Raw genomic sequence first — 72,089 nt, 5'->3', positions numbered from 1 at the left:
ATTTGGATTCAAACTCTTAACCTTCTATTGAATGCATCTAAACAGCCTTTCTGCATGTTTTTGGAGCACCTAGGTGTGTACATAGTATGACACTGTGACTAGAATGTGACTTGTGAAGCAAGTTTCAACCATACCTTGGTTTTTAAACAATTATGTTCTGGATGTCTCTCAATCTAACACCCTCCCAATGTGTTTCACTGGCTTCAATCTGACTCCTATTGCAGCTCTTTGAGCAAGTGGTGTGAAGAAACTTGTCAGCTTGGATTCTTCTGTGACCTGTTTATTGGAGCTGTGATTGAACAAGGGCTGTGCAGTACTAACAGACCTGGACTGGCAAATGCTCATGGCTGATGTCAAGGGAGTCCACTCACCTATTTATCTAGGTTTTGTATTTTCAGTTCTCTTTTCTACAATAAATCTGTATGCTATCTTATGATTTCTGATTATTGTAAGTTATTCTCCATAGCTTGTATTAACATGATTACTTTAGCAGAGTTAACTGGTAGATTAGGGTAATCCCATGTGAGTAGAGATTATGTCCCTGTAGGGCTGAGATTATTGAATCCATTACACCTTTTATATTCCACTGCAAAAAGCAATTCCATTAGCTCTGCTTATGGCTGCCTCTTTAGCCTATTCTGTGGATTATCACCTGTTAAATCTCTTTTCAGGGTCTGCCAAGAGAATTACAGAAACAGTGGCAAAATTCATCTCACGGGTACTAAAATATCATGATCAAGTCCTGAATCTATCCTGGTTGAGTGGATTCAGAGGAATGAACTAATTCTGACAGGTTATTAATATTTCAGTTAACTTTTAAAATGCATTAGTTCCATCCTTGGTAACTTTTGAATTTGAATTGTGTGCATCTGTTTGTTGTATTCTGTTGAATATCTATATTAGGCTTTCCCTGAGCTAAGTCCTACAAGCCATTGCACTTTATGGACTATTTTATTTATCATAAACTGAGAATAAACAGTGACCTGACCCTGGAGGCCAAATATAAGGAAATCCAAGTAGCCAGTTGAAATCATTTTTTCCGCGCTTTCTTGACAAACTGCTCCCCAAAGTCAGGAAACTTTTAGCAGTGGCTTATAATACAACATAAAAGAGATTAAGAAAATGGGAAAGTCCCATTGTGACAGAATTGATCCATTCCACACAACACAAATAAGACATCCTGGTCTTCTTGAGAAGAAATTCCACACAGCTTTTTTTCCCCCAAGACATCCTCAGGATACCTTATTTAAGCTCAAGGCATCTTTTTTCCCCTTAAGGCACCTGCAAGACATCCGCAGCCTGTCTGTGCAGAATGCAGAGCTCAGAATATGTCCTTATTTTTCCTCCCAGACTGTTTTGCTTTCTGGTCAGTTTCACCCTCCCCTTGTGCCCAACATTTTCTGTGCTGCTGAACAGAATTTCTCTGCCTCCATTTGCTCTGCAGGCTCTGATCCTGGGCCCCTTTTTGCTGGAAAAGTGTGCAGTTGTAATCAGCTTGTCCTGCCAATGCCGGCAACATATTGTTTCCCTATTTTTTTATTTTCAAGGAGCTGTCTTCATAGCTACAAAGACCGAAGAGAATCTTAGCCGCTCAGAAGATGGGTCTATCACACATTGGAAAACACTGACCTGCCATCCACAGACTGACTTGTTTTCCTGTGCAGTAAGAAAAAAAAAGGTCTCTGGGGGGCAAGGTCAACCCAATGCTTTTCAATGGATGAGAGACCCATCTTTTATGCTGCTAGGATTCTCTTAAGTGTGTCTGTATAGCGGAGGGTGAAACTGACTGGATAGTGAAATGGTTAAGCAGGAAAAAGTCTCATTTCCCCTCTTGACACCTTTGCTGTCCAGAATCAAACCAGCAGCCATCTCTTTTTAAGACGCCCCTAGATGCCTTATTTTGGATATGTGGTGTGAAAAGAAGTAGTTGCCTCTTTTTAATACATCCCTCAGATGTCTTTTTTGTGCTGTATAGAATGGACCACTGTTACAAATGCATAAAGGATTCCTTGGATCTAATCCTCACACTTATTTTTTTTTTCAAATTTCAGTGTTAATAGAAGCATAAGGCAAAGACATGATAAGCTCTGCACTGAACCCTAAATTCACAGTTTATTGCAAAAGGGCCATTCAGATTTGCAGCTCAGCTAAAAAGATATCTTATGATAACAATTATTTGCAGAAAAAGAAGCAGAAGGTTCCTTACTGCTCATCTGATTATGGTAAAGAAATCACAGAAGAGAGATCAGCTATTCATTTTAATCCATCCCCATATGTCTGTAGTGGGAAATGAATATCAAAAGACTTTTTGTCCAGATTGACCTGAGCAGTCCAGCCCTTAATGTGCCATTTGAAACTATGCCTCTAACTCCACATCTTTCCATGACAGCTTTCAGTTTTAGATTTTTTTCCCATACTGAGCTAATTTTATTATATGTGCATTAAAATGCAGGTGTCAAGGCATGCAGAGTAGAGGCGTAATGGGAGGAGGACAAGGTAGGATGTAATGTTCTATTGCATATCAGAACAGAGACTATGTACATTGAAAGTAAATACATGAGCAATGGGATTGCCCATAGGCTAGATTATATAAAGGTTATGTTGATGCCTATAAAGGCTATGTAATGGACTGATTATTGCATGGTTCCAACATGCAGTAAAAGTAGAGATCCAAACTATTCAGGACACTGCAGTCTTCTATCACAAAATTATGAACTTTTTATAAAGACTGTTGATTCCTTTTGGGATAGGCAAGCAGGGGTGTAACGAGGCAGCCCTGGGCAAACTGTAGCCCTGGGAAAAACCTGAGTTGGATCCCCACCCCCCACCCCATGGGCGGCCACTCCACCATGACCAAAAAATTTTTTTGCACCAGGACATTGGTGCCTGCAGGGGGTGCATTTTTAAACATATCAGCACCAAAATTTCAGATTATCATCAGGTGACTGTCCCATGTCTCTGCCAGGAGGAAGCCTGGAGTCTGCTATGGACTTCCCAAAGGTGCCTCATCCTCATTGTTTCCAATGCTGGAAGCCTTTGAGGGTCCACATAACTTCGGCCCCCCGAACCAAACTTCAATTAAATCCCTGGCATCATCATGGCAGTCTCCTGATGAGACTGAAGTTTTGAGACTGTGTATTCAGAACAAAAGTCTCTCAACTCCCCATTGATAATATAGAAAACTAATAACAGATTCTTTGGCACTTCGGGATGTTCCTTGTTAAGCACATTTTGATTGGAGTTGGCACCACATGGTATTGAGTCTGGAAACCGTCCTGATGGAACCCCATGTTTGGTGCAGCTTGTTTAGGAGTCCAGTTAAGGCCCCTCAAAGGCACCCCATCCCACATTCTTGCCAAGGAGAAGGGGGATACCCTTTGAGGGTCCAACTTTTGGACCCTGAACCAAAATGCCTCAAACCTTGGGGGGTGCTAATGTGACAGTCTCCAGATGATACCCCTGGAAATTTTGGTGATGATACATCCAAGAATGCCTTCCTGAAAGAACATCCTGAACTTTGCCCAAGCATCTTTGTTCTGCATTGTGTTTTCTGCATTGCTGCCACTGGGGTTGCAGGCTGGGGTACATTTGAAGGCACAGTCTCAAAATCCTCAGGGAGTTCATCAGGAGACCGTTCCATCTGCCTGGCGCAGTTTGGTCTACAAGGGGCCAAAGTTATGACCTCAAAACTGTAGCCCCATCTCCTATTAGCTCCCATTGGAAACAATGGGGGATGGGGCACCCTCTTTGGGAGTCCATAACTTGGACTCCCCTGAACCAAACTCCTCACCAAACATAGTAAAGTATAAGGACAGCCTGGGGGCGGTGTTTTTACCGCCCCCAGGCCGTCGTTTTTGGCCCGTGCGGAAAGGGCCTAAGCTAGTTATGAGTATTCACTGTTGTAGCACCATTAAATGTTTTCTATAGTCTAATTGCATGTTTTCTATAGTCTTATCCATAGTTGTATTGTAGTTTCTCTTTTTGTAAAGAACTGTAAAGAGCCCCTGCAACAACTTGTCCCAGTTTCCCTTTGTTTTCAGGGTTGGTTCCACACTGAGTCCTATTAAGAGGTGGAACATGACTTCAGAAAAGTCACTTTTCATCTGTTCCTTGTTTTTGCTGGAATAAGGAAGATGGAATTAACCACCTGCCTCTTTCTTGTTTCCTGCCTATACTCTGTTCCACAGAAAAAAATGACAGTAGGGTTGTATATTCCTCTGCCACAGAACAAAGTGTGCTGGACCTTCTTTGTTGTAGAAATCTCCACCAGGGTCATAAGGCCTACCTAGCCCTACACCTCTATCTGTTTGAAAGTCTTTCAGTGAACTGTAAATAGTTTCCATTTTCAGTAAACATGTTTAGTAAAACAGAAAATAATGATTTTGACAAAGGCAGTGCATAAAAATGAATGATAATTCTTATATCTGTTTGGGACTATATTCTAATCTAGAAGCATACAATTTTCTCAACTGCTCCACCTCAACTGACCTTACTATCATCTTTCTGTGGAACAGAATCAAGCAGCTTTAGGGCTGTCCATTTCACAACTGACACAAGAAGCATTTTTTTAGTTTCTTGCACAATGGACAAGCAGCAATGTGTTTTGTCATCTTACTAGTGCCAAAATATCAGGGTCCTAGTGGTAATCCTTTGACTATGGAGGAAGAGAGGAATTAATACATTGGTGATTGAAGTTCGTCTCTTACTGTGTTGGGTTGGTACCTAGTGATGCTGGCCTAGTGATCAGTCTCTTCATAAGATTATTCAGAAACCACACTTCTGCCCATTGTAGCTTTATGAATGGTGATAGGGCATGACAGAACACCAAGTTTGTGATATTGAACTATGTAGCAAAGTTGTGATTTATGCTGCTCCATTATGCCAGTCAGTGTGTGGTAAATTATGTATGCTTCTATTGATATTGAACATAAGAACTGACCTTAAAATACTTTTCTGTAACCTGATCATGTGGGCAGGCCCTAATCATATTACTTCCCTTGCTAACATTGGCATACTGTAAGTGTTGGTTGGCACACAGTGTAAGATCAGATGAAACATGTTAGCATGAACAAAGACTAGGTTTAGATTAGAAATGTGAAAATCCAACAAATGATTTTGCATTTTTTCAGATACTTGAATTAGGGAAAAGTCTTTATAAAATATTTTCTCTTTCAGAGGCTTGAATTAAGTATTTTTTTAAAAGGTGTTTTAAAATAATATTATATCATTCATTTATATTGATGAAAATCTCTCCAAGATTCACAGTACTGTCGAATTAACTGAATTACTAAACAGCTACACTTTAAATGTGTGATTTTGGAAAGAAAATTTTTAAGTATTTCAGAAGATGTAACATTTTAAAGTATTTGTAGTAAAGTGAAATCTGGGTATCTGCATGTTGCTTCTCCAACATGGTGACTGGTCAGTTCTTCATACAATTCGGCCCTGCTCCATTCATATCTAGGTTAGATTACTATAAAGTGTGTTTTGTGTGAGGTGATCATTGAAGATGTGTTGGAACCTTCAGATACGTTGGAACAAAATCCTGCTACAAATTGGTTATAGGTAGCTTGATTTCCTGTTAAGCTGTAAATTTCAGACCATGGTACCCAAAGGATTGTCAGCTTATGTATGCCTGCATACCTGCTGATTATTTGAGATATTTATTGCTGATTGTTTGAACAGTGTGATTATTTTTCTATTTTATAGGGCACTTAAAAATTATTGTAGTTCCCTTGAGACTTAAATACTGTCTGAGAGTGTAGGATATATGATGGGAATCTCCATCCAGAGCCTGAGATGGTGGGACATGGTGCTGCTATGGTGCTGCCCAATCAGAGGCGTGGGGCGGCAGGAAAAACAACAAACCTCCCTGCCAGGCCAAAAGCCCTCCATGGGGTTGAACGGACTTATGCCATTTTGTAAAGGAGATTAAAGACAGAGTTCACAATAACTGGACCTGACCAACTTTGGCTTACTCTTGCACTAGGAAGATAAAGAACCTAAAACAGGAGGGGTGTGAATACCTCTTCCATCATCCCCCCCCAGCTCTAAATTCAATGATTGCAGAGGTGCTCCCCTCTAGTTATAAATTGGGATCTTGCACAGCTCCAGTGAATAAAGAGGTCCACATGCTAGACACCTGAGGCAGAAAACTTTACTCTACAGGTGCCCTTGGACTGTGCATTACCAACATTATGACAACTGTAATGGACTTTCCCCACCCTGAAGGGCTGGTGTGAAGTAGGCCTGCTTGAAAAGGCCTTAGTGACAGCCAGAGTTAAAGAGAAGGCTCCACTATACAAAAGAAACCACTTGATTGGTCGAGTAGAGGCACAGTTGCCTTTGGCCAGGGATAAGGGGTGCCAAAGTGCTAGTCAGTATAAATAGACAGAGCAGAGCCTGTCAGGGGGATTCACACTCTCTGAAGAGATTCTGATACAGAGATCAGAAGGAGCCAGAGTTTGGCAGAGAGCGATCTGTCAGATCTGAAGCTGAAGGATTCTGTCTCAGCTGAGTTGGCTGACAGAAGTCCAGTCACTCTGCAAGCTGAGGAGGCTTGTCAGAGAGAGGAAGCCCTGAGTTTGGTGGCAGTAGGGTGACGCGCTAGTCAGGGGCTTGACAGTGAAGACTGTCCAGACATAGAGTCTGCCATAACACTGTGTACCACCAGTCTTGGGAAAGCCCAATCCAGAGGTGGTGAAGCCACATTGGGATTAGGGTGAGAGAGGGGGGCTATGTGTGTCTGAATCTCACTGGGCATAGGCTGTTTGAGTGTATTCAGTGGGTTGAGGATCAGAAAGGACTAGTGTCTGTCTGTGAAGAAGTTTAGTTGAACTAAAGCAAAATCGTTCCTGAAGAGACACCTGCGTGTGTCTGTGTATGTGTGAAACCTAAGAAACATCTGAAGCTCTGTAATTTTTAAGTGAAAAGAATCTCTCTGAAACCATCAAGTGTTAGTACCTCTCTGAGCCAGTTTAAGAAGCCTTTCTTTTGTTTTAAAAATAAATTTCAATTACTGTGTTCAAGCTACCATTTGAGCCAGCCTGCATTTGTGTGTATAAGAGTGGGGAAGTGCCTGTCTGTGAGACTAGAATCCCAACCAGGTTGAGTTCCCTCCATTTTCATTTAGGGGCTCTGAAGTTTATTCCCCTCAGTCAAAGAGTGAATGTGGGGTGGGATCCTTTAATATATTTGGCAGCCAGCAGCAGTTTTTGGGATTCCGAGTTCCTTTTCTTTAATGGTGGCAGCAGAATAAAAAGAAGATCCCTGAACACTAGCCTCGGGATATTTTGGGTGGCAAAGGAAAACCCCACTGGTCAGTTTGGTGGGAACCTTGATTGAAGGCCACCCGTCCCGTTACAAGTGGTGGCTAGCGGTGGGATAATATCTATCCCTAGCCCTTGAATATAAGGGACCCCTGTTACAATTGGTGGCTAGTGATGGGATCATATCTCTCCCTCGCCCTTGAATATAAGCGTCAATCTGTTACAACAACCATGTGCAGGAACCAGGTTCTCCTGAGGAACAAACTCTCTCATCATCTGTAAGTCATCCTGGACGGGACAAGAACCTTGATAAGAATGCTTCAATTAGAGCAGCAGTTTAACGCAACACGTCATGTGTCAGATACATTCTGCAGAACCATAGTGTTGTCCATTAAAACTATAGAAGGAGGTGTAACATTTTAAAATGTGTGTGTGTTTCTTTAAATTGAGAAGTGAGTTGTAGAAGGACTGGGATGAGGGGGGGATGAGAGAGGGAGGTGTTTGGTTGACACTAGAGAGAGTCTGTGGAGAGTCTGTGCTGAACTGAATCAGAGTGTGTGTATAACTGGGGAGAGAGTTAGCAGTCAGTACTGGAGACTGACCGGGTCTGTCTGAGCTAAACTGAATCAGTGTGTACAGAACTTGAAAAAGAGAGAAAATATGTGCTGAATTGAGAGAGAGGCAGATTTCTGTACTGAACTGGGAGAGTCTGTGCTGCATTGAGAGTAAGAGACTAGAAAAGGAGTCAAATTCTGATATGATCTCAGAAATGTAAAGGAGTGAGAGAATAAATTGATGTAAAGCTAAAGTCTCCTCAGCACAAGTTGTTGTCTCAGTTTGTTTTATTTGTTGTAAATTATTTTTTGAAACCTTTAAGCTACCTTTAATTTGTTAAAAAAATAACCTGGAATTCCACACTAGTAATTTTCTCAGCACCATGCAGCCCTTTGAAACTGCTTTAAAGTTTGAACACACTACTTCAGAAGAAAGTATAAAGGGTTTTGGAATTAAATTCCTAGTGGCAGTGGAGTATATGAAGAGAAAGAAAAGAATAGATAGATATTATTTTGAACCTATTATATTTATTTATAAAGAAATAAGAGTGGGCATCACAGGGGGATAGACATAATAAACAATAAAATTGGTAATTTGGAGGCTGTAACTATTGAATCAAATCACTGAGCCTACTTTAATACACAGCTCATATTGCAGCATACTTCAAGTGCTACTGCACAGAACTTAGCCACATTGTATGTTATGTCAGGATTGTGAGCAGTATGGAAATATAAAATTGTTCAGTGTAGCCTGGGAATTATACAGCAGATGTGAAATAAAATGAGCATGTATATTTTTTGTAATAGTGACAATGGAAAAGCCCACGTTCTATTGTTTCTGTGTTCCCAGATCCACAGGGACATTTTCTCTCCCGATAAGGAATCTTCCTGTATCGGTCTTCCAGTACGGCTGAATGGAGGGCCTAGTACCAAGCCAGAGTAAAAGTGCTTAGGTACTTCAAGATTAGTTAGGTACACCATAAGACAGATACATTATCTATTATATTCACTGACAATAAAAGATGGAGACTTGGCCAAGTCAAATTGGCTCTCTATATCTGTCATATGCTGTTTAACTGCTTCTTTGATCTTTTAACTGCTTCTTTGGCCTGTTTGTAGCCCATGCTGAATAGGAGTTGTGAAGAAAGACTCAAATTTGGTTATCACTTTCTGCTTCCCCATGAATTGAAAGTCATCATTCTAAGTTAAAGGGGCAAGGTCAAGTGGGAGAAAAAAAATAACCTGAACCAATAATTAAGTTTACCCACCCATACTCTCATGAGGCCTGTTTCTAGTCACAAAGTAGCATTAGAGACACATTTAAAACTTTGAGAGCTGAGCTTAAGAATTTTGATTGTACCCGTTCCTGTGGCACAAAACTGGTAAAGGGATTTAACTGGGTACCATACAAAAGTTGAGCAATCGACATGGCAAGTAAAGGTAGGCTAGCTATTGGGTAGGAAGGGGAGTTCACAGTTAAGATGTCTAGAACTCCTCCCCCATGCAACATAACTAATTAAACATTGGTTCCCAAATGAAAGCAGCAGATGGTCCTTCTTTGGGATGATATTTCATAATTAGGTGCTACTACAAATATTTTGTTAGTGGTCAGCAACCTAACTTTGGCAGATAGGAACACAGAGAAGGATTTCAGATGACTTCTTGGCTACCAGACAGGTTTACATGGAAGAATGCAAGTCTTAAGGTACTCACATCCTATAATTTAGATGGCTTAAAAGATTATGATTGTCATGTCCAGGTTTATAAATTAACTGATATGAGTTAATTTGGTCCCCTTTAGCAAGAGGCCTTTAGTCCTAGGAATTATTACCCCATGTGACCATCAATACGAAAACACAGGCTCCAAATTGTTACTAATATGAATTAAGTGATTTAATTGGAAGACAGTGTGACATACAGTGTGACATAGTATATTATAAAAGCACATTGTAAATAAATGAGATATACAGGAATACATATGAAAAAAGTATAGATGCAAAACTATCAGAAAGATGTATATAGCTTCAAAAATAATATGGACTATGGAAACAGATAAATAGGCATTGTATAAACAAGCAAACAAAACATGGATCTGGTTGAAAACATTTTCAAAGTTCTGCATGTTCTCATCAGAACTGAAATAGCTTGTTCATCTACCCCAGGTAAAAATTGCAGCATAAATCATCTGAAAAACCCACCCTTTTTGACATGATACTTTCCACAAAAAAGGCCATAGAGTAGTTTAGGACTGTTTGGTGTATTAAAGTTAGAGCTGCTCTACAGGTGGTGATGTCTCCCTCCCTCTCCTGTATTACTGGTGTTTCTTCCAATTACAGTGCTCTTGCCTTTTAGCTTGTACCTCTGCCAGAGGTCTCTCTCTCTGTAAACAGACTTGCAGGTTCATACCTGTTGAAAACATGGCAAAAGCAACCAGTGGGAATGACCTTCCCTTTTGCATCCTGGGCAGAAATCCTGAACAGCTGCCACAAATTACATCTAGCAAGGTTTTTCCTGGAGGCCTGTCTGTCTTCTAATACATTATCACCATTTGGGTGGTGTTGTGCCAATAATTAATTGTTATCATTGCTGTTAAAATTGCTTATACATTTTTTCCCCCATGTCATTTATGCACAGAAAAAATTATTTAATAGCATGACAAACAAAAGCTTCCTAATCCATTCCTGGACGTCTGATAACTTCGTTATTTCCACGATTGCACAAATCACATCCTGTTGCCGGCTGCATGTTTAGCGCTAAGTCATGAACTTCTTAGCTTTCTAAGCATACTATCAATTCATTCAAACCTTAGATCTCTACTAAGATGGTCCCGCACAATCTCTAAAATAGCAGCTGTGTTGCTCTACATTCCTGCACAAATTGACAATCCTGCCAGCTGCTTTCCCTCATCTCCACCAAATCTTAGGTAGAGAATTTGTTTTGGACAGGTTGTCTGATGTATAGTACTGTTAATATCTTTGAATATTAGAAACACAATGACATTTTGTTTGCTTCTGTTTAGAGGTCCATAAAATGCAACCAGTTTGTACAGGCATGTTCAGCAGTAATGTATTTAATTACGGATATTTGTCATTATCTTGCTTAATAAAATGCTAACTTTTAAATTCTAACTATGACTGCCAAATCCTATATTATTTTAATCTCGGTTCTTTAACAACTTTTGATAAAAAATATTTTCAAGTTAGGGCTCTATATCCTCAATTGACATGTTTGCCTTCAAACTTCTCTTGGAAGCTGTGGATTGTTACCTTGGATCTTAACTTAACCAATGTTGTACATTGGTAGACAGAGATATCCTGGTTCTCTTTGAAGTGACTTTAGAGCCATAGTTTTCTATTAAAGAAATGAGCCTGGGAATTTTTCCCTTTCCTCATTGGTTTATAACATTAGTAGCAAAGGATTCCAATATAATATTAGATTAGCATGGCAGTTTTAAAGCTGTCATTTAATATTTTTGAGGTGATTGTCTGTAGGAATTGTGAGAGGTTGTATGCTTGTACATTTTACTGATTTGTTCGTGGGTAGGCAGGGAGATAAAACCACAAACAGATATAATAATTTGAAAAGTAATGCACTTAATCTGAGTGACTGTCAAGGTAAATTCAAAATCAAAGCTGAAATTCTTATTTATTTGTCTCCACTGGTACAGTGGAAGAAGGACTGTTTTCACCAATCCAATATAGAACTAGCCAGTAATAAAAGTGATGTTATGGAGAATGACAGTGAGACTGAGATACCCTCTTGATCTCTGTGAAAAAGTTTAAATAGATGAGAAATATATTAAAATTAGTGTGCTCACATTTTGGGGGGCTCAAAGGCAAATAATATAAACAAATGAAAGAGGAGTAATGCTAGATTGCCTTTAATTTATTTGACAAATATTATTACAATACCATAATTTTCCATTTATAAGCTTCTGTGAATGCAACATCTAAGCTTCACTTTTTCCCCCTCATTAATTATTTTAGTCCTAGTATTTATTGCTATTTGAACATAATGTAAACTTGGGGTATCCTTTTGTTTACTAAATATAAGTTAAAATAATGTTAACATCAGATAACGCTCTAAGGCATTTCAAGTTTTCAAAAAAAATTCTTCATATTTTTTTGGGAAAATTAGCATCATTGTTAGCAAGTATGTGTTATGGTTGTTGTGCAATGAAAAAATATTATTTTGGTAATGTGCAGGGGAAAAGATCATGTGGTCTGTTTCCTGTAAGAATAAAGTGTGGGTTATGTGTGAACTGCATTTTAATTTGCTTCTCGCCTTGCCTGACTTCAGTTTGGGCATGTGTGAAAGTAATTACTCATATGTAGGTACTATCCATAATGCTGCCTAGAGTCAGTTGCCATAATGCTGCCTAGAGTCTCTTGTTGACTAACACATTTTTGTCCATAAGAAAATATACTGTTGGAGCAAGCCTAGTGACTGTTGCCATGGAAAATGATTATGTAAGCCAGCATCTGGTAACTCCACCAAAATCAGCAAACTTGCTATTAATGTGTTAGAACTGAAAGGCTTAACCAAGTTTATGGAAACAGTGATATGGAGTTTATGGAGCTATAATAAGAAATGTTCTTAAGATCATAGGTGATGCCTGTCCTATGAGAGAATACCTCATTAAAAAACCTACTTAAATTCATGTTAATGCATTACTTTATTATTTGTTAAATTTATATCCTGCCCTTTCTCCATAGGGCTTTATACAGTTACATGAACTAAACTTTAATACAAAATTGCAGGTCGCATATCTGGAGCATATTTTTAAAAAGTCATATATACTTCAAAAAGCTTTGGGAATATTTAATGTTGAATTGATTCTACTATCCCAGGGGTCTGCAACCTGCGACTCTCCAGATGCTCATGGACTACAATTCCCATCAGCCCCTGCCAGCATGGCCAATTGACCATACTGGCAGGGGTTGATGGGATTTGTAGTCCATGAACATCTGGAGAGCCGCAGGTTGCAGACCCCTGTACTATCCTGTCTTTTACCTTTAGTTTTAATAGGCTAGAGCAGAGGTCCCCAACCTTTTTGACCTGTGGGCACCTTTGGACTACTGACACAGAATAGGGAGCGCAACCACAAGACATCAGGAAGAGAGGTTCTGTATATCCACTGTATACAAGGAAATTACAACATATAACTATTAGTAACTCTTCAACCTTTCAGGCAGAAGCTCTGCTTAACAGTATGTGTTTCAAAATGAGCATGTTATAAAAATATGTTCTTGCATACACACAGCTTCCCTGTAGACATACAGTGAAGCTCTTTGTTCCATTTTTTTTCTGTCAAGTCACAGCCAACTTATGGTGACCCTGTAGGGTTTTCAAGGCAAGAAATGTTCAGAGGTGGTTTGCCACCTCTGCATAGCAAGTTTGATCTTCCTTGGTGATCTACCAACCAAGGCCAATTATATTTTAGCTTCCAAGGTCCGATGAGATTGTGCTAGTCTGGGCTACCCAGGTCAGGCTAATAGCAATTTTTTAAAAAAAAATCTGTACAACCAATCAGAACCCCAGTAGCTAATCAGAAGCCCTTCTGGGCAAAAGTCCCACCTACACTCTTGAGTACCGTATATACTCGTGTATAAGTCGACCCGCATATAAGTCGAGGCACCTCATTTTACCACAAAAAAACTGGGAAAACTTATTGACTCGCGTATAAATTGAGGGTGGGAAATGCAGCAGCTACTGGTAAATTTCAAAAATAAAAATAGATACCAATATTTTTATTTTATTTATTTATTTATTTTTTCAATTTATATACCGCCCGATCCCCGGAGGCATCAGTAGGTTAAATGTTTCTGAATATTTATTGCAAAGAAAAACAGTAAACTAGCTCTGTAAGTGGAAAAGAGGGTCAATAAGAACAATATGGTATCAACAATAACTTTAAAAGTACAAAAACCTTAGCTTTTTTGTAAGGAAGGGTTTTAAACAATGGATCTTACAATAAAAACGAGAATGAACATGCCTGTTCACTGTGACTCAAAACTACCCTGCTTTTTAAAAGAATAGTTCATTATTTTTAGTGTACATATTTTTTAAATTGCACATGGCAGGTGTCATTTTAGAAGGAAAATTCACACAACCTGTCAGGGGAGGAATGTTTATGTTAGCAGTACTAACATTTCAGAGTATCTTTAGGAGACCCTCCTGATACCACCCAGGTTTAGTGAAGTTTGGTTCATAGTCCCAAAGTTATGGGACCTCAAAAAATGGCCCCATCTACTATTAGCTCCCATTGGTTTCAGTGGGGGATGTAAGATCCCCTTTGGGGGTCCATAACTTTGGGACCCCTTTGAACCAAACTTTACTAGAAATCCTATAGGTATCAGCAAAGAGTGTCACCTGATGATACCCTGAAATATTGGTGCTGCTAGCCTAAAAACTGCACCCCCTGGCGGCCGACAAAGTAAAAACCCTAAAATATTTTTTAAAATACAGCTGACTCGTGTATAAGTCGGGGGGGGGGGCTTTTTCAGCACAAAATGTGCTGAAAAACTTGACTTATACACGAGTACATATGGCAATAAATAAAACTGAATTGGCCAAACGATGGTCTTGGATGGACAGCATTCTTGCCAAAATTGACTTGTTACTAGGTTTCTTACTCATGATTTTACAAAGCGTAATCTGAATGTACCCTGAATGTTAGATTAGGGTAAAATTAACTAGTCTTATTTTATAATCATACAAATGCATAATTCTACTTAGACTACCCTCAGCCTTTGACAAGAGATAATTTATATCTTACTATTTTGGGACTGTTATTGGCATGTTGGTTGCCAGAGTGATATTTTGTCGTTGTTGTTGTGTTATGCCAACCTAGCTTGTGCCAACCTCTTTAACTGTTGTTGTTTCCTTGTGCCAACCTATCTGAAATTAGAAAAGTCAAACTCTTGAAGTAAGACTCTGCCTGAATGCTGTAGTGCATATTGGAAGGAATTCGCATCTGATCAGTACTTACGCCTGTTCACATTGTTACCTCTTCTTGCACAGCAACTGGATGTCATTAAGAAAACCACTTTGTTTAGCAAAGATACACACAGTATCCAACTAATGCTAGTGGATTTGGTGTGTTGTCAGTAATTAAATTTAGAAAATGTTTTGTCTTTCTTTTAGAGAACAAAAAAGGAATGCTTGAAACCACTGAGTTCTAACAGGCTGATTCCGCATGGGCCAAAAACAGCAGTGTGAAAATGGTGTGAAAACGCTGTAAAAGTGTTACCGATGGGAAAATAAACAAAATATTTTCCTGAAGTCAGGTTGCCTGGCTACACTGGCTCCCTGCCCAGATACAGAGACCTGTGTGGTTCAGAAGCCTTCATAAGGTTCACAAAGAATGTATATGCATGATTGTGCCAATGCTATATGATTTCCCTTGTGTTTGTGTCATTCTAGGATGTAGTAAAAGCTCCTCTTTAGTTAAGCTTATGCCCGCAGCTCTAGGATTTTAGCTCTAATAAGTCTCTTCCAGTTAGGTTAAGGTTCTATTAGTTTTAAGCGAGCCCTGCTAGTAGGTAGATGTACAGTCCTGCCTATAAGTATAAGTATGTGTGCTTATTCTTTAAGGTTTTCCTAATGTTTAAGTTAGAAATGTTATTTTTGAAATTTGTGTCTGAGAATAGTAAAAGCAATAGCCAGTTAAGGTCTGATATTAAGTAACCAGGAAGTTGGCTCTGGAATGTAGCTCAGACCAACGCCCAGCCGACTCTTTGATAATGACAACGACCCTCTTTGGACTTGCTAATCGAATCTGTTGCCAGCATCCAAGGGTCACCCAGCCGTTGGAAGATGTCACCCTGTTTTGCTGTTGGACTGTTTGAAGTTTTACTCTCAGGATCCAGAAGCTCATTGGACTGTTCACATCCTTACTTTCAGGATCCAAGAATTCATTGGATCATTTAAACTTGTCTTTGTCTAACACTCCCAAGGAACCACCTCAGGCAAGAAGGTGTAAGCTTTGGAAATGCTGGGTGACCTTTGGTAAGCAGCCGGCGTGAGATTCTCGGAGAACGCTTAAGAAGCCGCTCTTTTCGAATAACAATACGCCGGCCATGAAGCCGCTGGCCGAAGTTTAACGGCAAAGCGGGCTTCGACGGGCCTCCCCGACCCGGCACTCACCTTTTAATTGGTCCTACTGGCGATCGCTGAGGCTTCCGGGGATATCGTTTCTCTGCCCTGGCGCCGCTTCGAGCAGGCGCTGCGAGGGTCAGGGGGGCATGTCCCCAGGCCTCGGCGACACGTCGGAGGCCCAGGGACAAGTTATCAGAAGTCGTGTGGGCGCCGGCGCCTCAAGGGCGCCGGGGCTGCCCGCATTTTCCTGGGACCGGGCCCCGCGGTGGACGGTCCCATGTTTCGGTCGGCGCGAGAAGCGCCGACCCAGCCGTTTCCGCTGCCATGCGGAAACGGCCATAGATTAGGTGCCATTAAATCTCCCTGAGGTTCGAGAGTAGCCTTTCAGTCCCTCCTAGTAAAACTTATGGGTCTATTGGATCACATGTAGTGTCTAGATCATTGTATTGTAATGGATGTATGAAATATGTGTATTATTCTCTTACAACCACAGCTTCAAGTGACACATCATTTGCTTTTTTCTATTTGTTCCCCCCACATCCCTCAACACCACTGATGAACTGCACAATCTACAATATCAAGCAGTTCTTCTGTTACTGTTACACTTGAGAAATCAGGTGGGGAAATGGTGAAACATGACTCCCACTTTGAATTACTTACTGGAGGTGGGTGGGACAGATGGGAAAGCTTAATTTCTGCCAGTGAAGACCTCAGCACAGACTGAAGCCCTTATGCAGCTCCACATGTGTTGTACACTGAGAAAAAACTCACCCGGGGCACCGTTGCGGCAGGGAAGGATGGAGCGGCTGCTCTCCTTCCCCTTATGCCTCGGAGGGTGGTCATGTGATGGTTGGAACCATAATGTGACAAGGGAGCCGGGCAGGCTTTATAAGCCGGTGCCCGGCTCGGCTCGGCCTCTTCACGAGGCTGCGAGCAAGCAGAATGTTTGCTCATCGCTGCTTCTTGCCGGCTTGAGTGAAGCGGCCGTTGCAGCAGTGTTGAGAGGGCCTCGGGGGAGCCAGGAAAGCCCCATTTGCAGTGGGAGCACTATTAGGCAGCCAGCGCTGCTTATTAGAGCCGGGGGAAGGGACAGCCCCATTCGAGTTGGGAGTGACGTTCCAGCAACGGGCGCTGTGCCTGGGTGCCCAGCTGCTTGGCGCCCTCTCAACAGGCTAGTGAGTGGTCTGGGGGCTTTGCAGCCAGCGTGGGGCTTTGCAACCCAGCTGAAGCACCATCATTTCTGCTTTGTGGGGGGTGATATTTGCCATAATGGGGAAAGTAGAACCCCTCCCCCCTTTTCTCCATAGGGACAAAGGGTGCAGCTACTTTTATTAAGCTTAGTTAGGTTTATAATGACAGGTTATAGTTGGTTCATAGTGAGTTCTTGTAAGATCAAAGTTCATTCAAGTTTTAGTGCGAGGGATTTATTCAAGGCCTTTACTTATCTGTTATCCTCTCTTGTTTCGGGCCTATTTCTGCACTGAAGAAGCAGTAAATGAATTTCAGCATTGTCAGAAAACTGTAAAGGCTTTGCAGGCCCAAAGAGGCCTTAGGGGCCCTGCTGGCCCATGAAGGCCTAGGAGGACCTAGCAGGCCTCTGGAGGATGTGTAGGCTTTGCAGGCCCCATTGAGGCCTAAAAAAGGCTTTGCAGGCCCATACAGGCATTGGGTCTCAGAAGGAGCCAAGTGGGAGGTGAGTGGCCCAGTGAGCACAAAAAATTCCTTATTAGTGAATTGCTTATCCATGTTTAATTCATAAGTTTATGATTCACCTCATTAGTGCAGAAATCTCGGGTGACTATTGGCTGAACACAGATTGAGCAGTATCTCAGTAACTAAGATAGCTTCAAGTGATATGATATGTTTGTGTTCCAGTCAGCACAGATCACACTTTCTAAAGACAGGTAAAATGGGGTGGGGGGGGGGCATGGTTAGGGAGACATTTGGAATCAGAGTGGGGCAAAACATTAGGAACATCAAGATAACACCAGTTATGACTAATTTCTCCTACCTCTGATTATGGCAGTTTGGTGGCTGGCATAGATAGTTCCCATGTTAGGGCTACTGTTGAGGAAGGGAGCAGCTGCTGCCAGCACATACATTTTCCATGTTTGTTTCCATTATGGATAGGAAATGTGAACGTGCTTTTTGGTGCTTTTTATCAAGACATTACATTTTAGAAATCTAATGCTGGCACCTTGCAATGTTCTGTATGTGAGAGAAAACTACTGCAGCTGAAGTAAAGGGTTCAGAATCTATATCTCGGGGATATCCTGCAATATTCTCTATAAGTTCAGTTACTTAGAAGATTTTTATCTGAGATAATGCATGTGAAGGGCTTTGAACATAGCAAAGGGCTATGGTAAGGCTGTTATTGTCAGCAAGGCTTGAAAAGTGATTGTTGGGAGTTTTACACAAAAGCTGATTGAAGTGGCACATTAAAAATGGGGGAGTCCAATATGAACATTTGGTTTCCTTGGTAAGTGAAGGTCTTCAATTCAGCGCTATGGAAAACTAGGGCATCATGTATACTTAATAATGTGTGCAGAATCTCTTGTTAATCTATGATTAAATTCTGCCACCAAAGCCACCATTTCCCCCGGAGACCTATGTACCCGGCCACCTTTATTAAATGTTTTAATAGAATAAGAAGGGAATTGGCTGGGCTATTCTGATAACAGTTCAGTGAGATAGGGGATAGAAACGTTGTTCTCAGCAATCAACATAACAGCCCTGCAGGGCATCCCATGTCTTTAGAATCGTCCAGTCGGTGGCCTACAGGAAATCTCAAGGCGGTTTACTATATGGGCAGACCATGTTAAGTACACCTATGTTAAAGATGACAGGGCTCGCCTGATGGGCCCTTGGTGGACTGCTGAAATGGTAGTTGAGATGGCAAAGAAATTGCCTACCTTTTACTGGCACCATAGTACTGTCCATTTCTTTTACCAGAGCTGTTTCCATCTAATGTTGGGCAAGATTCTTGGGGATTGTACCCAGCCGGAAGGAAAAGATTTCTGCTTCCTGCCAAAGGGCAATAAGATGCAAACACCGGTATTTAATGTTACTGTGTGGTTCTTTTGGCACTAGGTTATATTATCACATTTGTCAGAGGCCTTGAGCCCAAGACAAGTGACAGGAAGGATTTGAATAACTGAGTAATTAATAATAATAATTAATAATAATGATAATAATTCCCGAAACGTGAAGATTTATAGACGCACAGCCAGCTATCTTGAAATTGATTATTCATTATAACTGGAGTGGCTGACCAACCTACCCTGTCTTTTCAGAGCTCAGAAGTTAACTGGGGCCGGCTCTGGTTGGGCAGATTCCTTGCTGATAAAGCCAATTGTATATGGTTCAATGTTGACATTACACCATGCACAAATCCATCAGAAGCGATCATCCCTCTGTGCCTACTAAGTGACATTCAGGGTTTTATCACAAGTTGTTGGACTTGGCTCAAATGAGATGTAATTTCCTGCCTCACACTCTTAGATGTGGTACATGTGCAGTCTTAAGCAAGTAGTAAGAGTTCCTTAATCGTTTCTACTTGATTTCATGTTCCCTTTTAGTGCTCAGGAGAGATTGTTGACATTGTCGGTTGACAGGGTTCCCCACGTTGCCAAGTTTTGTGCCCAGGATTTTCTTTTAAGGGGAATGTGTCTTCACTGGATTTTCCACAGGTCTTGGATTTATGAGGACAAGTGTTTAAGGGCTTGAATTCAAGCGGCTCATAGATATGCTTTCCCGTTAGAGCACCCAAATTTGTCAGCACAGTCGTAGCGCCATAAAGGGCCTTTAGGCCCAGCTTGCACAATCCAGAGGCGACCATACAGCTTTTGGCTATCATAGCCATACGGCTATGGCACTGCAAATAATGTTAGAGCCTAGCGTGGCATGGGCAGTTGTCAGACAATCCAGTCACTTTGGCAAGGGTTGGGCGCTTAGCCCAGGAGTTGGTGTCATTATGAGAACTAATTGGCATTTCTTTTAAGGCTGGTCTTTTCCAGGTATCACCAAGGGTATTGCTGACAGTTTATTTCGTTGCCAGATGGACTGTTTCCGCTCCCTGGTCCCCAAGGCAACCGGCAGTCAGAGGCATTTCCAGATCAGCCATGGGACCGAAGCAGCACTTGACCATGGATGGAGTCCGCCAGTCTTTATTGGTGGGCAATTTACTTGATCTTGCTTGGCCAGGAAACTTCTTCTGGCATTAGGGGACTCCTTCAGGTCTTCCCTGTCAGTACTTGACTATTGGATGCCGGTGGGTTTCAGGCTTCCCCTCTTGGTTCCGTTGTACCGAGAGGTAGCACCTTTTAAAAATGTGAAGGACCACAGGCCATTTACCTTGCCAATGTGTCATTGGTGATGACAATCTGGCGATCTGACTGGCCAGTTCCAAACTGCCCAGCCTGACAGAGGGACAACTTTTAACCACAGGGAGCCAGCATGGTTTAGTGGTTAAGGTGTGGGACTAGAATTTAGGAATAATCACGTGTGAGTCCCCACTGGCACCATGGAAGCTTGCTGGGTGACCTTGGGCCAGTCACACACTTTGACTTGGCTTAGAGTATCGGGGTGCCATGAAGGCAGGCAGTGGCAAACCATCTTTGAGACCCATTTTGGGGCTGTGTTAAAGAGAGGTGGACGAGAATCTGGTGAACTGGTTTAAACCCACACCACAGGGCCTTCATGCCCAGTCACTTAGGCTGCAGTGGTCCTAGCTTAGCAGCCAGGCACTTTCTCTCACCGGGATGGGTTTCCCCCGTTTAGATGGCAGTTGTTCTGTGCTATTACTCTGAGTGGTGGCTTGGGATTTACCACCAGGGATTCCGGACTGGATTCCTGCCGCATAAGACCTGCTGTGGCAGTGGCGGAGGACAGTCACCCCTGAGCGAATTTGGATGGTCAGCCGTTAGTGTCGTTAGTTTACAAAGCGGATGTTCAACCTCAATTTTCTCTAATTTATTTATTTAGTCTTGTCGAGCCAGACAACTGGAGTATGGATCAGTGGACACAGCTTGGACCATTGGGCTGGTTGGTTTGCTGCTCGATTCAGATGGGGTGGAGCCTTGGTGGGGACTCCATCATTACGCTAGCTGGTTCAGACTACATGGTTTACGACGGGATGCCCTGCCACCGCTGGTCTATGAAGCAGTTTCTTGATGTCGTTCACTGCATGCCATGGCTCCATGGCCGGGGAGATCATCATCCCTTCTCTGAGGGGCATTGGCTGTCAGGCGGGTTGTCTACAGATTGGAGAGCAGCATCGGTGGCTCCCGTTGGCCAGAATAATTGGATAGGCCTATCACATAGGTGGGCATGGCAGAGTGCTATCAGTCCTAGTACAGTAGAGGCTAGTACAAGAGTGCACTCTAGCTCAATCCTGCTAGCTCTCTGGGGCTAAGCAGGGAAGGCCCTGGTTCTCAGTCAATAACCGTAAACTGGGCCAGTTATATGAGATGCAAGGATACAGCCAAGTGGTTTGGGAGTCATGCGGTGAGGTTATCCCACAGGTTGAAGCCTCCCATTACCAGACAGCATAATTTTGCCTTGTTGGTGCACACCTGTCCAAGTTGGGCAGAGAGGTGTGGTGACACACCATGAAATACACATTATTGCAGTAGCTATGGCCTTCAGAAGTGAGACCTGCATGGCCGCAACCCAAGTGGTATGGGATATGGGTGGTGAGGTTATCCCGCAGTCTGAAATATCCCTTGCGCAGGAGGCACAATTTGGGCCAGACGGAGTTCACCTGTCCGAGTAGGATGGACATTTGGCTACACGCCATAAGGCATGCTCTATTGCAGTGGCTGGGCGGCACGCAATAGGCTGGTGGCTCCGGGCTCGGGAAACTGGGGCGGGAGCTGTTTGAGGCAGCTCAGTGGCGGTTTTTTGGGGCATAGGGGCACATCTTTATCAGGTAGGCAGGCTTGCATGCCAGACCTCCCCACGGCGGGGGCCTCAATAAGAGGTCTGGGGGTAGTGGAGGGCTTGAGGGTGCAGGCCTTGGTCCTGTCTCTTGGTCCTGCTACTCCCGGCAGGAGGGGGTGTCACAAATGGGTAGGCGCCCAAGTGGCATTTAGAAATCTCCTGTCCCGATCCCATGACCAGGGTTCAGTGGTACGCTGCCTGGTGGCGTGCCAGGTTCAGCGGTTCGCTGCCCGAAGAGCCAGGGGTCAGCCGTGGGGGCTGACCATGACCAGGGTTCAGCGGTATGCTGCCTGGTGGCCAGGATGTGTCCCGTTTATGCTCGCCCAGCTTCCTACAGTTATTGTTATTAATAAACTGGGCTGTGGCTATTTCTATTCCAACAAATTAGAGGCCGTTTCCGCTATTGGCAGCGAATCGGCTGGGTCGGATATTCTCGCTACTGTAATTCGAAGACGCTTTTCGGGACCGGGCTCCACACGGACGGTCCTCGGGAAGAGGCGGCAGCAGTCGGCACCGCTGGAGCGCCGGTTTCGGCGCATGACTCGAAGCTTTTCTCTTGCCTTGGCGCATCGCCGGTGCTTTTGGGGACATGCCCCCCTGGTTCTGGCGCTGCCTGCTCGAGCGGCGTAAGGGGTAAGTGTCCCCAGCTCCTCAGCGATAATACCGGAGGCCCAGGGACAGCAGGTGAGTGCCGGGTCAGAGGCCGAACGGCAGCGGCAAGCTTCACGGGCGGGCAGATTCCCAAAAGAACGCTTCTTAGCGTTCTCGGAATACACTGGCTGCGGGCCAGCCGGGTGGCTGCTGGACGGCGCTGGTTGCACTGCAGCTAAAGTGCCGGGCCTTTATGCGTAATTCGGCAGCCTGGAGACGGCGCTTTGTTCTCATCTCCAGGCCGCTCGCTATTTTCCTACCGCGGGGCGAAACGGCCAGAGTTATCTTGCCATTACTGGGCAAAGCAAAGTCCGCACATCTGCATGCAACTATAGGAACTTGAGTAAAATATTGATATGCTCAAAAATACTTTTTAAATTATGACAGCGTATAGAAGCTTCTGTTTCTCTTAAGAGAAGGCATTTTAAATGTGGTTAAAGGAAGTCCAAGACCAAAGCTGTTCAACATGGAATATGAAAAGTATGAATCAAGGAAAGCTCAAAATCACAAAATGAGAAGTGGGATGTTTAAACATTGTGATCTTGGGAGTGAGTAAATTAAAGTGGACTGCATTGGGACATTTTCAGTCAGAAAATTGCAAAGTGTTTTGCTCGGGAAATGACAAACAGAGAAGAAATGGAGTTACTCTAATGGAAGCTATAGTACCATATCTGACCAAACAATATCAATCAGTACTTCAATGAAAACCAGTCAACATAGCCATTATTCAAATTTTCATCCCAACTATAGATGCTGATGAAGACGACATTGAAAGCTTTTATGCAATCAAAGACAAAAAATGAAGAAGCTTTATTCTCTTTGCTAAACCATGAGTAGTTATTGCTGCCTGAAGTGGGCAGGCGGGGAAGATTTATCTGGCAATAATACCCATATACACAATTTATGGCAGAATTGCTGTCCACAGCTTGTTTACAATAGCAAAGGTGCATCATGGTGATGGATACAATGCCAGGGTGGCATGCCTACTGACCCCCCCCCCCACCATCACCCCCAGAAAGCCTGCTTGTGGGGACCCATTTTGGATGACAACCCAGGCTGTGGATGGAACAAAAGGGTGAGAAGCCACGCAGGTTGCACTTTGTGGCTACGTTGTGCCCTTGGCCCCATCCCTGGAAGTCTGCCACATACCTTGCTTCCTCCTGAGTCAGCCCACTCCTGTCCGCAAGATGTCCTGACCAGCTCAAGATACATTGACTGGTGTATAAGTTCTTTTCTATCATTTCTATCTGGTATATTTCACCAGGGGATTCCAGTCTTTTAGACAGTTCTCCAAACATTCTTTTCTAATGTCGATAGTTTATCCGTGGCCACATATTCCAATAATTTGTTCATCCAGTCTTCTAATGTTGGCATGTCTGCCAATTTCCAATATCTGACTATCAAAATTCTTGCTGCTGAGGTAATATATAATGTTAAATTTTGTTTGTTTTAAAATAGAGTTTGTTAATATATTTAACATAAACCTCTCTTTTTCATCTCAAAATCATAATCCAAAATTTTTTTTTCATTTTAACATAGGGCCTTTCCCCACTTTTGTCCTTCTCCTCTATGCCGCGTGCTGCTCTCAGCGCGCAGCATCCCAGGTGCGCCTGCCTAGCCCCTAGCCCCACTCGACGCATCAAAAGGCGCTGCTTGAGAAGAGCGCCTTGGATGTTGGGGCTGGCCACTGAGGGGCGCCGACAGCAGCAGCTTCGGCAGCCAAGTGCGCCTGTCAGCCTTGCCCCTCTCCAGTGGGGAGTGCCGAGGGACCCCGCGCTACTCTCCTTCAGTAGCGTGGGGCTTAAGGGAAGTGGGGAAAGGCCCATAGACAGCATTTCAAAACTTTTAAATCTCTTTACAGCTCCACCATATATGATCAAAGGAACCTTTACTTTGCTGACATCTTCGGCATATGTTGGAAACAATAAATTTTAGCAAGTTTTCTTGGTAGAGGTACCAAAGCATCTTATAGAAGTTTTCTTTAAGGTTAGTACTACATATAAATTTCATCCCCCCCCCCCCCAAATTCTATCTCAGACTTCCAGCTCAATACTTGAATCAACTTTTCATGCCCATGTTAACATACATTCCTTTACTCTCTCAGTTTTGTTTCTCTTAACAATAATACTCTATGTATCATAATTTATATAATTAATCCTATTTTTTCATCCTTACATAGGGCATCCCAAAGTTCACATTTTTGTGTTTCAAAACCTACTTTCACATCTTGCTTATATTTTTCTTTAAGATGATAGTATAGAAACTATTGGCATTCATCACCTCTAACTTTAATTTCATTTCTTTCCATCAATTTTTGTTCGCCTATAGGTCCCTTTAGAATATCCTTATATTTCAAGTATTCAGTAGCCCCATAGGTCTTAATACTTCTGCTTCTTGAGTGGTAATCCACCAAATGGTTTTTATTATCATCTGTGTCTTGTAATCCTCCCATACTCTTCCTAATCCCTTTCTTATACAATGATCATTGAAGCCTTCATGCTCCTTAACTTTCTGGTACCACAAGTAAGCATGTCATCCACATCTTAGATCATTTATTTATTTTCTAGCGGCATGCACTCTTTGAACTAGACTAGGACAGCTGCTTGATAGTTGAACTTAAGAGTTGGGAGACCATGTTTTTGGCTGTCATATAAGTTTTTTATAACTAATCCTTGGTTTTCCCCCCTCCCACATGAAATGTGAAAACTCCTTCCATATTTTGAAGCACTTGAGATTATTATAGGGATGGCTTGAAACAAAAAAAAACATTTTTTATTTGACCGCTGCAATTCTTCCTAACAAAGTTTTAATGCTCATTAGTTTTCAAGGTCATTTTTAATTTTTTTCCATATCAACTCTTTTCCCCGGGAGAACAGATCAGTTGTAATTGTGGAGTACATCCAGGGCCCGCTTGGAGGTTGGCAATCCTACAGGAAATTCCTGAGGTGACTTTTTGGGCCAGCTGTGTATTCTCGGGCTAACCTACCTCACAGGGATAAAATGGATGAGAACTGATGTAAACTGCTGTGAACTTTATTATGGAGAAAGACAATCATAAATACAACTGAGGAGGGATGTACGTAAAAAGTTGGTGTGTGGGAAGAGCAGTAGGAAGTAGGACAAGGAAGTAGTTTGGAGAGGGGATACAGCATAAAATCATACGATAAACTGTAAACACAATTTAATATCATTTTTTTAAAGTACTAAGTGATCTGTGCATTAAACTAGTTGTTTATGTCTTATGAAAATAAAAGCATTTCATATTTTTTTTAGGATTCCCTTGCAAAGCAGTGTCAAAAACCACAGGATTTGATCCATTTCTGCATGGCAATGTCAAACAAGCACCTGCTAATGCCTCTCCAAAGTTAATCGAGTTGTTTGAGAAAATCATCATGGGAGGAGCTGTGAGCGCAGGAGAAGACAATGACGATTTAATTGATAACTTGAAAGAAGCACAATATATTCGCACTGAGAAAGTGGAGCAAGCCTTCAGAGCTATTGATCGTGGTGATTACTATCTGGAAGGATATAGGGAAAATGCATATAAAGATCTGGCTTGGAAGCATGGAAATATACATTTATCAGCGCCTTGCATTTATTCTGAAGTAATGGAAGCACTGAAACTTCAGCCAGGATTGTCTTTTCTTAATCTGGGTAGTGGAACTGGCTATTTAAGCACTATGGTGGGATTGATATTAGGTAATTTCATTTTAATTTTTGAAATCATGAATGAACATGATATACACAATCTTGGTAACTACAGTGAAGTTCTCATTCAGTTTGGTAGGGTTTTAATAGAAGTTCCAGTTAAATAGTTCTCAGCTAGTCTCAAAAATCTAGCTGCACATTATGTCTGCTCTCATTATTTAAAAAATGCACTGTTTTAAAATCATCATGTTTAGAAGACATGGATAAAAATGCAAATAACACAGGAAGCAATAATGCGATTTTTCAAATTTTAAGTGAGAGATTTGGGATAGAAAAATACATTGGAGATTATTCTTCATGGTAAAGTAGCAAGGCAGCTGTCTCACTGCTCCCTCTTGTGGGAAACAGTGGTTTTTGTGAGTGTAAAAGATTATGTGAATGCATACTCCTAGTGTCGGAGAATTCTCGTATTGCAGCTTGTTGAGCAACCATTTGGCAAATACCATCATTGTGCAAATGCTGATATTACTAGTCCTCCCCCCCTTTTTTTCCCTTTTGATACTGATGGTGATCAATTCTGCATAGGCCTGACACATTTTAAATGCATTTTTATCCCACCCTAAACTTAGAGGTCTCAAAGTGGGTTACAACATGTTACAACATTCTGTGTATACCATGTAGATACATTGATTCAGAGAATCAGACTCTTGCCAGTAGTACCTTCTTGAAACACACTGAAAGAATAAAGGCTTACTTTAAAGGCCCTTTTTAATGCAAGTTGTTTCAGAATACTCTTAACAGCTCTGCTAAAAGAGAGATTATGGAACCATTCATGCATTGACAAACTTTTCAAATAGTTTTTATCTAAAAGAAAATTCTTACATGCATCTCACTAAACATGATTTTCTCAGTGAATCAGCTGTTTATTTTCTTTTGATTCTTAAGGCATTGTGTCTTATGGCCAGTTCATAGAAGACATTATCTTCTCCCCGCACTGTCCCATATGGTTAACAGAACTATACAATGTTTGATGCAGTCTCAGCAGTGAACTTAGTGCTTGAAAAGATACTGCTGTGATTTGTGGAAATGGCAGCTCTTTGTATTTCTGTACAGCCTAGTTCACTATTCCATTTCTCCATACTGATGTGTACATTTATGTAGTAGCAGATGTGTGAGACCAAAAAAAGTGGAAAACATAACCTGGAAACTGGCCAATAATTACACTGTATGCAAAGAAAGAATAACACTAGTTCTCTTCTACTTCCCTGCCACTTTTTTTGGGCATAATTTTAAGAACCTTTGGTTATTGTACTCTGGTGCTATCCTCCTTCTATCCCATGCTGGTGACCTGGAGAGACCCACCAATCCTGATTTTCTCCATATTCCAGCTTGGTTTGTTTGAAGTGGTCTCAGCCCTTTGCAATTCATTTCTTATTCTGAGCCTACTGAATGAGGCCATTAGACTTCCTTCTATCTAACCCCACTTTGCCTCTGGATAGTATAAAGCTCTGACTCTGAAATTCCTGCTGTTCCTGGACATGGAAACACTTCTATCAGTGTTGTTTAGTTCTCAGTGTTACTTTTAATATTGCTGCTAGACTTCTTACTTAATAGGCAAAGTTACTAATGGTTCTGTGAGTTTTACATTTTTACTGATTCTTGATTTACAGGTCCTTTTGGAATAAATCATGGAATAGAACTTCACCCAGATGTGGTAGAATATGCAAAGGAAAAACTGGAGAGCTTCATAAAATATAGTGATAGTTTTGATAAGTAAGTATATTCTCTGCTCAGTTCTTGTTGTGGCTATAATATGTTCTTTTAGTAGCCATAAAATGTACAGGGTTTGAAAACTTCCATGTTCATTATTGAAACAGTTTTGCAAGTTTTGTTTTACCATTCTAAGGGTTTTCATGACAAAAAAGGTGTGTGCATCTCTAAAGTTTGAATTGTATATATTCCATTGAAATGAATGGATGTTGTACAGCAATTGCATTATCATTACTTTTGGCCTGTCTTTCATGACATAAATATGTACCATATCTTTTGACTTTTGGCCTGTCCTTTTATGACATAAATATGTACCATATCAATGTTGTCCTGGGAATGTTTCAGTCCCTCAAAATATCCATCCCTTTCCTTGCCAGACCCTGTCCAGTGTACATGTACCAGTAGTGCAGATTACTGTGCACAGAGTACTGACTGTATTATCCTTTCTTATTGGAAGATAAAAGGTGGACTTACTAAGAAATATCACTGAGATTTAGAGTCAATTACATAAGGACTGTTACAGAAAATAGTTATAGAAAAATGTGTAGTAAACAATAGTATTGAGTTTCTTTTGCTGTTTTCTTGTTTGTCATTTGTTAATAGTGAAAATGAAACCATCTACATCAGTGGTGGCGAACCTTTGGCACTCCAGATGTTATAGACTACAATTCCCATCAGCCCCTGCCAGCATGGCCAATTGGCCATTCTGGCAGGGGCTGATGGGAATTGTAGTCTATAACATCTGGAGTGCCAAAGGTTCGCCACCACGGATCTACATTTTAAATTCAGATTTTATTAATTAGACTGTATTTCATGTATGTGGTGATTGCTGATTTCTACTTGGATTCTATATTGATATCTTCTTTCTCAAAACTACCAGTCTTGGTCATACCACATTGTCATATTGATGATGGAAAGCATCCATTCTTCACACTGAATGCTATCTAGTGATGCACATTGTACCAGTGAAAACCCAAATGTTTACATACTATTTCACAATTGTACATGTAATGAAATTACCCTATTTAAGGCCCATATTTCCTAACACTCCCTGCCTCTTGATTCTGAACATCCTGAAGGAAGATATAAAGGTAAGGTGATATTAAAGAAGTACTGGAATCTGGAATCCTAAATCTTTGGGATTAGGTTAAATTCTGACACCAGTTATGAAGAGGAAACTGCTGCCTTCAAAGAAAAACATCAGTCTTGCATTACTGCATGCATGATTGCCCCACTCTGCCAGACTGAAAAAATGCTTATGCTAGTCACATTTATACATATACTTCCTTCCACCTTACTGTCTGATCATTCCAGAACTTCCATATGTATGTATCTTCTTCCTGAAAAAAGGATTCTTGTGATGGTGCACTGAACTTTGAAACTTTGAAACTGACAACCTTGCAAAACCTGTTTACAAAGTATCTGTCATCAATGAAGATGAAATTATATCCACCATCCCAAGAGCCTATTCATGCTCCTCTGCATGTTGTTTGGAGGCCAGAGCATCTTAAAGGAAGAACTACAGGAATCACAAGGCTTAGAGGTTCAAGAGACTGACGTAAAGACTCATGCAAAGGTTTTCATCATTGTACAGAACATAGTTTACAGTGTTAGTGGTAGGAAGCGATGACTTCAAAGTATCTAGGATTTACCAATGTTTTTCAATTGAAAGAAATTGTTCAGTTATTGTATAATGCAGGACAAATCAACGAATCCTACAACAGGATCTGCAGTACAATCAAACTTAGTGTGTTGTAGGTTTGCGCACTTTACGTATGACAACACTAACAAAGCCAGCATAGTCTGTAAACACAACTTCACAGCTTGGCAAAGAGATTCCGAACTAGAGATTGGGCTAAAGAAAAACTTCAGCAAGGACAGTGTTACAGATCCAAGATGTTGTGGAGGGAAAGTTGCCTGCTACACTAAGAGTTGTTTAATAAATGTACAGATGACAGTTGCTACAGACTCTGTTGCTACAGAAGTGGTCTACCTCCTAAAACAGAAATGATGCAGGAGAAGTTGGATTCACTGCAGTCATACAAACAGTAGAATTAATCCTGAAGTAACAAATCAAAGCATCAAGCTATGAACAAGGTGCACTGAGGAAGGTCCAGAGGTGTATCAGCGACAACACTTGATCAGCATTATGCTTACTATTGGTGAGGCATTGCTCTGTGAACCTGTGGAACTCATGGAACTGAAGTAAGCAAAAGAAGAATACTAAGGCTTCTGGACTGTATGGTTTGATGGCCTGCACCCATTCTTAAAGTTTCTGAAAGTTATAGGGAAGCATATCAGTACTCTTGATTTACCGTATTGAAAGGAAGAAAGCTGGGGCTTAGAGCTGCAGAGCAAGTGATTGCAGGGAAGCCTATTCAAGAGGCATGAGAACACACAAGAAAACCTTGCAGGCGATGGCAATTTTTTTCTTCACAGCTGCTTAACTACTTTGATAATGAGGACGGGGGAAATCTGGGCATAGTGATGTGGAGGGTCCTGGTCATTGCTTGGTTCCAGACAATTCAAAGATGTCATGGAAGTATTTGTGGCATCCAAAGACAATTCCAACTTCAGACACTGGTGGACCTAATTTGAAAAGGTACATATTCTTCTGTTTACTTGTGCTCATAAAGATCCTTTCCAAGGTTTCTGGCTTGGTGATGGGCTAAAATTGCCTTGGTTGCTTTTGCTGGGAGCAGAAACAGAGAAGTGTGATCCTGTTGATACTTCTGGACCTCTTGGTGGCTTTAGATACTGTCAATCCTATCATTCCTCTGGATTGCCTTTTGCGGTTGGGACATGGATGCACCAAGCTGTGGTGGCTTCATTCCTGCCTGAAAGACAGGTTTAGCTTCTTAGCCTGTTGGCCTCTAGCATCCCACAAGGTTCTGTCTTAGCCCTGCTCCTTTTTAACATTTACATGAAGTTACTAGACGAGGTCATCTAGAGAACTGGCCTGAACTGTCGCCCATATGCAGGTGATACCATTAAGTCAGTGGAAACTATGAACCAGTGCCTGGATGGATAAGGGCTAATAAACTATAACGTAATCTAGACAGAACTGTGGTGCTGCTAGCAGGAGGAAGGAAGGATTGACTCATGAATTGTCTTGGTCTGGATGGATTGCACTGTCCCTAAAGGAGCAGGTTCACAGCTTGGGAGACCTAGGAGTGCTGCAGTGGCAGGAAAGCTTTGGCTGGTAAGCCAGTTGCATATTTCTTGGGCAAAAAGATTTTACCACAATAATATACGCCCTAGTTAAGTGGCATTTAAAGTAGATTACTGCACTGTAGTCTACATAGTGCTTCTCTTGAAGACTATTTGGGGACTACAATTGGTGCTGAATGCTGTGGCCAAAATGCCGATTGGGTCGATCATTGGACCATATCACTCCAATGTTGTTCCACTTACAGTCCTATTCTGCTTCCAGGCCCAATTCAAGATAATGGTATTGACCTTTAAAGCCCGATGCAGTTTGAGGACAGCATACTTTTAAAACTGCTTTGTTCCATATAAACCTATTTGACTACTACAGTGATCTTAAGGGACCCTACGTGGATCCCCTTTAACATCTGAGGCTAGATTGCTGGAAATCCAAATCATGATCATGACATCAAAATTATAGAATCCCCTCCCCAGGGAGATTCATCTGTCCTCTTCTATCATTGTATTCCACCAGCTGGTGAAGACTTTTCTGTCGGGTTTGATATTTCCTAACTGACTTCCACTTGCTCTCCTTTGGGGACTGTATTTTAGAGAATTCATGTAGTATGACAAAGCAATACAAAATTATATGGAAAAACCCTGGGTACCTTAGGCAGGGACTTTCAACCTGCTATTCATGATGCACAAACCTAACCCAGGACATACCATTATCTCAGGTTTGGCACTATTACTGTGGGGATGTCTGGTTATGTAGACTCCATCAGACATTATACTATCAGTACCCCTTTAAGATGTACGTCACTGTGACATAACTGACTTCATAGGAAACTATAATCTGTAATAGAAACTAGTAAGGAAACATTCTACCCTCCTGAGACATAGTATTATAGAGAAAATTGGGTTTTCCCTTACACTGTTGGGGAATATACAGTATGAAAGTTCCGAATTAGAATTCATCAAAAACATACCTATCATTCTGGCTTTAAAAATGACTTTGATTTCCTCACTGAAATCTGTAATAGTTGTGCAAAACTCACTTTTTGGAAGTTTAATTTGGCTGTTTTCAATAGGTTTTATAAGTTCATACCTCTGTACCAAAATGACTTAATTTTCACTTACACCATTTGTTTAGGTAAATCTCTTACTTTCTTCACCATCTAGCACAGGGGTAGGGAACCTGTGGCTCTCCAGATGTTCAGGAACTACAATTCCCATCAGCCTCTGTCAGCATGGCCAATTGGCCATGCTAGTAGGGGCTGATGGGAATTGTAGTTCCTGAACATCTGGAGAGCCGCAGGTTCCCTACCCCTGATCTAGCATGTGGAACTTCTAATTCTGATGATTTTTAAGATAGGATTTGTACCTACCCTTTTACTTCAACACTGCTTTTTCTCCCTTCACTTAGATTTACCTTTAAACAAGTCCAAGCTTTGGCTCCCTCCACAACCAATTTCATAACTTTTCTTCAGCAGGATTTTTTTTATCACATACCTGTCTGACAAAGTGGGGTGTGACCCACAAAAGCCCATGAGGAATGTTTTTTGTCTTAATCTAAAAAGGAAGGTACATATGTATGAAGCTAACTCTGCCTTTGGGAAGATCCCCAAAAATATTCTGGAGGATGTCAAGGCACATAGAGTTTTTCACTTCTGTAGTATACAGCTGAGTAACATAAGAATTGCTAACAGTAAAAACCCTAACTTATTAAAACCCTGAATCAAATAGATATTTTTGGTCAGCTTCTAAAGACAGGCAAATAGGTTTTTATGACACTATTTCTGTGGATCACACTCCTTCAAGTCACACCATTAAAATTCTGACTGGTTCTCAGCTTCATGGGTATTGTTTTCTATACCCCATTTTACCCCTCCCCCAACCTGTAATGGCTGAGCAGGTTTTGAGGTTAACATTAAGTATATGTACTTCTATGTATCAAAGTATTCAAAGGTGCTGTTTCTGTATTCCATTGACACCCAGCATGGTGTAGTGGTTTAGAGTAATGGACTCTAATCTGGAGAACTGGATTTGATTTCCCACTCCTTTATATGAGTGACAGACTCTAATCGGTTGCACTGGGTTTGTTTTCTCTGCTCCACCTCAAGGAGCCTACTGGGTGACCTTGGACTAGTCATGATTCTTTTAGAACTCTCTCAGCCCTACCTATCTCACAAAGTGCCTGCTGTGGGGAGGGGAAGGGAAAGCAATTGTAAGCTGTTTTGAGCGGCATGTAAAAACCAACTGGGGATGTAAAAACCAACTGCTGACAGGGACGGGGAGGTCAGTTGTCGGGCAGGAGCCGACCTGCAGCCGCAACTCAACAGCAGGTAGCTCAGGCAGGTATCATGGCTGCAGCCAGCCTCCCTGTCAGCAGGGAGACCGGGGCGTACAGGAGCTGGTCTGCGGCTGCTGTGCCCACCTGAGCAACAGTGGAGGGAACCATCGGGCACTGGCCGGGTCCCCAAAGGTCCCGGCCAGTGCCCGGTGCCACCCCTCCCACATAATCAAATGCCATGCGCCTTGCAGTAAGCCACTTTTTATAACCCATGGTATATATAACCATGGGTTATATACAATTCTTATAAAATATAACCTACAATTCTTATAAAATATAACCTGCCTTCTGTTACTCTGTGGTGTAGAGATTTATGTGCACACCAGATAGGAGTAGAAATACTTATCCAAAAGCCCTAAATATCATTGTTTCTTTAACTGGTTCAACAAGGTGTATAAAGACATTTCAAAGGAAAATTGCTTAAGTGTGTTAATGGTTATACAGTCAGATGGTTTATCTTACTACTTCAGCTACCAAATAAATGTACTGTAATTTAGCATATTCTTAGTCTGTTTCTTTTGTAGATGCATAGCATGTTTTGACAAGAGACATGCAACCATACATTTGCTACGTTTGTATATTTCTCATGGAACAAAACATATTAATGTAAATATGATCTGAATGCATAACATGGACCTTTAGCTTGTATATGGGAAAAAATAGACTTCATCATTTTTTTTTAAAGAAAAAAGCTTCGGATATCATTAATACTTTGTGTGTCCAAAAATGGATTTCTGTATTCATTCTTTGACTTCTAAATGAATATTTACTCTGGGACAAAACTTTCCTGCACTTCTGCCTTCCTAGAGATATCTGTCTTTCAAAAACCATTTAGTGTTGTCTAGTAATCATTTTTGTCATCAGATTAAATGTCTGTTTTTGCAGAAGTTTAGATTTCCTTTTGAATGGGGACTTAATTTAGAGAACCAAGAAGTACAATGTTTCAGGAAGGGGGGGGGGGGTGTTCCTTTTTTTTTTGGCTTCTGTTGGAAAGATTGTTTCAGGCAGCAGTATAGAAGGTGTGTTGATTCCAAGCTATACTTTTGGAGAAAATTTTATATATTTTGATAGCTACTTTATCGTGACTTTGAGAGATAAGGAATATCTTTCCTTTGTTGATATAGGCCATTTCAGATAGGGATTTTTTAAAAAAAAACTACGGAAGGATCCTTATGGCATTAGAGCAGAAGTAACAGTTTCAGGCCCCTTGTCATTTTATTGAAGGGGAATGTGTTGTCTTTTCTGCTCCCAGTCAGCTTCTAGATGTAGAGTGCTCGTCTTCGAGGGAGAGCAACAGGCCAAGCTAGGTTGTCCACCTTCTATCAACCTTTCAAACCCCCAAGTGTGCAAGCTGATGTGATCACTACTGTGCAAGAAAGCCTACATTTCGTCTGTGAACTATATGAAACTGTCACTGTTCTACTAAAGAAATTTCTGCAATGGTAAGAGACCCGAATCATAGTATTATTTCAGGGATAAGTCTTAAGGGTAAAACACCCTCTCATAAATTAGGTAAGAGAGAAAGTCAGTTTTCTGACATCAGTCTTTCAGCAATGTTCTTTACCTCTGATGGCGTTCTGAGGTTCTGACAGCTCTGTAATGGCTATGAAAAGAAGTTCTGGAACTGTACATGGAATTCTCTGAAAATAATCCTTCATTGTACTCCACTCAAATTAATATTCAGTTTTACAACTAAGATATAAACTATCAAGGAAAGGAAACAGAAACATCATTGCTGAATTCTGGAAATTTCCATTAATGGCAGAAGGCAATCTGGCACAACTTTACTTGTTCAGCAAAAGATAATTCTTGGATTTTTTTTCATGGTAATATCACAACTCTATTTGGAAACTTCTTCATTTATCTGCAGATTCAACAATGGAAGAATTTCTGTATATTCCATAGTGACTTTTAAGAACTATTTGAATAATTATTCATTTTTATCTGAATGATAAATCCACATGCATAGAAGTATTGCAGAGTTCACAAAGAAATGGCAGACAGATGTTGCTTCTACTCAGGCTTCATTATTTTTAGATTTTCAGAATAAGAATAATGAAAGTGTGCAGGAAAATTCCAAGTGGTGGCAGTATGGATCAGGTAAAAAGAAGTTCTGCCCAGTGATGAATATGTTCAGTCTACCTAAATGCTGCAGGGTGTGATTGTATTGAAGTGTGCACCAAGCTTGGAATTGTTTCTACTTCAGTTGAACAGACAATAATTATTCATATTTCTAAGAAGTACAGATCAAATTTATAGATTTTCATCCGCCAAATACAGTTGTCTGAAGAAAGGCAGGTGGGAATTTAATTCATAAGAACAGGCTGTGGCCAAAGCTCAGACAAGTACAGCTTTCAATTTTCAGGACAAGCATCAGCATCAAGTCAGTGCAGATCACGAACTCAAGGAAAGGGTTGGATCCACCTAGCTCATTTCCCCAATTTACAGTATACACTTTAGTTAACTAAAATCATTGTCTTGAATTCCGTATGCCACCAATATGAGAAGCTGGCAGAAGCAGTCGTCTTTTTACCTCCCCATTCTCCTAGTAACTGTCTTTGAACTTCAAAAAGCTGATACAGAGTTGGGGGACTTGTATGGATGAAAAGCCATTCAGCATGTAGCTGAATGGGAACTTGCCTCTCTGGCATCTTATGTCACATCTGATTAGAATTCACCCCAGTATGTCCTGAGCTTATGTGAAGTCATATATTTTAAATTCAAAGGCAAGTAGATTGTGAAAAATACATTTGCCAACATGATAGTGGCATATTTGAACAGAATGTAATCTGTAATTCATAATGTGACACTGTTCTTCATAATGGTTCTTCCTTTTCTGATTTTGACTAAACCATGTGTAATGGACTAATAAATATTCTTGGTATGCAGTCTTTGTTCATTAAATTTGTTTGTTTTCAAGATCAAATTCTTTTTTTTTTATTTGCCCTCTTCAGAGTTCCTTTTCTAACCATATTTAAACACCTCTGATCCTGAAAAATGTAATTATTTCACTTTTACAATTGTAATCATATTAAAATGGCATGCATAAAACCATCTAGCATAAATATTGTGACTATTGCCATTTGATGGAAATACAGAAGTTCCTTATTTCTGTCCAGAATTCTTACAGTATCAAATCTTGGTTTGCCATGACAAAGTTGGGTATAATTTTTTTCTCTTTGTGAAGCATCACTAGAGAACCAGCCAGGATTAATTTGGGATGTCTGCATTCAGACCACATGAAACCATAATTAAACTGGGTTTAATAAATCACATCCTTCTTTCAGGTCCTCTTTTGATAAGACTCTAATGTACTCTAATTAGTAGAATGGCCTGCATTCCCATAATCTCACTAACCATAGTTAAACCATGATTTTATGCTATTTCTAACCTGGGCAGTAAATATTTTTTTAAAAATGTAAAACTAAACCAGAATGGGAATCTTCCGTACTTTCTCTGTAAATTTTTTCTGAAAACGGGTGCCATAGCTAAGAAGGAACATGACTGAGCTGAGGCACACCTAGTGGACTTCATGGTGGGATACTGCAGGGAAAGCTATGGAAGGGTTCAAGTTGGCAGGTGTGCCCATACTGTGAGAAGCCATCCTTCAAGAATGTGTATCCTGGACTATGTAGGGCATTATCAGTAAGCATGCTGAATTTCACCCAGATGCAAATAGGCAGTCAATGTAGATGACATAGAATAGGGGTGATATGGGGTGCATTCACTATCCATTCTACATCCAATCTGTTGGGTCCACCTACAAGGGCAATCCCACATAGTGCACCTTGCAGTAACCCAGTCCTGAAGCAGAGTTCAGATATGGAAAACGTTTTCTGCACTAAACACAGCTGGAAGAAGAGATTTCTTTTAATTAATTCATACTGTTTATGTCTTCCTGTGGAAACCTGGCTCCCTTATTAGCTGTTTCCAATTTTAGCACTTTCAATGTAAGCACAATGCTGAATACATTTTTATTTCCATTTAATGTGCATATGTGCAGATGGGTTTACTAACAAAAATATGAAAGGCAGGAAATTACCAATAGATGTGAGGTGTAACTTTTCTTGTCTGCCCCAGCATCTGTAATTTATATCTGTAGACAATCAAATAATTCCACAGAGAAATAAAACAGAACTCCAGTAACACAATGTAGACTGACAAAATATAGTGCAGCATAAGCTTTCATGAGTCACAGCTCACCATCAGATGTGACAGTTGTGTTTTTCCAGATTAAATTGTGATCTAAGAATTAATTAGATTTTAAATCTTGTGATAGTTTTTGTGCTGTCAAATTAAATGATATGCACCTTTTAGAGAGAGTTTCTAGGTATCTGCTATTGAATCACTCTCCAACCTAGCAGAGCAGATGGCAGGAACTGGCTCTGTTGTGTTTATTCCAGTGGCATATATGCCCAGGAACGGGGGCTGTACCTCTTGTTCCCAAGCGCCACTAATTTGGTCATGGGGGCACAAAATTTCCCCCACCATGTGACTAGGTCCAGTGCGAAGATGACGAGGCAGCAGGCAGTCCTGCTTCATTGTCTTCGGGCTCCCTTGGCCCCACCCACGTCATCATTGACATGGGCAGGGCCGAGGATGCTGCCCTCCCAGCCTCCTGGGCTGCTCTGGGGAGAGCAGAAGAGACTGCCGTCCTCTGAGAGGTACTTTTATAAGCACTGAGGCCGGGGGGGGGGGGCTCGTGAGCATGGCCATCCCTGAGCCTTGCCCCAGGTGCAGTTGGGGGGGGGGGGCTCCCAGATACAATTTGCCTCCGGTCACCATTTCCTCCAATACGCCTCTGGTTTATTCCAAGGGCAGCCTGCCTATGCAAACTAGCTCTCATCTGCTCCATAATAAGTATGAGGCAAAAAACACTGTCCCCGAACTTTAGGACAAAGTTTTATTGATAAAGTTTGCCAAAAGAGAATATTATGGTTATTTTTCCTTTTTGTTTGACCACAGTACAAACTGGGCCTTTCTTCTTAAATACCTATTAGGGCATTGCAGGAAGACCATCACTTCTGATTGTATTGCATATGAGCTTTATTTGTTTTAGAGCACATAAGATTGTTGAATATGGTGTTGGAACCCATAGTGTTTAATTTATGATTAAAAGCCTTGTATGTGAAACTTTTGATGAACTGTAAGAGGAATTTACAGAGGCTGTCCTCTTATCCATGTGGTCTTATTGTGTATTGTCGGCAAAATGTTTTCAGTGTTGCCTGATTGCCAAAGTAACTAGAGAAGGCAGCTTCTGACATGATAAATTTCCTACACTAGGACTTCCATGTACAACGTTGTGTGTATATCCTACATTGTATACATGTCCCTTTTTGTTGCATGTACATTCATGGGAGCCTTCTACCTAACATGGTTTCCCATCAAGCTTAGGAAAATATGAAACTATTTTATATGAAAATGCAGTATGCACAATCTACAAGCCTCCTACCTAAGAAGCTGTGAGCATCATGTGAAAAATGGCCATTTTCCATAGTTCAAATATAGGTTGTTCTGGCTATTTTGTAACAAAAGAAGATCTATGGCTACCAATCTTGATCCTCCTTGATCTCAGATTGAAAATGCCTTAGGAGACCAGGTTCTCAGGAGCAGCAGCAGCAGCAGAAGGCTATTGTTTTCACATCCTCCATGTGAGCTCCCAAAGGCACCTGGTGGGCCACTGCGAGTAGCAGAGTGCTGGACTAGATGGACTCTGGTCTGATCCAGCAGGCTAGTTCTTATGTTCTTATGTTAATAGCAACTAGCTGATAGCTGTTGCCAGTACCAATACCTCCATTATCTTAAAAGCTTTTTACTTGCTGTCTTGAGGAAGGCAGGCAGAAAAGAGACAGCAAGGCTTCGCTCGTTAAGGCAGTAGGATTCAATGTGCTGAGCCAGAAAAGCTTTCAAGGTGAAGTGGGATCTTTGAAACTGTAAATCATGCACATATGCATTACAATCGAACCCAAGTTAAACACTTTTGTCCCATTCATTTCACATGTTTAACTCTCTTGTTAAAACATCGTACTAACTCTTATAATACTGGAAAGTATTCAACTCTTGCTGGATTGTATTGATGGCAAATTAGCTGTTTGGTGTATTGTAAAGATAATGCAATTGAAATATATGAAATAATTTCCATTCATTACAGGAATCTGTTTTATATGTTCTTTTCTACATTGACATCCTGCAAAATTATAAAACAATGAGAAAGATGGACAATACAATAAATAAAATGTCTCTCCAAAATTCTAATTGCTGTGCTCTGACAATTAAAACAAATATTTGTGAGAATAAATCTGACACCATGAGTCTTTGTTAAGGGTAGAATCAGGATAAAAGCTTTTTTTAAAAAAATCAACTGAGTTATTGATAAAGTATAAGCTTAACATATTGGAGTAGATGGAAGGGTTTATGCTATTTTGCTGGTTGCAGTTGGGGAGGAAAGGCAACAACTATTCTTCATAGCTTCTGGAACAATTTGATATTCTAGCTGCTACATGTATTTTCTGGATTAGACATACTTGTGGCAGAATTTTACATGTGGCATAGATCACTGAATGATGCAATTGTTGAATAAGTGCTTCTGACTTCCAAATGTAAACAGTATTTTACAATGTTTCTTGAATTTTTGTTTTATTGCTTAATTTATATACTAAAATCCTTTTTTTTTTGGTACTTATGTGAATTTAGCATTCTCGCCTGTGTAAAGATATAAAACTTCTGGAAATATTTAAGTCATGGGGATTGCTGGGGGGGGGGGGGACACCAGATTTTTCCCCATCCCCTTCCAGGAAAAATGTGGGGGTTTAAAAAATTTTTTTGCAATACTTACCTTCTTATCAAACCTGGACTACTTTTATGGATTTAACAACATAAAATACATAATTCATATCTTAGCATTTAAAATTTGTACAGGTTGGCATGTGTGTGGAATTTAAAAGTATAAATGTGTATTTCTGTAAGAAAAATTACAAGTATATCTAGTACTTCAGAAAAAGTTGGAAACTGATATACCTTATGTTACCATAAACCATGTATCTTCAATCTGAGATTTAGGAAAAATTAAACTTTTAAAGTACAAAACAATTTCTGTAGTAATCAAAATGAAGTATTTGGACAGACGGACTTTCAGACAATTACAGTAGCTAGGACTATCAGTATGTTTGGATATTAAGTCAATATGACATTGAAAACACTCAAGTCTTGAATAATGCATTATAGAATATTAATTATTACCCAAATTATTTAAATTTAAACAAAAATTGTTGAAAGTGTAGTATTGTATCTGTAGAACAGATCAGAAGTATCATTACTGTAATACTGTAGAATGTAGATTGATTCACACAATAGTTTTCATACCACACATTTTAAGTAAAATGTTATCTTTCATTTCAGTCCTGTGGGGACTCAGGTGGTTTTTTTCCAGTGCTGTGACCAGGGCAAATCCCAGGTCCCATGCTGTATAGTGCCTCAGATTCACTCACTTCCTGTGGTGAGGGGGAGATGCCAGATGGGCTGGGAGGTGTTCTGGGGGGCCTGCCACAAAGTCAGGAAAAGTCTGATGCACCCCAATGACTCTTAAGCTGGCAATGTTTCCCAAAAGGGAGAGTAGCTTTCAGGAGTGCTGCACAGGCCAGGAAACCATTCCCCCAGTAGGAGCCTCAGGAGCTGTCAGTGCCAGCTGGGCTAAACAGAGAGGGCAATTGTACCCTTCCCCTTGGTGCTTGGATCCGCTGCCAGTGAGGGCGGGCTAGTGGACATGAAGGAGGGGAAACAGGAAGTGAAGGGTAGGAAACAGGAAGGGCAATCAAGGGAGAGGCAGAGGGAAGGGTTCTGGGAAAGACAGAGGACACTGAAAAATAATGGGCAGATGAAATGGGGCTTATTGGAAGGTGGAGTGAGCCAGAGGGGGAGCAGATCTAGTCCCTTTAATGTAGCTTTGCCCTGGTGGCCAGGGAGGAAGGGGACTAAGCTGTACTAGAGGAGGAGCGACTGACTGGCTGGGGGAAGAAGAGCCTCAAATACTGCGAAACACAGTTTCCTTAAATAATGCTTAATAAACATTTGGAACAGGTGGTTGGGATTTGAGAAGTACAATTGTTTCTAACAGGGGAGGCACCACGCTGAAAAAAAATTCGGTATGTTGTGGCATGTGTCTCAAACTTATGACTATGGTAATTGTACACTATTCATTGCCAAGAGCATTGAAAAACTTTGGGGTTGGACTGATAGGCAAAAGCTTTGGAAAGGGCTTCGTCCTCCCAAGGGAAGAGGATGGGAAGAATAGGGCCTACATTGAACCCCCATGGAGTGGGGAGGGAAGAAAGCAGGCTCATACCATTCTACCTTATGTGGAGTTACCAACTAATAGTGGAAACAGCTCCCTCCCTTACAGGAGCCACTGGCTCAGTGTTGGTCACCCATCCACTGAGACTTTCCCAGGTGGTCTTTATGGCATATCTTCCTGTGGAACCGTTTGTCCTTTGAACAATAATTTTAAATTTTATTATATGGCTTTTTTTTTCTTGGAATCTACATAGCCTTGAATATTTAAGCATATTTAACTGGAATAAAGTCTAAAGAGATAGAATATATAGAATATGCATATTCTTGATTACAGATATGCCCCTCTGAAATTCTACTACAGTTTAGTGCTTTTCTAAAGTTATAGATTCAGAAATCTGAAATGTTTGTCCTTTTCTAGGTTTGAATTTTGTGAACCTGCCTTTGTAGTTGGCAACTGTTTGCAGATAGCGTCTGACAGTCATCAGTATGACCGGATTTACTGTGGAGCTGGAGTCCAGAAAGACCATGAGAACTATATGAAAATCTTACTGAAAGTTGGAGGCATTCTAGTTATGCCCATAGAAGATCAGGTGATTTTTTTTTTAAAAAAAAGTTTTCCTTGCCATACTTTTAAATGTGGTGATATAAAATGTAGTAGTTGCGTGCAGCCTCTTTTTCTGAATTACTTCTCTATTGTCAGTTGCCTCAGTTCAGTGACTACAAAGGTATTTTGTAAACCTAAAACCAGGCAATGGCATAATACAATTTATGTGCCATATATAGCCTTCTATTGCTTGTTCTATAACCTCCTAAGAAATTCCTAGGATTGCCTCATACAAAGATGCTATTCCTTCAGTAAATATTTTACAATCTATTCTGACAAATCCTTTCTCTGGTTCTGTAATAATGATGACATACCATGTAAAGTGACAACGCTGTGCAGACAAAAATAAGCTAGTGATTAGTTGCTCTCTTGCCCCTAGTCTGTAAATAAGTATTGCATCTGTGTTTTGAAATTGTGTGCAGCCTTGTGTACTGACATTCTTCTGATAATGTTAATTGATGCTGAAGGTAAGCCATGGTAAGCATCGGTCCCCAACTTTTTTGAGTCTGAATTTTGAAATTCTGATTCAGGGTGGTTGGTGTGACCACAACATAGCTGCTGAGGAAGGTGAAGTCGAGCAGAAAATGTCAGGGAGTTAGGTTATGCATAACCAGCATGAGATCCAGCATGGTGTAGTGGTTAGGAGTAGTGAACTCTAATCTGGGGAACTGGTTTGATCCCCACCTCTTTTGCATGAGCAGTGGACTCTAATGAGGTGAATCTGGGGGTCTGATTCCTTGCTCCTCTACATAAAGTCTGCTGGGCGACCTAGGGTCAGTCACAGTTCTCTCAGACCTCTCTCATGCCCATCTACCTTCCAAGGTGCCTGTTGGGGAAGAGGAAGAGAATGTGATTACATGGCATCAAGGGGAGAAAGACAAGGTATAAAACTTACTCTTCTTGAACTCATGAGAATGGCTCTTTAACATATTGGACAGAAGCTGTGTATAACAGGATGCATTTGAAAATGTTCATATTTTAAAAAAAATATTTTCTTGCATACTCACAATAACTGTACATATTGAACTAGCTCAGAAGTGCTCATCAGGCAGTATCTGTTTTCACTTTGTTTGCAACTAACACACGTATGTAAAGGAAAACCTGCTTCTTCTCTTGGCTATTCCCTAATCTATTCTCTCACAGGCCAATACACAACTTCTAACCTGTACTATTATTTGTCACAACAGTTGATGCAGAAGAGCTGGTGACAGCTCATGCGCTTGTGTATAGTAAGAGAAAGATTGCAGATATATTTTGATAGGAACATAAATGATTTTTGAAAAGCAACCAACATTTTATGTAGTGATGCTGTTAATAACTTCCACCTGAATTATAAAATTACATTCAAATTAGGAAGCTCTAATGTCAGTAGAATTTTGTTTAGTCATGTTAAGTATTTTAGCTGGGCAGCCCAGTCCTGTTTAATCAGAATTTAATTCCGCTATATTTTTAAAATATACCATTGCTATTTGCACAGGTAGAGTGCTTTACATAAAGCTGCTGCCAACATTATAACATATACATAAAAAAACAAAAAAGGCCAACCTGGCCATTTCCACTTTTTAAAGTCACTTAGTGGGTGCCAGAAAAGGTGTCACTGGGCACCATAGTGTCCACATTTACCACATGGAGGACCCCTGAATTGGTGTATGATTATTAATACGTACTACCTTTTCAGTAATTTGTAACTTTGTGATCAGAATTTTTTATACAGAGAATTTCTTAACTTGGGTTCATCTATTGTAGTGTAGTCCCTGTGGCTGGATGCAAAGTAATCTAAGGCCGTTTCCGCACGGCCATGATTGGGATTGGGTCGGCGTACACGACGCCGACCCAACCCCCCTGGGACCGTTCGCACGAATGGTCCCAGAAACAACCGGGAAGACGGCACCGTGGAGCGCTGTCGCCCAGTCAACCTACTGTCGTCGCGGCCGTCTGGCGCATCGCCGAGGCCTGGTGACACGCCCCCCTGCCCTGCGTGACCGCTCCGGCGTCACAGGGCGGGGGGATGTCCCCAAACCTACCGGCGACGTGCTGGGCGATACAGCGACGTGTAGATCGACAGTTAAAAGAGGGGGGGGGAGGAGGCCTTCGGGCCGCTGCCATTTTACTGCGGCAGCAGCTCGAAGCCCTCCGTTTTCCGTAAACACCTATTCACAGGAAAAGCCAGGTCCGGAGAAAACGAATGACTACCGGTGCCACTTGGGAGGCGTGAGGGCGGCGCAGCTGCACAGCAGCTGCGCCCCCTGTGCAAACAGCTCCCTGGGGACAGCGTTTTTGCTGTCCCCAGGGCGCTGTTAATGGCCCGTGCGGAAAGGGCCTAAGATTCAACTAATAGAATTGCATGAAACAGATGGACCAATTTAAAATTCCCACAGAATTTTATTATGCAGCACTTTCGGATCAATATAGGATTCTAGTCAAGGGAAAGGTAACTAACTACATGTAACTTGGAAATTGGCCCTAAAAAGTCTACCCACTGGAAACTACCAATTTCTTAAGGTAAATATCTACAGTAGAAGTCAAGGTTAATACTTGAAATGTACAAACACATTGGTACATTTTCTGCCTCAGATTTCAATACATTTTCATTGTCACTAGGACAGAATGTTTTGAGAAGCATGAAACTTTGAGTGATACAATGATACTTAGTACTTATTTTTCATTCATAGATCTCAAAGGGCTTTTCTACGGTGAGTATAATTATCTCCATTTTACAGATGGGGAAATTTAGGTACACTGAAACATGACTTGCTCAAGCTGACTGTATCCCTTATAAGCCTGCTTTGCCGTAAAAATAAACAAAGTACTTTGTAAGCATTACTAGCAATTAAATTGTCATATAAATGCTTTATAGTTTCTCAGTGTAAAACAGTGTTACATCATTATTGACTGGAACAAAATGAACGTTCTTTTCCTAAATTGAGAGGTTTACATCATACCACTTTTGTTCAGTAATGACTGATGACAGTTACTTAAAGTAAAAAACACTGTACTGAAGCAAGGTCTTTTGAAATAGTTGTAGTGTTGGACTTCCCAGAGGGTATTATTAAGAAAACACTAGATGGGTACCATTCATTTCTTAGATCTGTTAGGATATCCCAATATTGAGGAGCAAAAGTAAAACTGGAAATTGATGTACTCTGATCTTATAATTCTAAATTTCTAATACCACAGGAAACCCTGTTAAGAGAATATGTGCACTATACTCTTTTCCAGAAAAAGATAACTGTAATTTTGTATATTAATGTGCCATTTTCTGGACTTTCTTTGTAGTAGAATGCTCCACTGAGATCCTGGTACCTACTTAGAACAACTAGGTAGGCACTAGGATCCCCATGGAGCATTCTAGTACAAAGAAGGTCCAGGAAATGGTGGATTGATATACAACTTTACTGTAACCTTTTTGTGGAAAAGAGTATAACAATGTGAATGTTTATCTTCTGATCTGTGATCTGCAGCTGTTTAATTGTATATCTTTCACTTCTGGGTATTATTTCATGCCATAGCAGGTTCCTGGAGAAGTGACACACAAATTCTCTAAATAAATATCACTACATGCATTAAGTACTCATTGTTCCTAGGCAATTCATGGGTTTGCATATATCAGATTTCAGTAAAAACATTAGCAAAATAACTGTGCTGCCTTTGTTTATATAAATATTAAATAATTTGGACATGTAAACTTTTACACACTAAAGATACGCGATTATTTTTGTAGTTAGCCAATGTTTCTACAAGGAAAGAAATTAAATCTTTTTGTAGAACGTAATATACTTGATTCACCATTTTTAAAATCTTTTCTTTTTAATAATGTAAAAAATTAAACAGTTTGTTTAAATTTGATTCTATTTAACTATTTTCAATGATTCCCTGCAGCTAACACAGATTCTAAGAACCGGACAAAGTACTTGGGAAAGTAAAAATATCCTGGCTGTTTCATTTGCTCCACTTGTGCAACCAAGCAAGAATGACAGTAGCAAAAATGATACTGTGGGATTGCGTAAGTACTGCTCACCGTGCCTTTACCTTTTGCGTAGCACAGCTGCTTGCTGGAAAGGGTGCTTAGGTCAATGTGTCTAAACACAGTTGTATCTGAACGACTTCCTTAGCAAAACAACTGAATTCTGATGGGTCATCTTTGATATTAATATAAAAGGTAGTCGAAAAAGGATGTATATGCAGTCATTCCCCTGGTACATTATTCATGCTTTCCACAAACTGCATTTAAATTGGGGTGCTGTGTGGTTTCCGGGTTGCATGGCCGTGTTCTAGCAGCATTCTCTCCTGACGTTTCGCCTGCATCTGTGGCTGGCATCTTCAGAGGATCTGATAGTAGTAAAGGAAAGCAAGTGGAGTATATATACCTGTGAGTAAAGGTCAATAGGTGAAGGCGTCTGAATATTCAGATACTCACAGGTATATATACTCCACCTGCTTTCCTTTACTACTATCAGATCCTTTGAAGATGCCAGCCACAGATGCAGGCGAAACATCAGGAGAGAATGCTGCTAGAACACGGCCATGCAGCCCGGACACCACACAGCACCCCAGTGATTCCGGCCATGAAAGCCTTCGACAATGCATTTACATTGTATGCCGATATATCATATTTCATCTCTTTTCCCTTTTTTGACAAGATAAATGTTATCTCTTGCTTTTATGACATCTCAGTTCTCAACTTTTCCCTTTATTTTTTCAGTGAAAATAATGGATGCTTATGATTTCCTTTTTTTAAAGACACTCAGACTTATGCACAAATGCAAATTGTTGCTGAGTATTTCCAGGTATTGTCCTGACCAGCATAGCCCCAAGCTAGCCTGATCTCATCAGATCTTAGAATCTAAGCTGCTCAGCCTCTTAGAAACACTGGTCATGACACAAAAGCAGGCAGTGGCAAACTACCTCTGAACATGTCTTGCCTTGAAAACCCTATGGAGTTCCCATAAGTCAGGTGTCACTTGACAGCACCTCCCCCCCCCCCCCCCCTTGGTATTGGCTTGATCACCCAGTAAATCCCATGGAACAAAGTTTTATTGCTTTCTTCTTTCAGTAGCCCAAAATGATATCAGCTTTGGGGAGCATGAGGAGGGAATTGAAGTCAAAAGCTAGGGATGAAATAAGCCAAAATCATCCCATGCTTAGTCAAAACTTTCCACAGGATCTAAGCCAGAGGCTACTTCAAGTTGATGTGCTACCCTATGAATTATAGCATTCCTTCTTTGTGCTCCACTGTCCATCTCAGAATAATCTTATAGCCTCCATTATATTAATTTGCGTGGATGCGGAAGGACCAGACCTGGGGCCTGACAACAAGGTACTCTGCTGAGAAACAGATGAGACATAGTCCATCACTCTGAGCCCCCAAAAGGCAGATCCACAGCCCCCGACAGTCTGCGTTAGACTGATGTAGCGTAGTTCTCTGTGCCCTGAGTAAATTACATTGTTCAATGCCATGGCACACCCAGAGTGGTCACAGGGAACTGCTCACTGATGCGGAAAGCCCCAAAAGCCAGAGTCCAAGCTGTCCAGAAAAGCATCACATTAATAATTTGCATATTCTGCAAAAACTCATGGATATGCTGTACATTTTTTAAATTCATTTTTAATTTTAGTTTTATACATTGCCCATCCCAAAAGGGCTCAGGGCAACAACAACATGTTAAACCTACATTTCAGGTAAAAATTATAATTTTAAAAATACTCACCATAACTGTAAAGATAGCCCAAAGGCAGGACCTGCCTGCTAAAAATCCACCTTTATTAACATATAGAGCCAGTATGGCTCTGTGTAGCCAGAGCTTCTGGAGCACTTGCACTTGTGTTCAGCCTGTCAGGGGTGTGTGGCCTCTGGGGGGGGGGGGGGCACTGCAGATAGGCCTGGGCATCATTTTGCCCTGGGCTCTGATTCCCCTTCCAATGCCTCTGCCTCGTTCCCCCTGCCATGGCGGGAAGAGAGGGGCCTGTCAAAGTCTTGCAGAAACCTCGCTCTAGCTGCCATGGCAGGGGGAGTGAGAAGCAGGGTGAAGAGATCAGGGTGAAGAGATCAGGGTGAAGAGATCAGGGTGAAGTGGACCAGGCTGCACCCTGTTCAAGGCTCAGATCCAGCTGGATCCAAACCCAGCACAGGTTTCAGAGATCCCCTGTCCACCTCCATCAGAGACCCTGCGGGGCCACGGATGGAAGTGGGCAGGAGAAGCTGGCTGCTGCATTTCCCACCCTAGATTTATACTCGAGTCAAAAAGTTTTCCCAGTTTTTTGGTGCAAAATTAGGTGCCTCGACTTATATTCGGGTCGACTTATACTCGAGTATATACAGTGTGTGTGTGTGTGTGTGTGTGTGTGTACATACACATATATGCTCGCTGTGGTACTTGGGTTTTAAAGACTTCTATCATGTGACATTGCAAACACTGTCACCTTTTACTTTTTCCCCACTGAAGAGTAGACTTGGCAGCTAAATTGTTATTGAGAATCTCTCAAGGAGAAGTCTAATGTCTGTTTAGGCATGCTGAACTATCTGCATTCTTGAATCCTAGTCAGTATAGATGACTGTGTGATTTATGCACTGTTAACTTGTGCTATCATATATTTCATAGTATATGAGTCTTAAATAAATGTTAAATTGCCCAAATGTTTTTCTCATCTTTTTATATTATTGCTTTTGCTATCTTCATGCTTGACCTAGAGGCTAATTCTTCTTTTTTACATTTTTGTTTTAGCCCCCTGTGCAGTTAGGAATCTACAGGACTTGGCTCGGATCTATATTAGGCGCACTCTTAGAAACTATATAAATGAGGAGATGCAAGCCAAAGGTGTTGTCCAGAAGCCACCACCAAAACGTAAACGCAGAAGGTGCCGCAGGCGCAGGATTAACACCTATGTGTTTGTAGGTAATCAGCTCATTCCTCAGCCACTAGATAGCGAGGAAGATGAAAAGATGGAAGAAGACAGCAAAGAGGAAGAAGAGAAAGATCACAATGAAGTATTGAAGCCTGAAGAACCCCCACGAAATCTCTTGCGGGAAAAAATAATGAGCTTACCACTCCCTGAATCACTAAAAGCCTACTTGACATACTATAGAGAAAAATAGCTTGTTTTAAGTAGAAGTGATAATGCTGACTTGTTAGTTCCATTATTCTTGAAATGTAGCATTTACTAAGAAATAGGGGGACAAATACCAGTAGTCTTTCTGCAAGACTAAAGTGCAGTGATGGAATGAAACATAACCTGTCTTAACTTTGCTACAAAGACTTGCATTCAGCAGTAGACTCCTGTTTTAGATCATTTTTTTTGTTAACTTTTGACAAAGATGTTCTTTTAACTCTGATAGGAATATATTCCAAAGTCGTACGCAGCACTGGTTTGCATGATAAACCTTTTTTTTTGCCCAGAAAAATTTGTATTGATGGACCCAAATAAAATTTGTACCTGTGAACGATTGAACAAATATGTTAGACATCAGTAGGATCTGTCTGCATTAATCGTCTTAGGAAAGTTTTTGAACTTGTGGACATTTCTCATCTCACATTGAATGAGAACCTTATTATTTTACCATGGCTACGTTGCAATCATTGTTACCGTCTTGATGTAAGTGTATTCCAAGGAATACGTGTGTGCAATAACTTTGTGTGCAGACACTGAATGAACTGGCTTTAATGAAATATTAACATTTAAGTTCAGTGATGTCAGACAACCCTGCTGTACTTTCTGTTGTATCTCTTGCCAAAAGATCTCAAGAAAAGTGGCTTGCTTCTCTCAGAGCCTTAATAATAAAAAAAAGATTATAATGTTTTTTTAAAAAAACTACTTCAACCCTATTTTGTTAGCTCCAATCTGTAATATTCATAAAGATTTCTGAACTTTTCACCATTTATGGACATTACTTTTGTTTTCATGGTACAGAAAGCATATTTCATATGTAGAAGACTGTAATTTAGGTTTCAACTACTATATTTAGTCCTTAAATAGAGTAGAATATGTTTTAAAAAAATTAGCCAGTACTGCTTGTTTGCATAGTTGTAATGGTAGCATTTTAAGGATTTGTTCAGCAGGTGCACTTTAAGTGGATTCTGTTCCTTATTTATCTCAGATAAGACAAGGTTCCTATATTTGCTATCAATTTTCTTTCTTTTTGAACTTAATTGAGTTGCAAGCTTGGAGACTGATACTGCTTTGTTCCAGCTGCCAATTTTGTTTCTGTTCAATGACATTGTTTGCAGGGGTTACTTTCTTTTTGCATGATGGAGAGTCTAATTTTTGCTAGGTTTATAATTCTAATATTTTGTGTAAAATATCCATGGGATAGTATGGAATTCTAGATATGCTGTACAAACTGTTGCTGTTAAGTACTCATGATCTGTTAGGGCCCAATCAAAAGCATTCCTTCATGGAGAAAATTCCTGCAAAACTTACTTCTGTGGTTATATCAATATCAAATGGAACATCCTTAAAGCAAATACAATCAGGACATTTGAGCATTCATATATTCCACCCAATCTGCCATTTGTAGATGGAAATCAGTCCAACTCAATCTGATGGTCATATTTTGTGATATCCGCTTTAAAATAATGGGCTGAATCTAATGCTTCTGTGAGCAGAGTGATTTTAATGATTTTATTTCTATTGGCTTCCTCTTGTCCCAGCAGCCATACATACATAGACCATAAAGTCACTGCTGTCCTGGGCAGAGTAACATGCAGTAACAAGAATTGGAGCAACGGGAATCTCTTTCCCTCTCTTTGCACAGACAGACCTCAGATATGTGACATTTATTCAACATGTGTTAGAGGGAGAAAGAGCAAATAAGGTTGTTTCTTGCTGCAATTTCCAGGCTTCTAGAGATCAGGAATCTGATAAAAATAATTTCCATAAACATAGTCTTTTGCAGAAACACTGGATCCCACACTCAAAAACATCTTACTGGACACAATCTATGGATTATAAGTTTCTGCTTTGTATGCTATTTAAAGTTTTGCCTGGCTGATTGAAAATTCAGCTCCATTAAAAGGAAGCTGATTGGTTTGCTAACCAGCATGTTGAGTTGGTTTCTGAAAATTACTTAAAACAAATGAACCTACTTGTTATTGCAATTAATTGTCCCAGCCTTCTTTCAAGGTTTGAGAATTGACAGTTTCCTAAGCAAGGGTACAACGGCAGAAGTTCTAAAGGTTGGGAAAACGTCACATCTGTTCTGTTTTAAATAGAATGAAATTTTCAGCATTCTGAGATTCAGCTTGTGTCTTTTAATCTTGAAATGCCATATACAGTTCTCTGTGCATTTAAAGTGCAAATGATTAAAAATTATTTAAGGAGAAACTTAACACAGGAGGCTTTTGAAGAATGACTTCATGCATTTTCCCCTTTTGTTGTATTGTTCTGATGGACAATAAGCGAGTCATTATGTAATTATCTGTTATGTAATTTTTGGTGTCACGGAAACAATGCTTCTTTTGTGTTTGTGGATTTATTTCACATTCTTGAATTTATATTCACTTTTAAATAAAAGCATAAAATGAAAAATGAATCCAAATTAAACTTTTTGGCATAGTTACAATAAAATGTTTCTGGTGGTTTTATGCTGACTAATAGTGTTCCATTTGTTGCTTAATTTCGTTGCTTAATTTTGTTCAATTTGAAACATGTACATGGTTGTCGTTGATCATATTAATTTATCAGGCAGCTTAGATCTTCAGAGGTCTAAGTATTTTCTTGTGTATTAGAAGAAAAAAACCTGAAGGATCTAGCTCTACAGCATGTAAGTATAACTGTTGCAGTGAAAGAAACAAATACCCTGCAGTGGCCACCAGCGGGTTTTATTTTAAGTAGCATAGGATCCTATGATACTTAAGTAACATATGTTTGAAGAAATCATATAGGTTAGGTGTCTTGAAAAGTTTAGCTTCCACATCATGGAAGGGGCAAAGTGAACAGAACAGTATACTTGAATATAACATTATAATCCTGGCATGCATATGATGAAAACATATACAAGAGAACAGGAAGATTGGGTAATGTGCTGGGTAGTTGGTACATCAGCAGGATAGCCATGCTGTGCTCAACATCCCACACAAAGCTCACATAATCCTGGGTGTCTCAGGTTGGGAATTGTTCTGAAGGAGAAAGACTCAGAAATGGCACCCCATCCCACCCAAATATATCCAGGACTGATGGAGGACCACAAAACGGGGGGGGGGGGGGGGATTTTAGGGCCACTGTTTTACACACTTTAATCAAGGTCTGGCCTCTGAATCATGAAACAATGTAGAGTTGTAGTTTTGTTGTTAGTGGACAAGCCATTGCACCACATCAATGCTGGAGGAGATTTTAACCTACTTGTCCCACCACTATCATATCTTGAGTTGGGATGGAGATTAGAAAGGACAGAGCATATATCACTACATCCTATTATACCATCTCCTCCCAGCCCCATCCCTCCTGAAACTCCAACCCCTGTTATCCCTGACCCAGTGCTAGCCTTGAACATACCAGTTGGACACCCCCTCTCTGTTATTATTAACACTTTGGGCCATTTGAATTGTGATGATGATGACAATGATCTCTAGTAACTTTAGATGTGGTCTCTTTGTACCCAAACATTTCACAATTAGAAGCACTGGTGATTACAGAAAATATACCATTGAAGAGAAAAGATTGCCACCCACCGACAGTTTTTCATGTGGCATGAAAAGATTGCCATCATGTGGAATTATTTTTCTTTCAATTATTTGGGTGGATAGGGGGCAGATTCAAGTTATTGCCATTGGGTTCTCCATATGAATATGGACAATGTTGAGGACGAATTTGTATAATAAGAGAGGTATCTTTTTGAAAAGTCTATAATTGTATGGTGGAGATACATTGAGATATATGTGTGGGTGTGTGGGAATACAATTGTACTCATATATACAATATATATGGAAATACAATTGTACTCAGTGGCAAGAATTTCATAGGTAACTTGATGTTCAACATTAAATTTGAAATACATTTCAATGAATATAATATCAGTTTCCTGGAGGTAATGGTTAATAAAAGAGCAATAGGATCAGGACAAATATATGCCCCCCCCCAAAAAGTTCTGCAGATAGTTTCCTTTTAAAACTTTGATAGTTTCCATCCAGCTCATATAAAAAATAATTTACCCTACAACCTTGAGGGTTAGAAAGAACTGTACAAAAACTGAAGATTATCAAAGGGAGGCAATAACTTTAAAACAAACTCTTGCCACCAGGGATTAGCCAGACCACATTTTACAAACACAGTACGAGAAAGCTACAGCTTGTAGAAGGGAGGATTTATTATACAACAACCAAAACTAGTCATAAAGTGAGAGAATTACAGTTAGTTATAATTGCATCAGAATACAACTAAAGAAGGACATATATAAAAATTGGAACATGCTGCATAATGTTCCACTTTGTGAGAAAAAGGCTATCGTATATTAAGAACACCTAATTTAAAATATAGATTGGTATACAGTAACATTTTTGTTCCAATGAACCCTCAACAAACCATTCTAGAAGCAGATTTGCTCAAATGCAAGTCACCGTGTTATAACCTTACACAAATTATGATAAGTTTGACAATATATATTTTAAACAACTATGCAGCATGTAATTCAGATAAGATTATTTACACCATCAGATATTCTTCAATAAATATATCCAGGAAAGACTTCTAGAAAATTAAAGATAGAAATAATTGAACTTAGGAGCAATGCCCACTGCAGAATAGTTGTGCCCCTTTGGTACAACATTTATTGAGAAAGAACATGGACCCGCTGGTTTCACTTTGGGAGGTTTATATAAAACTTACTTTCATAATAAAAAGAATCTTGTTAAAAAAGGAGATTGAATGCATTTTAAGGCTGAATGGGTGTTAACATTTGGCCCCTCATGGATTAAATTCTGATCTGGCCAATTCTGAGCTGGTAGGGCTCGACAGACAGCCCAGCAAACCACTAGTAGTCATGAATAGGGAGCTCCAAGGGGGGGAGTAACCCTTTTGGAAGAGATAAAGGGAACACGGCGAAGAGGCCAGGAAGGAAGGAAGGAAAGAAAGAAAAGAAAAGAAAGAAAAAGGGTTGAGAAGGACGCAAGAGTGCTGTAAACTGCTATGCCATTAAAATCTGCCAGCTGGAAACAGTGGCCCTCTGTGTGCTTTGCTCCCTGGGAGTTCACCAGGCCACCACTCTATCCTACAAGGATGGTGGGGAGAGGAGATGCTCACAATATTTATACGTTTGTATCATCTTGCTTCATGTCTAATACATAATTTATCTTATTCTACATCCTGATCAATATGCGTCTGTCTTCAGCTTATTTTATAGTGATAAAAGGACAAAACAGTACTATATGAAACTGGAATCTCTGACTTACTTGTTGACTGATTAATATTACATTGACATATGAAAGTCTAATTCCTAATAAAGTTAAGAAGTCCTGCTTTACCATCCTTTGGGAGTTCTTTGAGAAAGCAAAGAAATATGTAGATAATGGTGACCAGGGAGTCATTGTATACTTGGATATTCAACAGCCTTTTGAAAAGATACCTCACCAAAACTCCTGAGATAGGCCCCTTCCTCACATTCAGAATAATGCACTTTCAATCCACTTTCAATCCACTTTGCAGCTGTGTGGAATAGCAAAATCCACTTGCAAACAATTGTGAAAGTGGATTCACCATCTACGGGAGGAGCCTAAGTTTAGCAGTCATGGGATAAGAGGATGGGTCCTCTCATGGATTAAAAAATTGGTTGAACAACAGAAAGTAAAGAGTACTGATAAATAGACAGCTCTTGCAATGGAAGAAAAATAAGCAGCAGTATCCCAAACAGATCTGTACTGGGGCCTATGATAATTAATTTATTCATAAACGATCTGGAATTGGGAATTGTCCTAGCAAAGTTTGCAAATGACACAACTTTATTCAGGAACCCTACAAATTGAGTGAGTGGGTAACAGTGTGGCTGATAAAGTTTATTATTGATAAGTGTAAAGTGTAAAAGTAATGAACATTGAAACAAAAAAAATCTCAACTTCAAATATATGCAAATAGAGTCTAAACTTACTGAGTCTGGGAAAGAAAGAGAGCTTGGGGTTGTAGTAAATAGGTCAATGCAAGTATCAACCCAATATGCTTCAGAAGTGAAAGGGATTATTAGGAAAGGGAGTGAAAAATGTCACTAATATTATAATGTCTCTATGTAGATCTAGGGTGCAGCCTCATTTAGAATATTGTATGTGGTTCTCATCACTGTTATCTCAAAAGGATTACAGAGCTGGGGAAAATACAGAAGAGGGCAACCAACAAGATTAAGAGGTTGGAGCGATGAGGAAAGGCTGAAGAGTCTGGGATAATTCAGTTTAGAAAAGAGACAACTTAGGGGGGACATGATGCTTATAAAATTATGCACTGAGTACACAGGGTAGACAGAAATATTTTTCTCTCTTTCCCCAAAATACCAGAATTTAAGAAAATCCAATGAAGATGATGGGCAATAAATTCAGGTTGAACAAAAGGAAATATTTCTTTACACAATGAGTGATTAAAATGTAGAATTCTCTGCTAGAGGAGAATATAGTGATGACATAGGCATAGACAGCTTTACAAGTGGATGAGACAGATTCAGGGAGTATAAGGCTATCAGTGGCTACCAGCCATGGTGACTAAAGGGAACTCCCATGTTCAATGGAAGTGAACATCTGAATACCAGTTGCAAGAGGCCATGTCAGCGAAAGGCCTCAGTCTCTATGCTTTGCTGTTGGACCTCCAGAGGTTCCGTTTGCCTACTGTGTAAGACAGGACGCTAGACAGGGCCACTGGTCTGATCCAACATGCCTCTTCTTATGTTTTTAAGAATTAGTTTGAAGACTTTTATATTCTACAAGATAATTTATTTGTATATTATTGGTGCTAAAATGAATAGGTTCCACAACTAGAGGCAGAAATGTCTATACTTCATTAGACAGGAACAGTTTGGTGCCTGCAAATCTTTCCTTGCAGGACAAGATGAGCTTAAGGGTAGTAATACCACCTATATCAGATCTCATGCAGAAAAGGTGCATTGTACCTGTCTGCTTCCAATCTCAGTTTGCAAGAACAGGGAAATGAAATTTAAGCATCTAGAGTTCGATCTCCAGTTTTTCAGAAATGGAACTGAAATTGGCCCAGCTAGTTCTGTGTTCCGTGTGAAAAGTATAGTGCACATGTAAAACCATCAAAATAACAGTACAACTGGGAAGATGACAGGCAAGGAACTTGATTCAGGTTTTTTTTGGTATACAAAAGGATATTCTCATGTACTCATAAAAAAATACAAAATTGCCAAAATATCAGGCTAAGTTTTGTAACTGTATTTTGAATGTAACAATGTTTCTGAACACTTCAGAAAAATAAAATAAAACTCCTTTGAGTGATCTTCAATTTATTTCCAATTATTGAAAGGTCTATCTGCTAAAACAGAAATAGTTCCTGTTTAAATATATGTTAAGCCATCAGAGGGCAGTATTACCACACAAAAGAATTAGAAAAGAACTACTAGACGTGGAAATTACTGTATAATTAAAGCTAGCTGTAGATTTCAAAAGTGGCATAGAAAAATAATTTGTTTGCATACAGATCTCGTGGTACAGCAAAAATCTCTGTGACATACACAGAGAAACCCCATGCTCACTGTCTGGTTTTGTTAACCTGTTAAAATAATTGTTTATTTGATTTATTAATCTCATTTATATCCCTATAACCCTAATTCATTTAATCTTCAAAACAACCTTTTAATTAATGTTAGGCTGAGTATGTGACTGACCCAAGGACACACAAAAAGCAGGGCAGAGTGGAGGTTTGAACCTGGATCTCCCAGTTCATAGTCCAACAGTCTACCCTACTTATTCACTATTTCTTGTCATGAGACTGACCTTTATGGTCTCTCTTTTAAAAATTCAGTGTAAACTAGAAATAGCTTTTTAGAAATGACTATTGATTTTAGGGCATGGGAACCATGCTTCAGTTTTCTTGACAACAAAGTCAATTGTTTTCCAAAGTTCCTGCAGACATGTTTTACATGAAAAAGCTCTCACTTTGCTTTATTTTAATGAGGGCTAGATACAGGTTTTTATAGGCCCCAGGTGACAGAGCATAACTGGTACAGCATTTTTCTCTAACCATGCCTACTTCCATTTGGCTCCTCCCTTTTATTCTTTACCCACACCCTTTTCCATTTCAATTGGCTTACCCCAGTAAAGAGAATTCATACAAAATATTGCTTTCTTGATTGCATGAAAGAAAAACAAGAAATCACCACCCTATGGATTCAGTCATAGTATAAGTTGTTGGCTTTCAGTAGGAAACTCATATAATGTATTACTATACTGTGCAATTAACATGGGTCATTTTTGCATGGTCCAAATATCCCAGATAGAGCAAGGGGAATATCATGGTTTGGCCAAGATTTTCGCACAGTTCCCGATCCTAAAGAGAATTTGTCCTGTGATATTTTCCTCATCTTGGTATTTTCAAAAATTGCCAATTTGGCAATTCTTTTTAAAAAATCCCAGGTTGAACCTGCAACCGTGCAAACACCACGAGAACAGAACCAGTTACTTTCCCCCGCCCGACCACCTGATCTCTCTGCCCCACTGCCTGCCCCCCTGATTTCCCCATCTGATGTCATGTCAGTTTTCAACTATGCTGAGCCATTGACCATTGCAACCTGCCCTTCCCGAAATGTTCCCACAAGTATGTTTTCTGCTCATGGCATCGACCGAGTTCCATTTCACGTAGGTTAATCAGGAGTAGAGTCCCAAGATGCCCCTGTTTTCTTTTCTGTACTTGTACTGGTTGCTCAGAGCACATAGCTAGGGAGATATGCACTTTGGGATGGTTGCTCAGAGCACATAGCTAGGGAGATATGCACTTTGGGATGAATGTTAGTGGGCATATCATGAGGGGGAAGTCTTGTTTTTCACAAAAATATGAGAATGTGAGTGAGAATATGATGTGATGCTGTGCCCCATTTTTTTTGCTGCCGCTTGCCATGTTGATGCCTGCACCAGGCCCTATCCAGAACTGGAAATGGGGGGGACTTCATTCCCCCCCCCCCCCCCCCGCTTGCTGTGGGCCAACTAGTCAGAAGTGCAGCCTTTTTGTGGGAACAGCAATGGCCCCAAAAATACCTTGGGTGGGAAATGGCCAGTTTGAGTTCAGTGTTAAGGAGGGGTTGGGCGCCAATAATTCAAAAGGCAGGGCAGAGACATTCATTCAAGCTGCCACCCAAAAACAACAGCCAATCAGGACATATATGGATACACTTGCAGTATAACAAATAAAAAAGACACAAGCTCGTGTGAAACAAACTGGAGTATTTCTTCAAGGTCTTCACTCAATTCTTTCACAGAAATGGACAGCCATGCAAAGGGAGAAACTGGGATAAAATAGACCCAGATTGTAAGATACTGCCTTTTTCCGCATGGCAAAATGACACTGGGGTAGAACCAGGTAGAACCATATAGTAAATTCTGGGGTAATTTTATCCCAGTTCCTCCCTTCACATGGCTGCACATTTCCATTAAGGAATCGAGATAAGACTGGGATGAAATACTTACATTTCTTTTGCATGAGCCTGGGACCTCTGTATTCACATTGCAAGTGTCCTGCATTCTGATTGGCTGTTGTTTTGAGTGGCAGCTGCAAGCTGAAAACCTCTCATGCCTGGTGTACCACATTCTGATTGGCTGCTGTTTTTGAGTGGCAGCTTCAAATATATCTCACAAGACCTTAAGCACATTGTAATCTCCCCTTGTCTATGAAATGGCAGCATTTGTAGCCGAGTGATCAGCTACCTTAATTAAAGCCAATATTCAGGGGATTTTCTGAATCCATTAATACTGACGGAAATACTTTGTCAGCCACATTTTGTAAACATGTACAGTAATGAGAATTCTTGGTGTCACTTGTTCTAATTGGCTGTTGTTTTTGAGTGGCGGCTTCAAGCATGTCTCACAAGACCATAAGCACACTGTAATCTCCTCTTGTCTGTGAAACGGCAGCATTTGTAGCTGAGTGATCAGCTACCTTAATTAAGGCCAATATTCAGGGGATTTTGTGAATCTATTAATACTGACGGAAATACTTTTTCAGCCACATTTTGTAAACACGTACAGTAATGAGAATTCTTGGTGTCACACGTTCTGATTGGCTGTTGTTTTTGAGTGGCAGCTGCAAGCACTTATTAGCATGCTCAGTGTCCTGTGTTCTGATTGACTGTTGTTTTTGAGTGGCAGCTTGAGTGAATGTCAGGCGGGGAGATCAGGCGGCTGGGCAGGAAAAATAAACCAGATCTGCTCCTGATTGGTTTTTGCACAGTAGCAGGCTCCAGCAGGCTCACCCCAGGATTTTAAAAAAGAACATCCAATTTGACAATTTTGAAAATCCTGGGACAAGGGAAATATTGCAGGGCAACCCCAATTTAGGGCTGGGAACCATGCAAAATCTTGCACAAACCGGGACATTTCACTTGCCCATCCCGGGATATTTGGACTGTGGTGAAAATGCCATTGATTGTAACCCGGTATAATTGTCCCGTGCAGAAATGGCCATGGAAAGAAAGGGCATGTTGTTTCCCAAGTGAAACGTTCCCCACAGTTTGTGAAATGCCATATGGTTAAAATTCCACAGAAACAATCTAAGACACTTAGGAGAAAAAAAGGAGCTTTTTGTTTCCTCATAATTCTTTCTAATTCGTAACTTTGATTCCAAAGATATTTACAGCTAAGATAATTTCCACCACTCTTTATGATAAAGTTAGCTACTGCTTTTCATTGTATTCTAGTCTAACTCATTAGTCTTTATATTACTGTTGCCAGTGGTACCAACATTGCTATAGAGCTTTGCATGCCAATAAAAAAGTGAAAGGAAATTCTACTGGGAAATCTATGGAGCTGTGAATTGTTGCTAGGGAGTAAAATCGTATATTGTTTATGCTCTGCAAATTGAAACTTGAATCTCTGCCCTTTGCTGCAGCTTGCAGTGACAGATGACAGTCAGTCTGTGAGACTTGACTTTTGTTTGATAGAAGAAACACAATCATTTCATAGCAAGTGGGCCTCTGCAACAGCATCTGGCCCACCTTGAAACTACTGCTTTTTGCTCTGGCTTTAATGCATGCATCTGTTTTTTGATTACTTCAGTGCAGACCCCTAGTTTCCATGGAGTACCTTGACTTCCTTGTCAGTAGCTCTTCATTGTTCACAATCAAGCCTTTCCCCAAAGATTTGTACTAAAAGAAAAAACATCTACGTGGATGTCTGTATTTACTAGATTATTTATATCTTACTTTTCCAGAAGGTGTCCAAAGCAGCTTACAGAATAAAACAAAGCAATAAAACTAACATCAAAAATAAAAAGAAGGTACAGCAATCAAACTGTGAATCAAAAATATTAAACAGCTCTGACTGAGGAATCCCCTAAGGAAATGGAATAAACAGGTCTTTGACAGGAATCTGAATGGCAACAGGGACTGTGCCAGGCAGACCTCTTGAGGAAACTGGTGTTGTAACACACAAAGCCTTATCTCCTCTTGTTTAGATATAACTCCAGTTGATTTATCCATGTCTGTTCCATTAGTGTCTCAAACATCTCTTTATCACATCTACTGCATGGCCTGATTAAAACGTGATATTCCAGGTGAATATTTACAAGAGCATGAATATTTACAAGAGTAATATTTACAATATTTACAAAAGCAAGGTATCATTTAAATTATGCTATAATCAAGTACAATTCTGCTCTGCATCTTAATTTGTCAGTACAATGTCCACAAGAGCTATAGATCTTGGGTGTGCAAAGTAAACATGTATTGCTGCTTTGCATGGGTTCCAGTACAATGAAATTGAGTTGCTTGGACAATAGAGTTACTAATCATCCAGTAATGTTGTTACAGGAAAGGTAATTTGTTCTTCTGAAATTCACTTTTTCAGAATATAGCCATGGATTCCTTTTTTAAGAGAAGGATACCTCTTCCATTTCGCTTTGCTTTCTCTCTGTAAAGAAATCAATGCACCCTTTTATAACATCAGCCTTTGCTGAAATTTTGTGTTACACACCACAGTGAGGTGCTCTAGCAGAAGCTCCCTAGGATTGTGAAGGCAAACAGCTGGAGGTGTCTAACAAGCAGATTATGCTTTGCCTGGGAAATGAAACTAAAGCATCAGCAGACAGGAGGAAGGGAGGGAGAGAATTCCATGTCCTGGTTGGGAGACATGGCAGGTCTGGGAAGATCATGACAAATACAATCTCAAATCACCAGAGCGTAAGTGGACTAGAAGACTATATCAAAACATTACCAGGATTTACAGAACTAAAAAAAAAAGAGAGAGAGCATGAAACTAACTAACAGCCCAAACCAGACTGAGGTTGTTACCGCCCAAGAAAATAGCCAAAATGTTTTCTTGAACTCAAGTTACATAACTACACTGTCTCCATGTCAAGATGCAGAGACTTGTGTGGTTCAGAAGCCTCCATAAGGCTTGCCAAGGACGTAAACATGTGATTGTGCCAATGTTATATGGTTTTCCTCTTGCCTCTGCCCTTTTAAGATGTAATGAAAGCCCCTTAAGAGTTGAATTTATGATTTGCCCGCTGTTTAGGATTATAGTTTGATTAGGTTCTCCAGTTAATTTAAGTCTTTGTTATTGTTAATTTAGGAGATTCTTATGTGCCTGTACTGTATTGTTTTCCCTAACGTTTAAGTTTAGAAATGTTATTTTTGATATTTGTGTTCATTAGTAAAAGTAGTAGCCTGTAGAAGCTGATATTAAGGGACAAGGAAGTTAGCCCTGGAATACAGCTTAGACCAACACCCTGCCAACTCCTTAGTGAAGACAAAGACCCCCTTTGGTTTTGCAAATTAAATCTGACAGCACCCGGAGGTTCCAGCCGTTGGAAAACGTGTCGGGACCACCATTGGACAGTTTTGAACTCTCCTTTGTTGCGGAGCTGAGGCGTGGGAGCCTCAGGTCATAACCGAAAAAAACAGCCATCTGATAACGTAGCGAGCCCACCCAGATTCTCTGAATGGACCTTTTCTGCTCTCCTTTCAGCACCAGTACGAAGTCTCGTGGGAAGACACTTGACAGCAGGATTTCGTGATCCCATTCACAAAAGTTGTAATTGTATATTCCTTTTGTATTGATGTTTCTTTAATGGTGTTCGGTAAGGGACTTGCCCCCTTACCTGCCCCCTTTACCTGCCCCTTTGCCCCTTTGATGTTTGTGTATAAAAGTTCTTGTGCTTGGTTGCAAGGCGCGATTCTCCTGCCCGAGTTGTGACCCTCACCTCCAAATAAAATCCTTTGCTTTGAAGAACGCCGGCTTCCTGCACCTCATTATGTTACTGAGCTGAAATCACTTACCCAAGAAAACAGCGGTAACAAGGTAGCTGGCAGGGATGGCACCCCACCCCCTTCAAAGAGCTTTCCTGCAGTGTGGGAATCTGCAAAAGTTAAAAAAAACTTACCTGAAACCAGAGGCATAGCAAGGCAAAATGGCGCCCCCACACCCTCCACTCCTCCACACCCCCATGCCCCCTTGCCCCTGTGCCCCCTGCACCCCTCTGTGCCCCACTTACCTGAGGTGGCAGCAGTTCTGAGCAGCCTGGTGGGGTGGGGCCAAGGAGTGCCCAGCTGTAGCCTTTGCTGCACCTGGCAGGGTGGGGTGGGGCTGAGGGGCACTCAGCTGTGGGCTCCACTGGGCCTGGCAGGGCAGGGCCAGGCCAAGGGGTGCCCTGCAGTGGCCCCGCTAAGCCACTGCTTCAGCCTCCACCAGCTGAAGGAGTGGCCTGGCAGGGCCAGGCTTGGCTGAGAGGGGAAATGGGAGGGGTGTGGGGACGGAAAATTGTGACCGAACGGGTACCCACCCGGGCCATTTGTCCCCACCCCGTGGTAGCTACATCACTGCCTGAAACTCCCCCATAGGGGAAAGTGGAGATACTTTGCAGAAAACCCACCTGCACAAGGGGTAAATGGGTGGTGGAGGTCGAATAAGGCAGGCTCCACCCCAGGAATGTCCTTGCCATGCCACCACCATGCCAGCTTAGCTTGGGGCAGCATGGGGATACTGTTGGGGAGCTGGGCACCAAAGCCAGGCATTCCAGGGCCCTGAAGCCACAGGGTGCCAGCGGATTTGCCCCTCTGCTGGAGTAAATGCCCAGGTAAGGACAACTCCACTACCACCAGATTGCACCACCTCCAGAGAGGGTTGCACCCCCCCACCCCGCATTGTGCTGCCCATTGAACAGCCTCTACTGTAACCCTGGCTGATTAAATATATTTTACAAAATCACTTTGCAACAATGATTGAGGGGGGCAGAATTAGCTTACTTCAGAGGCAAAAATCCAACAGCTATGTGTAGATACAGAGAGAATCTGAAAACAAATCAAAAATCCCAGTTTTGTGTGTGAGTAAAGTGCCAGCAAGTTGCAGTTGATTTATAGCAACCCCAGCAAGGGGCTTTCAAGGTGAGTGAGAAGTAGAGGTGGTTTGCCATTGCCATTGCCTTCCTTCATAGAGTCTCCCATCTAAGTACCAACCCTGATTAGCTTCTGAGATCTGAAGAGATCAGACTATGATATCCCATCCTACCTTCCCCCACCCCACCCCACCCCACCCCAATTACATATATAAAAATTATCTTAAGACATCCTGCATTGTTACAATCACTAAAGAACCTACTTGAACTCTTACGTAAGTAAGCAACCAGTAACAAGTATAAAATTTGTATTTTCCTTCCCATGTCCTTATATTTTGTTGTTGCTGTTATTGCCATCAAGTATCACCCAACTCATGGCAATTCCTGCCAGGTTTTCAAGGCAAGAGATTGTCAGATGTAGTTTTCCATTGCTTGTTTCAGCATATCATCCCAGATATTCCTGGTCTCCCATCCGAATTCTGACCTGTGTCAATGCTGCTTAGTATCTAGATCTTAGGAGATCAGACTAGCTTGGACTCTCTAGGTAAGGACGTGGCTTTATTTATGTGCAAATAAATATACACAGCTCCTTGCAAAGCTGGGTTTTTACACTTTAAACATGGTGAAGCATTCAGTAATGCTAAATTACGTTTTGCCAGCTGCTCATGCCAAACTTCCTAATCAGTTATGATGTGTGGGTAAAAGCCATTTATGTGAAAAAAATGTCAAGGAAGTAATGGATTCATTGCAAGTATTGTTGCATTCTGGAAAATACCAGCCAGTGTTACCTGAACTGAAATTGATCTTCAACAGCTGAATCTATTGGAAATATGTATGCATAACATAATTTATATCCAGGCAATCAATTTATATCCAGGCAGGTTAGTTAGACAACTGAAAGGGATACAGAGATATCTCACATATCCAAGTCACTGTACAAATACTGTGAAATATATTTTTTTTATTAAAAAAATTAGCCAAACTGCAGGTGGCAGCAGTGGCTGAGGAACAAAGCTGCAGAAAAGCAGTATGACATCAGGCATGCATAATTGGCCTTGTAGCCAATCAAACATATTTAAACTGTTTGAACATCAGTGAACAATGTGTCAAACTTTTGACTGCACAAATTGCAAATGATGAAAGAGATTGCAAACAGAAGCTATTACTAGCTGAGAATTCTGGCAGAACATTCCTAAAATACTCTAGTTCAGGGGTAGGGAACCTGCGGCTCGAGAGCTGCATGCGGCTCTTCTGCCCTTGCACTGCGGCTCCACGAGCCGAGCCGCTGGCCCCATCCTTGCCCGCCCTGCAGGCAGCAAGGCGTGGAGCGCACTCAACTGCCTCCACGGCCCGGCTGGAGGCCCCACGCCATGGGCTTCCCCTCTCGTCTGCCCCATTGGAGCGGGGCGGGCGCTTTCTCGGCAGCCAGTGAGGCCGAGCCGCTGGCCCCATGCTTGCCCGCCCTGCAGGCAGCAGGGCGGACACATCCATGCACTTATCAGAATGGGCGGAGTAAAAGGTAAAAAAACTCAATATATACAGTGTTATCTTTATTTTAAATGTCAAAAATTATTTGCGGCTCCAAGTGTTTTCTTTTCCCATGGAAAATGGGTCCAAATGGCTCTTTGAGTGTTAAAGGTTCCCTACCCCTGCTCTAGTTGGAGTGTGATGTTATAAAGGAAACATAGAACTCCCCAAATCCATGTTTTCCTCATAATGCTAATACAGAGGAAAGCAACATTTCCAGGGAGAATTAGTGGCCAGGAACTGCTTAAGAATTTCCCTATAAATCAATGCTCTAGTTCATATTTCCTCTGGATACTTCTTTTCTTTTCTCAGCTGTGCTCTAGAAGTAAGTCCAGCTGGGGGAACCTGGGGGAAGCATGTTGCAGAAGTGGATACAGCCTGGAATCCGCTGATATGAAAAATGGTAATAGCCACTGATTCATGAGGCATGGCTCTCCCACACCACTTCAGCAAGCCAGTGGGGGAATCGAACATTAGAAATCTCCCCCACATAAAAAGACTCACCTCTACACAGAAAACCAGCATGTCAGAAAGAAGACACAGCCAGATCAGACACATACTCCATGTGAACTGATAGTGTAGCATAGTAGCATAGTAGCTAAGAGAATGAACTGTAATTTAAGGGGTACCTATTTTCCTTCTCCCACAGGTACAAGGCAAGGCTCTCATCTTCATGCCCTCATCTGCAATATGGCGTTAATATTCCTGAGTTTCTTCCCAGAAAAAGGAACCTTCTGAAACAGGAGTCATTTATCCCTTTATCTATCAAAGTTTTCTGTCTACACAGAACAAATGACTGGAAGAGCCAGGGGTAAAATCCTGAAGGCCCTGTTCATGCTACCGAACCAAGAAGAGAGGCAAGTCATGTGATAGTTTTCATTATGATTTGGGTTTGAGTGATGAGAGGTGGGCAGAGAGGATCTTCTGTGGGTGGGCAGTAATGCCTCTTGACAACTCTGTTTCTGCAATGATCATACTCAGCTGGATCAAAGAATTGTACAGGTATTTAGTTTTAGGTAAAGCTTTATTTTCTGTATGTAATTATGAATAACTACATCAGGACTTCCTTCCTTCCTTCCTTCCTTCCTTCCTTCCTTCCTTCCTTCCTTCCTTCCTTCCTTCCTTCCTTCCTTCCTTTTTGCCATCAAGTCATATATGACTTATGGCATTTCCTCATGAAGTTTTCAAGGCAAGAGAAGTTGGGAGATGATTTTCTATTGCCTGCCTCTGCATAGCAACTCTGGTTTTCCTTGGTGGTCTCCCATCCAAACACTAAGCAGAGCTGACCTTGATTAAGCTTCCCAGATCTGATAAGATTGGGCTATTCTGGTTGACCAGATCAGAGAGGTTGTGCTTTAGCTTTTGGAAACCTGAACAATATTTTGATATCCAAATGTTTGACAGGCTACTTTCCTGGTCAGGACACCATTCTTGTTTAAGTACAGATACATATGATCCTAAGATAGCATAACTGCTTGGCTTCCTGCCTCATCTATCCAGCATTTAGATTTCAGTTAGCTCCTTTATGTGGGTTCTTCTAGACAAGTCAGTAACAGCCTGCCAAGGCCTGAAAGAATATTCAGAGAGTTCACGGTCCACAACTGATTTTTTTTTTAAAAAAATCCTCTTTTTGTGACTCATTTAAAATACATTATTATTTTGAGTTTATGGAGACAAATTTGAAGAGACTATAGGTGCCATCTAATTCAGGAATCCACTTCACTATGGCACAATTTTATACCGGACACAAGGAAAAACCAAAAATCAATTTACTAGTTACTTGTAAAATAGGCCTAGTGGCCTCATTTCACACTGTATCTACAGTCTAGTTCCTTGGTACACACTGAATTTGTAACCACTATTGTCGGCAGTGATTGGCATAAAATCAGATATATTTGCCTAGCAAAATATTGGTTAATTTTCTAGAGAAACTCTTATTTAAATTGTGATAGTTTTTACAAATTTTGACATTTTGGGGGAATGTAATATTTTATGACAAATAATGTACACATCTATGACAGTAAAACTAGTGGAATTTTTTTTCTAAGTTAGTGAGTGTACGACTGGGTTGCATGCAAGCAGTCTTGCATGCAAGACTGAGTGTACGACTGGGTTGCATGAGTGCAGACGTCCTTTATGGGCCACTGGACAATGCGCATCTTGCAACATTTTATGAAGTATTTGTATTCTAATTGATGTGCTTATTCCATATTATGAATGAACTTCTTGCTCATCTGTCTCTCTCTATCACATTGGTCGGCTGCAGTCTAACTGAAATATAGAGTAGCGTGGAGACCAGCAATGCCAGATTATCGTCACAGTAAAAGAGCAGTGCAGAACTGAAACTACTGTCCATATCTAGGTGATACAGGTTGTTTATCAGAACATAGGTATGTTCCAGTAGCACCTTAAAGACCAGCATATTTTTTCCAGAGTATTAGTTTTCATGAAGCATAGCTTACTTTACCAGGTACAAAGAGGAGTAAAGATTCAGAAGCTCTTATATCCAGGTCAGAAGGCAGGAGGAGTGTTGCAAAGAAGGGTCAGTTGGAGTCAGGATGCAGAGGTATGATGCAAAATGTAATCAGCTTGATGAGAGTTGGGAGATATGCACAGAGGTGGGAAATGCAGAAAATTAACATCTGTAATGAGAGAAAAATCATATATCCCCCTTTAGCCATTGAGGGGGGAGGGTTGTCCATTACATTTTATGCTTATTATAAACACTCAGGTATTGATAGTAAGCATAAAAATAAGATGGACACTAAAATGAATCTTCCAAATACTAAAGACGAATCTTGTAAACTTTATAAGCTTACAGTATTAAAAAATGAATTGGTACAATAAAAGACACTATTTTTTACCAGTTTGATATATTTCATTATTGTGACATAACCGTGGATTAAGTAAGCTCCTTTCATTTTATTTTTTGCTTTCTTTTAATTTTTGTTGTCCATGTGAGCAGCTGGACTTAAGGTCTCACAGCTGGGAGAGCCATCAGCAGTCCCGGATTAGCTGATTGATGAGCCAGCTGCATATAGGAGGCAGAAACAGGGACTTGAGTGGGTGGCAAAAAGTAGAAGTGCCAGGACAGCCTCATGCTATGGCAAGAAGCTTGAATCTGACGCTTTCAAGGACTGAGTCCTTGCAGGGATTCACTCCCTTCCAGCAGCTTATTTATGCTTAGAAAAGAGTTCTGGTCAGTCTGGGTGGGTGCAATCAGCATGTTTCACTGGGAAGCACCACGCACCTGGTTCGCTGCTTGGCTTCTCTGAACTCTGGTTCTCAGTCTGCCTGCCTGAACCCTTGGATTGCTTTGACTTCTGGACTGCCTGACCACATCTTTGTCTGCTGCCTGCCTTGATCATTGGACTGCCTGACCATGCCTTATGGACACCTGTTGAAAGCATACCTATGAAGATTTTTCAAGTCTAAGCCCTAGTTCACAGTTCACAAAGATTATGCTAATGCTGTCAAACGTGCTAAAAAAATCAAGGTGTTGGAGCCCATTCCTTTCAATTAAAACCTGGTATTTATGTAATATTGTATATAGTGTCTTATGTGTGCCAGGAATATAATAACTTTTTAAACAGGAATTTCATACATTTCATTTTCATATTGAAGCTCCAGTTTCCACTGATTATGTGATCAGTCCATTCTCTGAGGGGAAAAGCTGTGTAATGAAGTATGATGCATAACTAAGGATTCAGAGGTTGAGACACAATTGATAAGGGCAGTTTGAAAAAAGATTTAAAAAGATTTAAAAAGTATTCCCTTTACAATTATAAAAGAAAAAAAACCACTTGACGGCATTGCCAGTTGGTGATGTGAGGTCAATGGCTAGCTGATCATTAACTGCAAAGTAATGCCTTCAATGTATACCATTAAATTATTGTATTATAATTTATTCATTACAATATTAAAATCATGAATGGTGTAGTGAAAGTGAATAGAGATTTTTATTCCTCTCTTGTAACCCTGGAATTAGGATCAGAAACAAACAAAATTAATTGATTAGTAGCTGATGAAGATAGACAAATAAATTGCAACTTCACTTAATGTGCAATTAACTTATGCACTTCATTGAAACAAGACATGTTGATGTTCTTGGCCCTGGAGAATAGGCCTTTCAATGACTGTTACCCATGGTAGCTAAGTGAAACCTTTGTGAATAGAAACAGTGTCTCACTGGATCTGAGTTGATTATGACAAATGGGAGAGATTTAGCCTTCAACTTGTGGGTGTTTTGAAAGCTTCAGCCTGGCCATAGTAAGGACAGGATGCTAGATTTGAGGAGTCCACACTTTTATGTAGTGAACACTTTGATGCTATTGCTTTGGCTGGTCTGCCATCAGCTTTGGGCTGGTCTGCCATCAGTATGCTGATGACACTCAGCTCATTCTGTTGATGGAGGGGGGAGCTGTCCCCGCCCCTGCAGCTCTACAGCATTGTTTGGAGGCGGTCGCTGGTTGGTTACAACAGAGCAGGTTAAAACTTAATCCATCGAAGACAGAGATCCTCTGGCTTGGTCGGGGGGGAGAGATTGGGGAATTCCAGCCGCCGGTGTGGGAGGGGGTCACATTGGCACCAACCTCCTCCATCCGCAGCCTGGGGGTCCACCTGGATTCGTCTCTTTCAATGGAGACCCAGGTGGCCCATTCAACCCGGGTTGCATTTTTCCACCTTCAACAGGCCCGACGGTTGGCTCCCTTCCTCTCCAACGCTGATCTAGCCACTGTGATCCATGCAACTGTCACCTCCAGGCTAGACTATTGTAACTCGCTCTACACGGGCCTTCCCTTGCATTTGATCCAGAAATTGAAACTGGTCCTACATGCTCACCGGGGGCGCCTTCCGAGAACATATTTACCTTGTGTTGCGCCGCCTGCATTGGTTACCGGTTGAATTCCGAAATCTTCAAGGTGTGGGTGTTGACCTTTAAGGCCTTACGCGGCCTGGGACCCTCGTACCTTCGGGACGGCATTACCCCATATGTCCCGAGTCGACCTCTGCGCTCAGCAGAGGCCAAATTACTAGAGATCCCTGGCCCCTCAATGATGTGGCTGGCCTCCACTCGGGCCAGGGCTTTTACGGCTCTGGCTCCTGCCTGGTGGAACACTACCACCAGCTGTCCAGGCCCTGCGGGACCTTGGAGAGTTCCGGAGGGCCTGCAAGACTGAATTGTTCCGCCGGACCTTTGGAGAGACCAGCCGCTGAGGGTGCCCTGCTCTGCCCCCCCCCCCCACACACACTGTATAGGGTCCCTAACATCATCGGGACCCATTATTCTCTTCTGGGAGGGTTGCATATGGGTTTCATGGGATACTGTTTTAGAATGTAAATTTTTAAAACTGTTAATATGTTTTTATATATGATATTATATTGTTCACTGCCCTGAGCCCTTCGGGGATAGAGCGGTATATTAAATCAAATAATAAATAAATAAATAAAAAATAAATTGTACCACTTTCCAAATAACCTCCATAGTCTCCATTCCAGTTTGGGCATGTAAGACTTATCCATGCAATTCTTTAAAGCATGGAACGGTGGTCTTTATCCAGTGGTGGAATTCAAATAATTTAACAACCGGTTCCAGTGGTGGGATTCAAATAATTTAACAACTGGTTGTTTACAAGCACCATTTTAACAAACGGTTCTGCCGAAGTGGCGCAAACCTGCTGAATTCCACCACTCTTCTTATCTAGTCTTCTTAGTTCCATTTAAAAAATGCCTGGGAAGGCAGAGGTTGGAATCTGCCTCAATACGGAGTTAGTCTACTTCACTGGAAATAGAAAATTGAATTAGTTCTGTTAATTTAAGGGCAGAGGTGTATTGGATCAATAGAACAGAGGCATGCACAAGCTTTAGAAAACAAAAATGAAAAGGCATGTGAAATGGTGCTTGAATTAATGTGAGGTAAGGGTATCAATTACTGCTAAATGTAAGGAGTTTACTCTGGGGAGGCTGTTGAAAGTGCAAGGTGAACTTGTCCATGTTTGATCTGGATAGAAGAAACATTTTCCTTGATAACTCAAAGCTGTGGCTTGAAGGACAAAGTAACAGCTTCTATCATTTGTGCAAAAAAAACAACAACCTTATAACCTGGAAACATCCTTAAGGTATAATCTATTCACCCTTCATTTTTCAGAATAGATACCTTCTCCCAATCCCTCTGAGGAGGCTAAAGGTAGCATATAACAAGATTACCCTTAGAAGATATTTTGCCGGCTCAAAATAATTTCTGCTCCTCCAAGAACAATAAAAAATAACATGTTCCCATTGTATTCCTGCTGTTAACAATTGTGCTTGATTCAGAATATTATTTTTCCTTAAAATGGATGGTGTTCAAATGCATCTTCTTGTCATGCCTATACCTACAGCTATCATCACTGTCATTATAAAAATGTTAAGAACCTTTCAGGTGCTTTATGCTAACCTTACTAATTGCCAAGTAGAATGAACCATGTGGTACTTACAGGAAATAGTGAAAATAGTGTATTATGGAGGATGTTGATGTATTTTGATTGTGTGCCTATAATACATTATTTTAATGCAGTGTAAAGTCATTTTATTCATTTATTACATTTTCATCCTTTTCCTTCAAGGAATTGGGGGTGGTATACATGGTTTCATCCCCCCATTTTATCTCCAACACTGTGAGTGGACAAGCCTAAAAAAAAGATTGATTGGCCCATTACCTTGAGCTCCTGGGCAGAGTAACCATCTGAACATGAGCCTATTTAAGTCTGCCATCCAACACCAGACAATACCCA

The 72,089-nt window shown here is 40.9% G+C and overlaps 1 protein-coding gene across 2 annotated transcripts; it reads left to right on the top strand.

Annotated features, from left to right (window-relative positions):
- The first annotated feature begins 24,424 nt into the window (after positions 1–24,424).
- PCMTD1 (protein-L-isoaspartate (D-aspartate) O-methyltransferase domain containing 1) lies at positions 24,425–51,902 on the top strand. 2 transcript variants are annotated; one of them, XM_048507891.1, is made up of 7 exons: positions 24,425–24,499; positions 25,787–26,212; positions 27,832–27,934; positions 42,139–42,310; positions 44,997–45,017; positions 46,204–46,327; positions 49,047–51,902. In XM_048507891.1, exons 2-7 carry the CDS (start codon positions 25,906–25,908, stop codon positions 49,415–49,417), a joined length of 1,098 nt encoding a protein of 365 aa, XP_048363848.1. In that variant the 5' UTR covers positions 24,425–24,499; positions 25,787–25,905; the 3' UTR covers positions 49,418–51,902. The 2 variants fall into 2 exon arrangements, with proteins under 2 accessions (XP_048363848.1, XP_048363849.1); XM_048507892.1 differs by lacking the exon at positions 44,997–45,017 and having other exon boundaries at positions 24,430–24,499.
- The last annotated feature ends 20,187 nt before the right edge of the window (positions 51,903–72,089 follow it).

Source organism: Sphaerodactylus townsendi, linkage group LG09, assembly GCF_021028975.2.
Source record: "Sphaerodactylus townsendi isolate TG3544 linkage group LG09, MPM_Stown_v2.3, whole genome shotgun sequence".
NCBI lineage: Eukaryota > Metazoa > Chordata > Lepidosauria > Squamata > Sphaerodactylidae > Sphaerodactylus > Sphaerodactylus townsendi.
The sequence above is the reverse complement of the archived record's forward strand: the minus strand, read 5'-3'. Positions and strand labels throughout refer to the sequence as shown.

What these genes read in the sequence shown, in the direction of transcription:
- PCMTD1 (XM_048507891.1), top strand. Translation starts at nt 25,906, where the DNA reads ATGGGAGGAGCTGTGAGCGCAGGAGAAGACAATGACGATTTAATTGAT. An exon ending in TATAGTGATAGTTTTGATAA is followed by an intron (nt 27,935 to 42,138) that starts GTAAGTATATTC and finishes GTCCTTTTCTAG; the next exon opens with GTTTGAATTTTGTGAACCTG. An exon ending in TTATGCCCATAGAAGATCAG is followed by an intron (nt 42,311 to 44,996) that starts GTGATTTTTTTT and finishes TTTCATTCATAG; the next exon opens with ATCTCAAAGGGCTTTTCTAC.